We start from the raw sequence: 71,801 nt of genomic DNA on the forward strand, positions 1-71,801 counted from the left end.
GGGCACGGAAAGTCCTGGCCACAGAATCCAATTGGCTCATTCCAGGGATTTCAATTAACAATTTTCTACCAGGTTTTCAACCAAGAGCACTCTCATGACAGTTGCTGTAAATAGGAACTGTTGCTACTGACCTTCAAGCAGTTTTGTGGCTCTCTGGCAGATTTTTCAAAGCAAGAAGAAAATTGGAACCACAAAGATGCCCGTATGCCAGAAGCAACAGTGCAGCAACTGCCAGAGAAACTGACCTACAATTCCGATTTTTTTTTAAAGCTGGTCTTCCGCATCTGAAGCTCTGGCCACTCAGTCTGGACAAAGACGAGAACTTCATTTATGACAACAAGCAGTGGACCCCTAGCCCCTAGGCCCCAGTGTTTTGCACCTTGTGCACCCACCTCTTCCGGGCCCTGAGGCAAGTTGGCGCGGAATATAGCTCAAACTGACAGTGAGAGGATAGTGTCAAGCCCAGTATGAGCATGTTGTATTATGTCAGTCAATACTTTTCAAAATTGGAAGCTAACAAGCTGGTAAGGTGGCTCCCACAAATCATGTGACTTTGATATTTGTACTACAGACAGTATCAAGTCTCTGGCAAATAACTAATGAAATATAGACATTGGTGAGGGTACTTCACAGCCATCTGTAGAATTCACATATCTCATTGTTTAAGGATGGGCAAACACCTAAAGACTATGGAGTTTCCAGACTGACTAAATCCATGTTTCAAACTGGACAAAAACAAAGGTCGAAATGCCATGGCCGCTATCAACTTTCCATTGTATCACAATGGTCTACCCCATCCAAACTAGACTAGGTAGGCCTCATCAGTGTTAAGCCAGTGGTCATGTGATTGAAACTGGAGTCAGAGACTGTACCCTTATTACCCCAGGACCCAGCAGATCCATCTGAACCCTCAGTTGTCAGCCAGTCTGAGAACCAGGCTCTGAAACTAGCTGCAAGTCATCAAGCAAAGTACTTAATGTGTTCCAGTTTCAAGAGTCACCTGAGGACCTCCTAGATATTCAACAACAAGAAACCTCGCAACCTGCTGTGGATCCCTCACTTTATAAAACCTTCACTTCAACTTTAATCATTAAAACCATTCAAGGAACCACAGGCCTGCCACGTGGGAGACAGGAGATTGTAAATCAGAGACTGAAATAACTATAAGCTGTAAAGGTGCAATACCATTATTTGTATCCAATCTTTGTGTGTGTTTGTGTGTGTGTGTCTGTGTGTGAGACCGAGTGTGTGATGTTGTGATAATTCAGGGTAACTGTATCAGAATAAATAATCTTTATTTTAAAATTCAGGAAATCTTGCTGCCGAATTATTTAATTGGGATACACACTCCAAGGGTAAGAAAAGACACACCTCTTTCCATTCAAAACACTCTGATTACAGGCAGTAAGAGAGCACATACATTCTGTCCGTGACAATAGGAGCTGTCTGTGTTACACACATGAAGACTGAACCATTTGGATCAGGTACCAGAGGGGAGGGGGAGAAAGTGGAATAGGAGAGAGAGAGAGAGAATACACAGTGAATACCCATTTCACAAACAACATTAAATAATAACTTGTCCCATGAAATGTTGAATAATGCTCAGATTTTATTGATCTTTGTCCAAGAAATATGACAGCTCCAAAGAATCTCAGTCTTATTCCTGGCCTATCCATTTGGAAAGTTGCATCACTTTCGAGACACCCCATCACTTGCTTATTAATATTCATCGTGGAATGGATACTTGGGATGGCCAGCCAACCTGAGATGGAACAAGATAACATGAATGTAACTAAAGAAGCTTAAAATGATTGAGATTTCCCTCTAATAATTGTAGATGGTTGAGTTTAGTCAAAGCTGAATTAGTTCCACCTTCACAACTGGCATTTACGCTGACTAAACACTTTACAGCAGCTCCAGATTAGATCCTGGCAAGACATTTATCTCCAATGTTTGATACACTGAAGATGTCAAAAACTCAGTAATTGTTCCTATCTATTTGAGTTCAGCAGGGGATGGTTTCGATGACCCCGCAGCTCGGAGGAAGCAGCTCAGCTGCTTTAATCAGCGACTCCATTGGCTAAGTTCCATAAAAGAGCTGTGAGGTCAGGGGTCAACCATTGGTTTCTTGTCCCAAAAGAAACTCATGATCGCCAGAGATTGTCCATAAAGGCTGGTGGAGAACCAGAGACAAGGCGATCTAAAAATCAAAGCCAAGCAGCTTCAAAGGTATCTCCTCGTCAGAAAAGCTAGAGTTTGCCCGCAGTGCGCTTTACCTTCTATAGATGAGAACTAAGTGAAGAAAGATGAGATTTGCTCAGACTGCTATTCTGTTCATTCACTTAGGATTTTTAAATAGCTGTTCATGGTGAATCAATGGCCCAGATTTGATGGGGCTGTGGTGTCCTCAATCATCAGAAAGTCAGGAGCAACCCTGCCCCGGCCAGTCATGGGAGCTCCAACTGCATTTTACATTCTTCAGGCAGTTAATTACCTGCAGTTGGGGCTTCCATCCCATGGTCCCACACCCAAGAGCTGCCCATCATCCGACTGCCTGGCAGCACTTCAGCCCCAGAAGTGCCACTGTGAGTAGTGGCCAGCACTGCTAGGACTGCAGCAGGCCCAAGCCAGCCAGGACAGTTGGTTTGGGCTGGCAAGGGTCAATCAGGCAGGCCCCAGCAAGTGAGGGAGGGGGGATAGATCATGAGGGCAAGTGGTGAGTGGGGGGGGAGTATTTGGTTGGTTGGTGGGGGGGGGGGGGTGTGGGGAATGGTGGGGGGTGGGCTGGGCCTCCATGGGCGACAGGGTGCCTGGTCAGGAGGCCACCTCCTTCCCAATCCTAAGCCTGTAAAGAGGGCACCAGGATATGCCTGCTGACCTGACCACACAGTGAAGTGCCCACTCGATGCTGGTAAAATACCAGCAGTGGCATAAAGAGGCCCTCAATTAGCCAAATGGCCAGAGGGTGAGAGGACCATCTTCCCCCTTTTCAACCACTGGAAAAGTGCCAGTGTTGGCAGATAGGCAATAGGCACACCACCCCCTCCATCCCACCTGCCTGCCAGCACACTGCCTGGGTCGTCTAAAATCACTGCCCTTATTTATAAATCATTCATCAGGCAGTTTTTCCGAAGACTCTAGAAGTGTATGTAATGGTCTGTACAAGGTTACTCTGGGCAGAATCTTGCCCTTGGTGGGCGGGCTCGGCGGCGGCGGTTGGGAAGCCAATTAAGGCCCTCCCAGCATGAAACGGGAGCGGCAGCGCTCAGCACTGCCTGTGCAGCTGGTGCTGGGGGTGGGGGGAAGGCGTGTAGGCTGAGCGTGAACTTCACGAGTGTGCGTGGGTGAACACTTCATAATCTCCCTGAGGCATGGAGCTGCCCCAGAGAGATGAAGCATTGTTAAAAAATGAAAGTAAAGAAAGTGAAAATGTAAAAAAACATGTTCCCTCATGTGTCTCTGTCACATGAGCAGGGACATCTTATTAATTCAATTTTCAAACTTATATTTTTATTTGCTTTTGGAACCTCATCCTGCCCATGGATGAAGTTTCCAAACAAGAACGTAAAGGCCGCTTGGCCTTTTTGCCTGCCCACCAACTGTTAGGTTGGACGGGCAGCGAAAAATGCAAGTTAATTGATTACTTATTGGCCTTAACAGGCCTTTTAATTGTCGGCGGGAGCGCACACCTGCCAACCGAACTATCGCGCGACTGCGAGTTGAGGTTGGCACGCTTGGCCAACGTCAACACCCATCATTTCACGCTCGAGCAGGCCGGGCACCCGCCCACCCACTGAGTGAAAATTTCTGCCCTCTATTCAGTTTGGTCAGCAAGTGGTTTTCAGGATTCAGCCTCTGATTCATGCTATCCTAGGATACGATGCTGGATAGTAAAAGTAAACTCTTGCACACTAATATGTTGAATTAGGAGGAATATCTAGTGCAGACTTCACATTTGTTTCAAACACCTGTCTGGAGTTTAACAAGAGGAAAGTTAAAGCCTAATCAAGTTTATTCACATTTTATGCCAATCATGTAACTTGTAGGGCACACGTGAACAACTAGGCACAAAGATGTCCTTGCACCCAGAATCTACTGCAGGGCTGGATTTTCTCTTATTCTTTCGTGGGATATGTGCATTTGTAGCCCATCCCTAGTTGCCCTTGAGAAGGTGGTGGTGAGCTGCCTTCTTGAACCGCTGCAGTCCATATGGTGTAGGTACACACACAGTGCTGTTAGGAAGGGAGTTCCAGGATTTTGACCCAGCAACAGTGAAGGAACGGTGATATATTTCCAAGTCAGGATGGTGAGTGACCTGGAGGGGAACTTCCAGCTGGTGGTGTTCCCATCTATCTGCTGCCCTTGTCGTTCTAGATGGTAGTGGTCGTGAGTTTGGAAGGTGCTGTTGAAGGAGCCTTGGTGAGTTGCTGCAATGCATCTTGTAGATAGTACACACTGCTGCCACTATGCGTTGGTAGTGGAGGGTGTGAATGTATGTGGATGTGGTGGACGGGGTGCCAATCCAGGTGGGCTCCTAGATGGTGTCAAGCTCCTTGGCTCTTGTTGGAGCTGCTCGCATCCAGGCAAGTGGAGTGTATTCCATCAAACTCCTTGTGCCACAGGTTGAACAGGCTTTGGGGGGTCAGGAGGTGAGCTACTTGCCGCAGAATCATAGAATGGTCGCCACCTAGTTATGCCCAATAGCAGGATTCCCAGGATGTGGTGGTCAGCCCATTTCCTGCTCCTAAATTAAATCAGTGACATTCTAATACCTGAATGAAGGGCTCGCGTTTATTCAGTTTGCTGATTATGTTAAAATTTGGATATCCTTTATGAACTTAGAAATAGCATCAGAAAATCTTCGATGATATGGAGCAATGGCTATGCCGACGGTGCACTGTGCAGAATCTCAATCGGTGTGTGAGACAAGCACAAGAAACAGAATTTGAGGATTCATCCATGTCGAGAGCAGGAACTCCTGCTCATAACTTTCCAGAGGAACATGGATAACATCAGTTTCAGACATTAACCAGTGTGTCCTTTATGATCAGAACAGAATTTACTCTAGAAACCTCCTCAGGTTTGCACAAAGCTGCACCCACTAAATCCTGGAATGTGACCATTCAGCCCCGTGCACAGCAAGGCATCTACAGATGGAGTCAACAAAGCCAGAATTAAGCACCACCGACAGAATGTTTCCTGCCACACTGTATTTGTTTAACCTCTGAGGGCACCAAATATTGGAAGAAAGGTTTCTGAGCCTCCAGCAGAGACATATGGACAATGTGAAGACTATTTTAACATCGTCAGTGCAAATAGACCGAACATTTAATCACAAAATGTTCAATCGCAGGGATCGCTTAAGCCAGTAACACCAAAATCCACACATCAGAATAGACATAGCAACTTCAGAATGGCCAATAGGGAGAGGATGCGGAAAAAGTGTCACCCTTAGCAAGCACCCAATGTTACAAGTACTACCAGGGACCAACTAAGCCACATTCCTTCCAGTGGTAGGGGGCCTCATATTAAGGGTCACAGCACAGGAATTAGACTCAATGGTATATTACTCACTGCTTCAGAGATATATATCGGCAGCCTTGGTTTATTCCTTCAATCGCTTTCATCTCTTCTTCAGTTAGCTGGAAATCAAAGATCTGCAATTGCATAGAAATAGATTCAATCAGATCTAAGTGTGGAAATTGCTGCATTTCCTTCACTATTACACAACAATCCTTGGACATTGTATTTATATGTCACATGGTGATTCTATCATCAACCTCCATAACACAGCAACACATAGCCTCTTCAGTAATTTGCTGGGAAACTGGAATGATACAGCACAGAAGGAAGCCATTGGCTCCATTGTGCCAATGCCAGCTCTCTGTTACAGCCATCCACCCTTTGCTCCATAGCCTTGTAATGTTTTTCTCTAAGTATTTATCCAGTTCTTTTTGAAAGTTACTATTGAATCTGTTTCCATTGTCCTTACAAGCAGTCTATTCCAGATCACGACTCACTACACGTATGAAAACAAGTGTTTCCTCATTTTACTTCTACTTCTTTTGCCAATCACATTAAATCTGTGCCCGCTGGTTATTGATCCTTTCTGCACTGGAAACAGATTCTCCTTAAATATTTTATCAAACCATTTAATGATTTTAAACATCTCTACCAAGGAGAGCAATCCAAACGAATCCAGTTTCCACTAAGGTCCCTCTTCCCTGGTACCACTGGTCAATCTCTTTTGTAATCTAAAGGCTTTTGCATCCTTCCTAACGTGTGGTGCCCAAAACTGAACATTATACTCCAGCTGAGACCTAACCAGTGATTTATAAAGATTTAGCATAACTTTCTTGCTTTTATACTCTAGCTCTATTAATAAATCCAAAGCTGCCATTTTCTTTTAATACAATTTTCTCAATTTGGTCCTGCCACCTTCAAACATTTGTGTAAATATCGCACTCTTTTCCTGCACCCGCTTAAAGTTTTACCATATGGTTTATATTGCCTTTGCTCATTGAAGTGATTCATTTGTTAGGAACAATCCTCCCTGTGTTAAACTTCATCTACCATGTGTCTGCTCTTCACCACTCTGTCTCTTTCCCCCTGAAATCTGTTACTATCCCCCTGACTGTTTACTACTTTTCCAAGTTTCATAACATCTGCAAACTTTGAAATCATGCCCATTTATACCCAAGTCTAGGTCGTTAATATAAAATGGCAGTGCTTCTAAAACCATTGTGTACTTCCCCTTGTCTGAAAAAACAACAGATCGCCATTACTGTTTTGTATCCCCCAGCCAATTTAGTGTCCATATTGCCGATATCCATACTGCCAATATCCATACGGCTGATAACTCTTTAATACCAAGGACTTTCATTTTGCTAACCATTCTGTTATACGGTGCTTTGTCAAATGCACTTCGAAAGTCTACATGCACATCCTGTTCCTCAGTAACTCATTAAATGGGTACAGTTCCGTGGACCAGTCATTTATGGAATACCACACTCAAGGGACCATAATACTCAACAGTACTGTAGGTTTAACACCATCTAGGACAGAGCAATTTGAATGATTGATTCTGCTCTTACTGGATTCAACACCTGCCCTGTCACTGACACACTGACTGCAGAATCTACTACCTACAGGATGCATTGCAACAACCTCACCTCAACAGCACCTTCCTCTCATGTAGCCTCTGCCACCATGCAGGACAAGAGCAAATCAGAGAAACACCATCTCCAAAAACACTTCAAATCACATGCCATCCTAACTTGGAAAGATATTGACATTCCTCGTCATTACTATATCAATATTCTAGCATTTCATACTGAACAGCATTGTAGGGGCACCATCATCACAGGGACTGCAGAAGTTCAAGGAAAATCCCACCAGCACTTTCATGGTGACTAGGAATGGCCAATGAATGCAGGCTTGCCAGGGCCACAAATAGTTGAAAAATGTTGCAGACAAGAAGAGTTTGAATGAACAAGATATTCAACTGGGTGACTGATCTCCCAAATGCACAGTTGATCCTGTTCACAAACACACAAAGGAAATGGCTCAATATATTATCCCCACCTTTGCCCTATCTCCACTACCAAGGAGCCAATCACCCAAGAGCTAGAAGAGGGAAGAATCTGAAGATTAGGGAAGTCAATGTCTGGCTAAAGGGTCGATATCAGGAAGAGGCTTTGTCATATGGGTCAAGGACACATTTGTTTTGGTCTTATTTGTCCTGAGAAGGTAACCTTGAACTTCTGCTCAAAACATTGCAATCCTTCTGGTGATGGTGCGAGGTGAAGAATTCCAGGCTTGTCACTGGAGGTGAAGTAATGGTAAATGTCTATGTCGTAGTGGTGTGACACTGGGAAGTGGCATTTCAATGACATTGAAGCTCTTGTCCTCATCAGTGAGGGTGTGATTTACAAGGAGATACTGTTGAGCAAATTCTGCATATTGCTGCAGAGAATCCAATTGATCCCATGTCCAAATGCAGCAAGACCAGGACAATATCCAGGCTTCGGCTGAAAAGTGGCAAGTAACATTTGCAACAAACAAGTGCCAGGCAATCACCATTGCCAACAAGAGAGAATCTAATGATCACCCCTTGACATTCAATGGCATTACCATCGCTGAATCCCCTACTATCAACATCCTGGGGGGGGTTACCATTGACCAGGAACTAAACTGGACTAGCCATATAAATGCTGTGGCTACAAGAGCAGGTCAGAGGCTAGGAATCCTGCAGTGAGTAACTCACCTCCTGACTCCCCAAAGCCTGTCCACCATCTACAAGGCACGATTCAGGAGTGTGATGGAATACTCCCCACTTGCCTGGATGAGTGCAGCTCCCACAATACTCCAGGAGCTTGACACCATCCAGGACAATGCAGTCCGCTTGATTGGCACCCCATCCACAAACATTCACTCCCTCCACCACTGACGCACAGTAGCAGCAGTGTGTACCATCTACAAGATACACTGCAGGAATTTACCAAGGCTCCTTATACAGTACCTTCCAAACCCACGACCACTACCATCTAGAAGGACAAGGGCAGCAGACACATGGGAACACCACCACCTGGAAGTTCACCTCCAAGTCACTCCCCATCCTGACTTGGAAATATATCGCTGTTCCTTCACTGTCTCTGGGTCAAAATCCTAGAACTCCCTCCCTAACAGCATTGTTGGTGTACCTACACCACATGGAAAGCAGTGGATTAAGAAGGCAGCTCAGCACCACCTTCTCAAGGGCAATTAGGGTTGGTCAATAAATGTTGGCCTAGCCAGCGATGCCCACATCCCATGAATGAATAAAAGATATATTATGTACTGCAGGCACGATGTGTTAATAGTGGAGGGAGTGGACATTGTGTTCAAGGGTAGAGGCACTGATCAAATGTATTGCTTTGTCCTGGGTTGTGCTGAGTTTAGTGTTGTTTGTGGCTGCATCCATCCAAGTGAGTGTTCACATTCCTCAGCAGCCTTATAGATGTTGGAAAGTAGGGGGGTGGGGTCACTTGATGCATAGGACCAAGCCTCTGCACTGTTTCTGTAGCCACCGTGTTAATCTGGCAGCTTCCATTAAACAGGTGAATTAAATTTGCCAGGAGGAAGCACCAAGCAGTGTGGAGTGATTTAAAATCTCCAAGCATTAGCAACATGACATTAAGAATGGCTCAAGGTACTGGAACAGCAAAGGCTGTGGACCTTGACAACATCCCTGCTACAGCACTGAAGACTTGTGTCTAGAACTAGCCGTGTCCCTAGCCAAGCTGTTCCAATACAGCTACAACACTGGCACTAATGGTGACTCTCCAAAAAGAAAAAAAGGGAGGGGGCAAGTGGAAGAAGGAAATGGATTGGGGGGTGGGGGAGGGGAGGAAGGAAATTGACTGGGGTAGGAGCCAGCCTTGATTGTTGTAAAACTCATCGGGGTCCTTTAGGGAAGGAAATCTGCCGTCCTTACCTGGTCTGGCCTACATGTGACTCCAGACCCACAGCAATGTGGTTGACTCTTAACTGCTCTCTGAAATGGCCTAGCAAGCCACTCATTTCAAGAGCAAGTAGGGATGGGCAACAAATGCTGGCCTTGCCAGCAATGCCCACATCCCATGAAAGAATAAAGGAAAAAAAAGGTTCCAATTCATTTACGTAGAGATTCTCTGTCACTTTAAACTCTAAATGTTACTATTGTTTTGGTAAATCCCTAGTGTTTTCAGCACAGCTGGAGACCTGAGGATGTTAGAATGGGGATTGAGAGTGAATAACAGATTATGGAATTCAGATGCCTCAAGATTAGCACAGTTTAGTAACAGAATTAATCCAGTGGGATTATAACCATTTGGTTGGGTGATAAAGGGTGAAGACATCTGGAGGGTTGAGCTGTAATGTGTGCATCTCTGTGGGAATTTGCGGATTGCCACGGTCTCCGAATGATACTCATGGGTTAATATAGCATGATCTGTCTAATGCTTGCAAACACCAGGTGGCCATGGCTAACTCGGGAAAGAATGTAGCAAACAAGATAAGTACTTTGTTTGTACCTTACTATAAAGGTGGGGACCTTCCAGTCGAATTCGGATTTCACCTATGGAATGGGTGCGTGGCTGGTGGCAAGGAACACGAGGATATCTCTCGGCCAGTCGTCGCCACGGGGTCCCCGATGGGCAGAAGGGTGTGAGATTATTGCTTGTAGTTGTGTAAATACAATAAAGTCAGTTGTCTCCTTTGATTCCACTAATGTCGGTCAGATCCGAACAAAGCATTACCCTATAACGCAACAATCTCCCGCCACTGAAGCGATCTTGGTGTTGGCCCTGAGTATGTGCAGGTTAATGTAACCTTTAGGTATTTGATTGAATGTGAATTCATTCCTACAGACGGTATCCTTTGTAATGTGACAAAACTCATATGGCGAATGCCTTGAGGTGTTTCCCTGAGTCAAAGGCCCTACATTAATGCAAGTTGTTCTAGTTGAGTGGAGGTCAGGAACAAGTGAAAACAAAACAGTGCAAGGCAATAAAAAGGATGAATATTTTACCTCTCTGTTCTGCTTCATCCGCCCAGGATTGAAACTCTTCGGAATAACAACTACGCCGCGTTGCACCTGATAGCGCAGGGCTACTTGAGCTGGGGTTTTGTGGTGTTTTTCACCAATTTTTTTCAGATCCAAATCATTCAGAAGGATGGGATTGCTTGAGTCGAAACTGTGTTGGAAATTGAAAAGAGCCATTGGAAGATCTGAGGGTTTCTTAAAATTCCTCCCTCCCTCTAATATACAGTGGATGCCTCCATCTATCCCTTCTATCTTTGGAACTCTCTTCCCCGGGGACCAGTGGAGGCAGTGTCAATGAATATTTTTAAGTCAGAGGTAGATAGATTCTTGACTAACAAATGAGTCAAATCTTATCGGGGGTAGGTGGAATGTAGAGCTGAGGCCACAAACAGATCAGCCATGATCTTATCAAATGGCAGAGCAGGCTCGAGGGGCTGAATGGCCTACTCCTGCTCCTATGTATGTATCTGATGTTGGCAAGTAATAATAAACACAATGATTAAAGGCCTCTAACCAGGATGGAATTGAGTAATTCGAACCAGAATGTTTTGGTTAAGTAGAGTTGAGATGGCTTAAAAATCACTGGACTGGGAAGTGATAATCAATTAAAAGATAAACCAAGATCTCCACCCCTGGTGTGAAGGCCAGAGAACTGTGTGTTTGGTTCAATTATGATGTCCTTCCTGACTCAATAGGCTGCCAATATTCACCGCCTGGACTCCCCACACACAGTCACGTAGATGAGGCGTTTGTACAAGTGTCCCTAGTTTCTCAATGAGACTCCAGACCAAAATAATTTTCTCCCTGCCACCTGCTAGACAATTTCTGGGAGCAAGAATCCTCACCCTTCAGGGCATACTCAGAAAAGTACTCTCCCAAAGAGCTGGTGAGTCCCCCCAGAATCAGCCAGGAGTAGGCCAGCTTTCCCCCAAGACAGAAAATAACAGCCAGCATCGCCAACCAACAGTGCGTAATCAGAAAATCTACTCCTTCCACTTTAGCAGGGAAATATCTCTTCCTTCAGCTCTGCCCTGCCACTTGGTGAATACTCTTCTGCCTGGGGGGGTACAGCAAGATCAGGAACATTTTGCCAGCCCCACATTTATGATGGAATATCACACAGCCACAAGCTTCCACCTCCTCCTCGGTCTCCTTCATTTTATGGCAATAACATTCACCCATTCTTAACCTGTACCTTCCTACTCCTGTACATCTATCACAGTAATATGGGCACAGGGGGAGGAAGAGACTGAGGCTACATTATCTCCTGGTTAACTATGCTGAGAGGGAAAATAAGGAGGAGAGGTTTCAACTGATAGTCCCTGCTGAAATGGTGGTGCCTTCAGCAGGTGAGCGACCCCGCTTGCTGCTGAAGTGGACTGTGCCGAAGCTCTTTAGCTCAGTCACAGCATTATCACCACCACTTCCAGGGTTCCTGACCAGAGAGGCTGGACGGAATCTCACGCCAGATGCCCATCCCTAATTGCCCTTGAGAAGGTGGTGGTGGACCGCCTTCTTGAACCACTGCAGTCCATTTGGTGTGGGTACACCCACAGTGCTGTTAGGGAGGGGGTTCCAGGATTTTGATCCAGTGACAGTGAAGGTATGGCAATATATTTCCAAGTCAAGATGGTGAGTGGCTTGGAGGGGAACTTCCAGGTGTGCCGACTGAAGGATTTCTAATAAAAAGGAACCGAGAAGGGGACAGGAAGGCTGAACTGGACACTGATTCCTGAGGGTGTAGCAACCCAAGGACTGGAGAGGAGGCCTGGGAAAGGGGCTTTTAGAGGTCCTGCTGTGGGATCTGAGGGACTGCTGCAGTGAGGTGAGGAAGACAACAGCAGGTGTGGAAGACAGCAACAGTAGTACGGTCCCCCCAGCCATCAGCCAGTGCAACAAGAGGATCCGGAACTCCAGGAGGGTAGGAAAGGTGAGGTGCAAAACACTTATAGGTGCCAAACCCCACACTCTGACCTTCGAAGCACCTGCCCACACAGTGCTCCCGAAGACAACACACCTTGCATCTCCATTCATTCTTCTCACTCCAGGTACCTCCTCACATGCCCATCCAAAACAGCTAACACTCAACCCGATGCCTCACAGGCGCCCTCCACTAATGTTGTCCTTCCTTCCTCACATAATTCATTTCCCATAGACTCTGCCTTCTCTCCTTGTAGGAGAGAGTGCAGAACTTTTCGGACAGGCAAAGACCTGAGGATGGGGTAGAGGGGCGAGCCCTCCAGTGACAGGCACCTTGTAATGTGTGCCCACCTGTTCCACTGGGAAAGAGGTCTTGTTCCTGCAGGTGTCAGTGACAACATGCCGAGGGAGCCTCCTGAGGTACTGGTGCTCTGACATGTTGGGAGAGCTGATCCTCTGCCTGTAGACTCTCGGTTGATCACACCTCCTTCAGGCTGCATCTCTCTGTCCCTCCTTTCTGCCCTTTGGAGGGGAACATGGCTGAGGAGATGGTAGCTGGTGCTGCTCCTGCTGCTGCTTGGTGTTGGTGTTATTGTCCCTCTTGTTCCTCATCAGAGGTGGAAGGTGGAGTTGTATAAGCTGATCCCATGCCATGGTAAAGGCTAGCAGCAGGGAAGTGCAAGACAGCTGAAGTGACCTCCAAGAAGTTGGCAATCACCTGTTAAGCACTGAAAGCACTCACTGAGGAGGAGTGTCATGAGCTGCAGCTTCTCACTTGGCCATGGCTGCAGCTCTTCAGTTTCACTGATCAAAGCCTTACCAGCCTGCCCGTTTCACTGGAGAAGCTCTCTAGTGCACTCATCTCCAGGATTTTGATCCAGTGACAGTGAAGGTATGGCAATATATGTGCACTCATCTCGGTGACCCTGCTGAGTTGCTGATGGCTCAGTAGCTGGCTGTTAAAAGCGGAAAGGTAGCTTAAAACAATAATCACTGACTTATTTAAATATTTTAATTACTTGCCTTACAGCTCCAAGGGGCTTTCCCATTTGCAACTCAACCAGGTGTACCTGTGAAGGGGGGATAATATCGGGATGATGAGCCTACATCACTTTTAGGGGATTTAGCTCCCCATATGCATATCCATCTTGGCCTCCTCCTGAGATCCCCACCATGTCAGATGTCAGTCTCAAGTTAAATCAATTTATTTCATGTCATATAAAGAAGCGATATTGCACTGAATACAGCAAAGGAAGTGGGCCCTGATAGTACCTCGACTGTGCTGTTGAAGGCTGGTGCTCCAGAACTAGCCACGTCTCCAGCCAAGCTGTTCTAATACAGCTGCATCACTGGACTCTACCCAGTCAAGTGGAAATATGTCCAGATATGTCCTGTCCACATGAAGCAGGGCAAATCCAGTCCTGCTAAGTACCACCCTGTCAGCCATCTTCCAGGAAAGTGGCTACTACCGTCCATAAATGTCTCTGAACCTGATATTGATGCTTCAAGCTGACTCCACACTATCTACAAGGCAACTTCATCCATTCAACCTCAAGACTTCTACCTTCAAATTCCCTCATCATCTCTTGCCTAGCCTCCATTTACAACCATGACTTGTCCCTCACAATCTGCCATGCCAATCTAACCTGGACTCCGTATCAATTTGCCCGTACATTTTGGCTGCCATTACTTCCATGTCCCTATTTGTTGACAAAGCAATTCCTATTAGACAATTCTTTTTCGGCCATTTCCAAGCTGTGCAGACTTACGCCGGTGCACAGCTACTCCAGGCCGCCAGATCTGGCTGGATCACATTAAATATTATCAGGTCTTGCTCGCCCCTGCCAAAAATTCTATCTTTTATTCTTTCATGAGATGTGGGTGTCACTTTCTAGGCCAACATCTGTTGCCAACGCTGATTTCCCTGGAGAAGGTGGTGGTGAGCTGCCTTCTTGAACTGCTGCAGTCCATGTGGTGTAGGTACACCCACAGTGCTGCTAGGGAGGGAGTTCCAGGATTTTGACCCAACGACAGTGAAGGAACGGCGATATATTTCCAAGTCAGGATGGTGAGTGGCTTGGAGGGGAACTCCCAGGTGGTGGTGTTCCCAAGTGTCTGCTGCCCTTGTCCTTCTAGGCGGTAGAGGTCGTGGGTCGTGGGCTGTCTCAGCAGCCTTGGTGAGTTGCTGTAGTGCATCTTGTAAATGGCACACACTGCTGCTACTGCACAAGGATTAGGGGGAATGTGAGGAAGAACCTGCTGATGCAGTGAGTGGTAGTGATGGAACTCGCTGCCTACGAGGATGGTGGAAGCGGAGATTTCGAAAGGAAGTTGGATGGGCACTTGATGGAAATAAACTTGCAGGGCTATGGGGATAGAGTGGGGAATGGGGCTGATTGGATTGCTCTACAGAGAGCTGGAATGAACTCAACGGGCCGAATGGCCTCCTTCTGTGTCTTATGACTCCACAACTCTAAGAGGACATTTCTATTTGCTAATGAGCTGGGGTTATTAGGATTCCCACAGCCTTCTGGCACCTCACTCGATTGTTCTCTGAATTTTGGTTGTCTTGGGAGAGTTGTCAAATTGGCCACTGGTTTTTCTTTCACCTCTACAAGCTGATTGGGTAGTTAAAGGGTGGGTTAATGGTGCATGGGATGTATTGTGTCTGGATGGGGAAAACTCGAACTCTTCTTGACCTATTTGAGGAAACCAATATCATAAATCTCAAAGATCCCTTTACATTCTGGATCTCCAGCTCCCGGACCCAAGGAAGATCTGCAGAAAATCACGTCTGACCATACAGAATGCTCAAAATTGAGTTTCACCTTGATTTCAATGAACTTACTTCTTTGGGTCCTGTGATGTCCCCAAGGGACTGTAGCCCACAAGCACAATATTGTTGGATTTATAGTATTTCAGCAGTTTGTTTTGGTTCAAGTATGGGTGACATTCAACCTGCAAAAGCCAAAGGCCAGAACGGTTTATCAGTTTTCTGCAACATGAGGGAAACATGATAAAGCTTAACAACATCTGCATTAAAATATCTCAAACACTGCCAATGGACTACTCTTGGATTTCAGTGAGGCTGCTCACAGCATTGTCCTACAAACAGCAGTCATTAGTAAATCTATTTAATCTCTCTCCCCCCGCCCCCCCACCTTAGACCAGCTTATATTTCACCTCTCTCCTAACTATACTCAGTTCTGCCGAAGGGTCATGAGGACTCGAAACGTTAACTGATTTCTTCTCCACCGATGCTGCCAGACCTGCTGAGTTTTTCCAGGTAATTCTGTTTTTGTTTTGGATTTCCAGCATCCGCAGTAGCTTTTAGCTTTTTGTTTTTATCTCTATTTAGATGCTGCTAGCCAGAGCTGCAGGAGAATTCATTAACTAGTATTGGGGACCTTGACCTGAACAGGCAGATGGAGCCTCAGTTTAACAGGCAGCACCTTCAGAGATACTGCACTCCCTTTGTATCGCATCCGAGTGCCAGGTTAGTTTTTGTGCTCGAGCCCTGGTGTGAAGCTTAAGACAAGAGTTACCTACTGAGTCAAACTAATACATGGGTAACTTTAACCATCGCCCCACATCACCCTCCACAACCTCTCCCCCCACCCCAACTCCTGCTAACTCCCAGCAAGGGTGGGAAGTTAAAATATTCAAGGTTTCAAACAAGACCCCAAATGCAGCTACCTCCAGTTTTAACAGAGGCAGGATAAAGGGTGGACAACCAAACCAATCACTGTGGGAAGGGTAATCAGTCGTTGAAACCTTTTTAAGGTGTCTGCGAGCCTCCATTTTGTGAAGGCTTCTACTGCAGATGCTGGAAACCTGAAATCAAAACCGAAAATGCTGGAAACACTCAGCAGGTCAGGCAGCATCTGTGGAGACAGAAACAGAGTTAATGTTTCAGGGCAAGATTTCAAAGTTTCAGAATTTGATGAGAGGTCCTTGTCCTGGCTTGTGGTCTTGTGCTGCAGCTTTCCTCACTGAACAAGCATTTTGATCCCATCAATCAGGCTGGCCACCAGGTGAGGATCCTGGGGAAAACCTCCACACTCCCGGGTTTCCCAATCCTCACTCTCCACCCCCACCTGTCCAAAACCACACCTCAGTTGATACTGGAGCCACAATCTCTGTAGCTCAACAGTTGTTGCCTGGGAAACAAGACCGTTTGAAAGGGTGAAGAAACTTATCTCCCAACCATGACTGAAGACTCAAAATGGAGTAGCATAGGGGGAGAGAGAGAGTTTAGGGTGACTGCAGCTCATCAGTGTTCCTTGCTGTGTGTGGACTAGATTAGAACAGAATTAAACAATTGTTGGCCAATCAGTGCTATCACTCACTCACTCAACTCCAATTTGAAGGATGAACATTTGGTGAAGGTGCCAGAGGGCTTCAGACCTGCAACTCTGCTGTCCTTTCAGGTTCATTACTAAGTAACTCTCCTGGAGTACAAAAGACAGCTGACCCCAGTACTAACAAACACAGCTACTGGGTATGTAACACCATTTCTGATTTCTTAGAGTGTTTCCTGTTCCAAAGAAGAGTCATGTTGGACTGGAAACATTAACTCCATTTCTCTCTCCACAGATGCTGCCAGGCTAGCTTAGGTTTTTCTAGCGTTTCCTATTTTTATTTGCTTCCCATGTCTTACCTGATTACACACCGGCTTGTATTTCAGCTTGGGCATCTTCAGGATCATCTCAAGCTGGCTGCGGTTGAAGTTGGACACTCCTATAGATCTCACCAAACCAGCATCTTTGCAATTTTCCATAGCCTACAGGAGATAAATGGACAACCTAACTTTACACAGGAAAGATTAAGAGGAGGTTTAATAGATCTATTCTAAGGTTTTGATAGTGAATAAGAAACATTTTTTCCACTGGCAGGAGGGTCGGTAACCAGGAGGACACAGGTGTAAGATAATTGACAAAAGAATCAGGGAGGAAGATGAGAAGTTTTTTTTTAAAAACACAGCGAGCTGTTAGATCTGGAATACGCTGCCCAAAAAGGTGGTGCTACCAGGTTCGATCATGACTTCCAAGAGGAAACTGGATAAATAATTAAAGGGAAAAAAAACGCAGGACTCTGGGAAAAGTGCAGGGGAGTGAGGCTAATTGGGTAACTCTTTCAAAGAGCCAGCACAGACATGATGGCCCGAATGAGCTCCTTCTGTGCACCGATTACCAGACAATTTGTTTAATAAACAGTTATTTACTGGTTACGTTTACAAACTTGGTGCTCGTATTCTGTTAACCTAAATTAAACAGTTCAGTAGAATTGGGGCACTCTGGTGGTCTAATCAAACTTTTCACATTTGTCTCAGCTCGGGGAGCAGTGGGGCTGATATTACAGCGCAGTATCCCCAGTGAGTCGTGACACATGACACAAAGTTCCCTCCAATTCAATTTGCTCTCATTGTTGCTCATTGTCTCTTGTATAAAATCTGATTAAATGTCCATATAGACACTCGACTATCCCCCAAAGCAGCAACATCAATTGATGAGTCAGATTTTATCTACCTTTCACAACTCCATGCTGACGCTAATCAGTTCACACTTTGACCAAGTGCCTGGTCACTAGGTGTCTAATGATAGATTTCAGTTACTTCCCACAATTGGTGTTCTGGCCTCACATTCCCTTCTTAAGGCCAGAATTTTGTGTTCCCTGCATGCGGGTGCAGGCCTGACCCATTCGGCTGCAAAACAGTGCGAGATGAGGAGGGGCAAGCGTTCCAACATCATCATGCACTCGCGCAATATCTCACTTGGTGGGCGGGCACAGCAATCGGAAGCATGCCCGCTGACAATTAACGGGCAATTAAGCCCATTACGGAGGTAATGGAAAGCGGCTTTTTGTGGCCTGTCCACATTTATGTTTGGCAGACGGGCCAATAGGCCAGGCGGCCTTTACATTTTTGCTCGAACCTCGATCCAGGGCAGGATGAAATCTCTGTGGGGAAATGAAATAAAATGAGATATCTGGAGCCTGTCTTTTAATGAGGTGTCCTTTCAGGTGCTTGATTGTGCTGCAAGGACATATTTTGCAGCATTGTTCTTGTTTCCTTTATTCTGTGGAGGTCTGCAGCTCCGTGGGGCAGCTGCCTGCCTTCAGGGAGCTCACTGGAAGCGCTCACCAGCACCCGGGGTGACTCGCTCTTCCTGCCCTCACCGGTAGTGCTGAGCCTTTCCCAGCATCCGTTTCATGCGAGCTAGCCGTTAATTCTCCAGCCAGCGTGAAATCGCGGATGGGGGCTGATCACAGTCAGGGGCCGATCACGGTCGGGGGCCGATCACGGTCGGGAGCTGATCACGGTCGGGGTCCGATCACGGTCGGGGGCTGATCACGGACGGGGGCCGATCACAGTCAGGGGGTCAGGGGCTGGTCACTGTCGGGGGGCCGTTCACGGTCGGGGGCCGATCACGGTCGGGGGCTGATCACGGTCGGGGATCAGGGGCTGATCACGGTCGGGGGCCAATCACGGACGGGGGCTGATCACGGACGGGGGCCGATCACGGACGGGGGCCGATCACGGACGGGGGCCGATCACGGACGGGGGCCGATCACAGTCGGGGGCCGATCACAGTCGGGGGCCGATCATGGATGGGGGCTGATCACAGTCGGGGGCCGATCACGGTCGGGGGTCAGGGGCCGATCACGGTCGGGGGCTGATCACGGTCGGAGGCAGATCACGGTTGGGGGCCGATCACGGTCGGGGGCTGATCACGGTCGGAGGCAGATCACGGTTGGGGGCCGATCACGGTTGGGGGCCAGGGGCTGATCACATTCGGGGGCCGATCACGGTCGGGGGACGATCACGGTCGGGGGACGATCACGGTCGGGGGACGATCACGGTCGGGGGCCGATCACAGTTGGGGGCCAGGGGCTGATCACATTCGGGGGCCGATCACGGTCGGGGGCCGATCACAGTCGGGGGCCGATCACGGTCGGGGGCCGATCACAGTCGGGGGCCGATCACGGTCGGGGGCCGATCACGGTCGGGGGCTGATCACGGTCGGGGGCCTGTTTCCTGTCCGCTCCCGAGCCCACAAATCACGCACGCCCGACGAGCAAGAAATTCAGGCCCAAGTAACTGAATGACATTTGCAATTTTGCAACCCAAGACAATTCCCAAAGCTGAAAAATTGGCATTAATGCATCAGCAACTCCCTCCCTTATTTCTTTTAGTAGCTTGTAGTGGAAAGCATCTGGTTCTGGAGATTTCTCCCTCTTAAGGTCCATCATTTTCTCCACTTTGCTTTTTTTTAACTACACTTGTCAGCTCCTCCCCTTGACTTGTTATTAAGTTCCCTTATTTGTACACATATCCATTCTGCTCTCCCCATGATAAAGCTTATGGGTTTGGAACTGTAAGCATCCCTTAATATTTCATTTTTTAACAACTCACAAGATCCTTGCACCTTCTCAAGGGCAATTAGGGATGGGCAATAAATGCTGGCCCAGCCAGCAACACCCACCATCCCATAAAAGAATAAATAAAAAGGGATCAAAGGACTTTAGTTTTAGTTATGAATACTCCCAATTGTCACTTACAATTCTACTTCTGACAGTAAGTACCTACCGCCCAAGTTTCACAGAAATCCACATCGAGCTGAAGAATATTTCCACTTGCATCCGTAGGGTACAACTCCTCTTCACTTGGCTGCAACAAACAACAACAACTTGTATTCATATAGCACCTCCATCATAGCAAAACTTCCCAAGGTGCTTAAACAAGATGGCGATGAATTGAAAATGATTGATTACCGAGGCATATAAGGCCATATCAGGTATGGATGCCCAAAGGTTTGGACAAAGAGGTGGGCTTTAAGGAGCGTTGCAGAGAGGCTTAGGCAATTCCAGAGCTCCCTGAAAAGGCATGTGGATGAAGTATGGCAGCCAGCCATGAGGCAATTAAAACCAGGAATGTGAAGGGGCCAAAATTGAAGAAAGCGAAGAAACCTCACAAGGTTCATAAGACTGGAGAAGGTTACAGAGAAACTCCAAGGGGAGTTTGAGTGACTTGAGCGGGATTGCAACCTGAGCAGAATCTGAGTCGGCCAACGAGCGGTAATAATGTTGTCATTTTGGAAGATCAGTTGTAAGTTTTGTTTCCCCTAACTTCCAGCCTGACCCCGCCCACCCCCACCCAACCCACCCACCTTGCTCTTATGGTCGCCAGAGACCCCTCCCCCATACTCTGGCATGGTGACCGGCACCTACCCCTTACTCTATGGTCACCAGCACGCCCCCGCATCCCCTCTTGACAGTTGAAGTGTCCTCTATTTTATTTCATAAGAGTTGGTGACCCAGTGTGGGCAAGACTTGAAGAAAATTAAGATAGGGGCAGCAGGATTTTGAATGAACTCAAGTCTATGAAGGGTGGAAGATGGGAGACCCGGACAGCATTGAAATAGTTGTCTTGAGGTTACCAAGGCACGATCGAGAGTGTCTGCAGCAGTTATGCCGGAGTAAGGGAATGTTATGGAGGTGAAAGTAGGCAATCTTATTGATGGCACAGATATAGGATCAGAATCTCATCCCAGGCTCAAACACAACACCGAGTCTGGATCAGTGTCAGGCAGTTGGTAGGAATGGAAACAGCTGCCGGCAACAGAGTTTGGGGCAGGAATGAAAGGCAATGGCTTCAGACTTCCCAATATTTAGCTAGAGGAAATTTCTGCTCCAGTACTGGATGCCGGACAAGCGGCATAACATGTTGGAGACAGTGGACGAGTCCAGAGAGCTGGTGGTGAGATAGGGCCAAGTGGTCACCGTACATGTTACAACTTTGAGTAACGTGTGCAGTTCTGGTTACTACATTACTGAAAGGATTGAATTGCCGAGATTTAGGAGGATGTTGCCAGGACTGGAAAATTGCAGCTATGAGGAAAGATTGGATAGGTTGGGGTTGTTCTCCTTGGAGCAGAGGAGGCTGAGAGGAGGTTTGATTAAGATGTACAAAATTGTGAGGGGCCTGGATAGAGTGGATGGGAAGGGCCTTTTTACTTTAGCAGAGAGGTCAGTGACTAGGGGGCATAGATTTACTGTGATTAGTAGGAGGATTAGGGGGGAGATGAGGAAAACGTTTTTCATCGAGAGGAATGTAGAGGTCTGGAACTCACTGCCTGAAAGGGTGGTGGAGACAGAAATCCTCAGCTGATTTAAAGGTGTCTGGGTATGCAGCTGTAGTGCTGTAACCTGCAGGGCTACGGACCAAATGCTGGAAAGTGGGATTAGACTGGGTGGCTCGTTTTTCAGCCGGTGTAGATACGATGGGCCGAGTGGCCTCTTTCTGTGTCATAAATTCTCTATGGTTCTTGATGTTATTGTCAGCGGGTTATATTGTGAAGGATAGGGGGCAAATGAGAAATAGAGGGGGGCAAAGGATAGGTCCTTGTGGGACACCAGAGGTTACGGTGCAGAAGCAAGAAGAGCAGTCATTGCTGGTGACTCTCGGACTATGATTAGATAGATAAGAACGTGACCAGGCGAGTGTAGAGCCACCCAGCTGGACCACAGTGGAGAGGTGATGGAAGAGGATGGTGCAGTCACCATCTTGAAGGTTATAGACAGGTTGAGAAGGATGACAAGGGATAATTTACCACAATCACAAAGAATGACATTTGGGACTTTGTTAAGGACTGTTTCAGTCAATAGTTTTATTGGTGTAGGATTGAGGACGCAAGAGGTGGGTCTTATGGACAAGATCAGCTTGGAGACATTAAGAAAGAAGATAGGATACAATCCACTGAAATTAGACATTTAGAAATGGAAATTCTGTTAGTAATTTTCCAGTTGTCCCTGGTTTTATGAGGAAGAGCACGTGCTTCCTCAATGGTCTCATAATTGATACAATGCCAGTGCTGTGTTGAGATATAAAGCGCAGTAAAGTTACATTTCCAATATCTGGCAAATCCTCAGTTAAGTGATGGCAGGAATGGTACTAGCTTGAGTGCTTCTGGGAGGGTGATAGGTGGTAGGGAGGGAAAGTCAGATATGGCGGCAACCCACAAGTGTTATCTACCAGCTCCTGGCCAGAAAATGCACAGGTGAGGAAAGGGTTAAGTTTGACTATGCCAGCTCGCACAGTCGAATCACCCAGCGGCACACTGTCCAGACTTGGTGCAGTACTGAGGGGGCAATAGAACTGTTATAGAGTCATTTACGGCACAGAAGGAAGGCTCTTGGCCCATTGAGTCCATGCCCGGAGCAATCTAGTCAGTCCCACTGCCCAGCTCAATCCCTGTCACCCTGTGGGTTTATTTCCTTCAGGGTGACCAACTGTACTGTTTTTTTAAGTTATCCCATAATATTTTGCTCATTGTCCTGCATCCCTTATTTCTCCCCAGGACTTTGTTTGTCCTGTACTTTTAAAGTTATTTGCACAGCCGCACTTCTGTCATCGGACACAAGGTGGCTTTGGATTGGTGTACCCAGAGCAGCACATGTGGCTGCCATCATTATAGAGGGCAATGTGTAGCAGGCAGTATGTGCAGCCACCATCTTTATAGGGGGCAATGTGCCACCATCTTTATAGGGGGCAACATGCATCAGGGAGCATGTGCTGCTGCCATCTTTATAGGGGGCAATATACATCAGGGAGCATGTGCAGCCACCATCTTTATAGGGGGCAATGTGCCACCACCTTTATAGGAGGCAATGTGCAGCAGGGACCATGCGGCCATCTTGGGCCAGGAAGCTGGGTGAAAGGGGCTTCACTGGGTCTTCAGGAGTCCAGGGCAACCAACTGCCCTGGAATTTCCGGGACCATCCTGTAACTCGGTCTTCTGTCCTGCATCAGGCCTTTCTAAGATGCATTTGTCCCTGATTTCTGGTGTCTCAGCAGGCCTTTTGTCTGCTCGGGCACGGCAGATTCACAGCTTATAGAGTCATAGAGTTATACAGCACGGAAAGAGGCCCTTCGGCCCATTGTGTCCACGCTGGTCATCAAGCCCCAATTTACTCTAATCCCATTTTCGAGCACTTGGTCCATAGCCTTGTACGCTATGGCATTTCAAGTATTCATCTAAATACTTCTTAAATGTTGTGAGGGTTCCTGCCTCTACCACCCTTTCAGGCAGTGAGTTCCAGATACTCTCCAGCCTCTGGGCGAAAAAACTTTTCTTCAAATCCCCTCTAAACCTCCTGCCCCTTCTCTTAAATCTATGCCCCCTGGTTATTGTCCCCTCCACTAAGGGGAAAATTTTCTTCCTATCTACCCTATCTTTGCCCCATATAATTTTATACACCTCTATCAAGGCCTCCCCTCAGCCTTCTCTACTCTAAGGAAAACAACCCCAGCCTATCCAATTTCTCTTCACACCTGAAACGCTCCAGCCCAGGCAAATCCTGGTGAATCTCCTCTGCAGCCTCTCAAGTGCAATCACATGCTTCCAATAGTGTGGTGAACAGAACTGCACACAGTACTCCAGCTGTGGCCTAACTAACATTTTATACAGCTCTAACATAACCTCCCTGCTCTTGCATTCAATGCCTCGACTAATAAAGGCAAATATCTCATATGCCTTCTTACCCACCTTATCTACCTGTCCTGCTGCCTTCAGAGATCTATAGACGTGCACACCAAGGTCATTCTGATCCTCTGTACTTCCTAGGGTCCTACCATTCATCGTGTATTCCCTTGTCTTGTTAATCTTCCCAAAATGCATCACCTCACACTTTTCAGGATTAAATTCCATTTGCCACTGTTCTGCCCATCTGACCAGCCCGTCTATATCGTCCTGTAGTCTAAGGCTTTCCTCCTTGCTATTTGCCACACCACCAATTTTCGTGCCATCTGCGAACTTACTGACCATACCACCTACATTCATGTCTAGATCATTAATTTACACTACAAACAGCAAGGGACCCAGCACCGAGCCCTATGGTACAGCACTGGACACAGGCTTCCAGTCACAAAAACAACCTTCGACCATCACCCTCTGCCTCCTGCCACTAAGCTAATTTTGGATCCAATTTGCCAAATTGCAATGGATCCCATGAGCTCTTACCTTCTTGACCAGTCTCCCATGCAAGACCTTGTCAAAAGCCTTACTGAAGTCCTTGTAGACTACATCAACCGCACTACCTTCACCTACACATGTAGTCACCTCCTCGAAAAATTCAATCTAATTTGTTAGAAATGATCTCCCTCTGACAAAGCTGACTATCCTTGATTAACCCTTGCCTCTCCAAGTAGGGATTAATTTTGTCCCTCTGAATTTTTTCCAAAATTTTCCCTACCACTGACGTCAGACTCACTGGCCTATAGTTCCCTGGTTTATCCCTACCACCCTTCTTGAATAATGGTACCACACTAGCTGTCCTCGAGTCCTCTGGCACCTCTCCTATGGCCAGAGAGGATTTGAAAATTAATGTCAGGGCCCCTGCAATCTCCTCCCTTGCCTCCCACAGCAGCCTGGGATACATGTCATTTGGGTCTGGGGATTTATCCACTTTTAAGCCCGCTAAAACTGCTAATACCACCCTCCCTTTCAATGCTAATTTGTTCAACTATATCACAGTCCCCCTCCCTGGTTTCTACACCTACACTGTCCTTCTCTATAGTGAATACAGATGCAAAGTACTCATTTAAATCCTCATCTACATCTTCCAGTTCCTCACACAGATTGACACTTTGTTCCCTGGGCCCTACTCTTTCCCTGGTTATCCTCTTGCCCCTAATATACTTATAAAACATCTTTGGATTTTCCTTTATTTTACCCACCAGTGTTTTTTCATAACCCCTCTTTGCTCTCCTAATTTCTTTTTTACCCCCTGCACTTTCTATAATCCTCTAGGGCTTCTGCTGTTGTGGGATTTTACAGAAAATGTGAACTGTGGGAACACAGAGTCACAGACCAAGCAGCAAGGTGGTTAAGAACCCAGTATGTGGGAATCAGAGACCAGTCAGCATCCATTTTGTGGCCCAGGTTAAATTTATCCTCCAATAATTTGCTGCTGACACAGAACCAGCCAAGTGGGCAGGGTCACCTGCCCGGTTATTCATTGTGCCCTCTACAGTCCTGGTCTGGAGCAAGAGGGAGCAGGAGCTGATGGGAGGAATTGCAGCTACTTATAGATAGGTAACTGTCTATGGGGGTAAACACTCTGGAGAGCTTTAAGAAACACTCTAAGTGTATTTTAGCGAAAGATCGAAATGGAAGAAGTGAAAATCTAATGTGGAGGCTTACCCCAGCGCAGTGGGCGCTGTTGTACATTCTGATCACACATCAGGGGCTGTCAAAGTGAAGACGCTCCAATTGGTGGGTGACTCCAGGCCGTCCTCCCAGATGACAGCAGTATACCACACCGTGTATACACCCCCTGGAGGACCAGGGGATAGAGGCAGGAAAGGATGGCACTCTTTCATAGACTCCGGTTGGAGAAGCAGCTTGGCTTTCTAATTTTTAAATGCTAATCATTTGGGGAAAGGGTGTAAAAAGGTGCTGAGTGGGTGCTGCGTTAATAAAACAGGCCTCTTGTAAAGGCAGGTTTTAGCCCATAAATTTGGGGCATTTCTTTTAATTTAGCCACAGAATGTGGCAAAGTCAGCTTTATTTATTGCCCATCACTAATTGCTCTTAAGCAAGTCGTGGTGGGAACTGAGAAGCTTACTCGGGCCCTGCAGAGGGCAATTAGAGTTTACACTTAACAAGCTATGATTTGGTTCCATTGTAAGCTGTTTTTTGCAATGGCACACAAAAACCGTTAAAGCCACTTCGCACAATTTGTTTAGCTTCTGCTTGAGCAACATTACAAAATTAACTAATATCCTTAACACTACCTCACTCAAGGACCTTGTTAATTAACATTGAAAGATGGGATCATTGTCTGTCTCCTCTGTCTGGCTGATGGTCTAAAAGATCTCCCCCTTATTAACTCACTTCTGCTGAATGTGTTAATTCGTAAAAAAGCCTCTTTTGAAGGACCAAAGAGACAAGAAATATTGTCAACACCGCAGTTCTAGACATCTGAATGACTGACGATTGCTAGCAAATGGGCCAGTGTTTGAGGCCTCTGTGAATTTTAAATCATCTCCTGTGTCTGTGACTAATTGAGCATGGGGCTGTGGAAATGATCACCTTTCAGGTCAGCCTCTGCCTCAAGATACATGTTCAGACAGCTGTTTTTTGTTCCTAGAAAATGACCACCAAATCCCAAACTGTGAGTTGGAACTGGCGCTGGGGTAGTTGGAGAATTATCATGAGGGGGAACCCTGGCTACTCTAACACAAGATCTCCGAGGGCAGTTGTTGAACCTTGATTGAGATCAGCTAACCCAGCACAGACTGAGGATTGAAGCTGGGAATTCTCATTTGTTTAGCTCAGTACTAGACAAGCCTGTTCACTCACAGGGCATTGGGAGCTCCACCTTTCACTAATTTTTATTACTAATTTTTACTTTACCTTCAAACCCATAGGCCAGTGCATAAGGTATAGATCAACGTAGTCCAGCTTCAGGCAGTTCAATGTTGCCTCAAGGGCTTTCTGGACCAGGCTGGGAGAAAGATAGGTCATCCATAGCTACAGTCAAAACACAAGGGTTGTTAGATCAATCAGAAAACCTTCCAATGCAGCTGCTTTTATTCTGAACATTAAGGTGTCCTCCATGATCTTCCGGGCATGTTTATAGATCGTAGTATTCTGGTCACCCAACACAGTTTATTCAAATTTTAACCCACTAGCTGATTGCCCTCATTTTGCTCAATGGGATCCTAGAATCTCGATCACAGTTGCGATGTTCAACTTAGACTGTCCTTTTTAGGTCAATCAAGCTTTAAATAGACAAATGCCATAAATAAACAGGTTACAGTTATGCGTAAGGCAGTTATGGCTCCCTCTGAATTCATGGTTTCATTACAATTAGGGGTCACCCTTTTAGGACAGAGATGAGGAGAATTTTTTTCTCTCAGAGGGTTGTGCGACTTTGGAACTCTTTGCCTCAGAAGGTGGTGGAGGCAGGGCCATTGAATATTTTTAAGGCAAAGGTAGATAGAATCTTGTTAGGCAAGGGAATCAAAGGTTATCGGGGTAGATGGGAATGTGGAACTTGAAACACAAACAAGTCAGCCATGATCTTATTGAATGGTGCAGCAGGCTCGAGGTGCCGAATGGCCTACTTCTGCTCCTATTTCGTATCTTTGTATGTGACTTCATTGGCTGTAAAGCACTTTGAGACACCTGATGGTCATGAAAAGTGCTATAGGAATCTTCTTTTCCTGTGGGGAAGAGCAAAGGAAGAGGCCAACAATATAAGACAGTCACCAAGAAATCCAATAAGGAATTCAGCAGAAACTTCTCTATCCAATGAGTGGTGAGAATATGGAACTCACTACAGGGAGAGGTTGAAATGAATAGTATAGATACATTTAAGGGAAAACTAGACAAACATTAGGGAGAATGGAATAGATGATTATGACGATCAAATTAGATTTAAGACAGATGGGTGGAGGCTCGATTGGAGAATAAATGCATAGACAGGTTGGTAAAAACCTATCTGGTTCACTAATGTTCTTTAAGGAAGGAAATCTGCTGTCCTTACCTGGTCTGGCCTACATGTGACTCCAGACCCATAGCAATGTGGTTCACTCTTAACTGCCCTCTGAAATGGCCGAGCATAGCATTCACTTCAAGGGCAGTTAGGGATGGGCAGCAATGCTGACCTTGTCAGTGATGCCCACATCCCATGAAAGAATGAAGAAAAAAAGAGAATGGCCTGTTTCTTGCCATTTATCTATCTAATACTATGTAATCCTAAAACCTCATGGAATTGTGGAACAGGTTCAAGGGGCTGAATGGCCTATTCCCATGTACCTGGATGAATTCCTAACCTGCTAAGTGATTCCTGCATTTTTGGTTTTTACCTTCAGCTTTCCAGCTCCCACAGTATTCTGCTTTTGTCGAGACACTGGCGGGATGTCGGGAGCGGGAGTTGGTCTATCCACCGACTACTTTTGTCTGAAGACACTTGTAACCATTTCAGCCTTTGCTGTACCATGCTGGAGGATGGAGATGCTCATTGTTCTGGTCAGTTGTCCATTCTCTGCTGGATAATGTAGGGCCGCAGAGCTTTGTTCTGACCAGTTAGTTGTGGGCCTATTTACCTGTAAATAGTTTGCTGCTTTTGCAGCCAAGCAAGCCAAGGTAGCCTTGTGTGGCACCTTCACTCATACATCATTCCAAAGCATGCCAGGGTGCTGCTCCTGGCATAGCCTTCTGCAGTGAACCAGGGTTAGTCTCCTCGCTAATGGTGATCACAGCATGTATCAGGCCATGAGGTTACAGAACCATAGAACACTACAGCACAGATTAGGAGAAATAAACACGAGAGGACATGGCTTTAGGGTGAAAGGGGAAAGGTTTAGGGGGAACATTAGGGGGAACTTCTTCACTCAGAGAGTGGTGAGAGTGTGGAATGAGCTACCATCTGACGTGGTAAATGCGGGCTCACTCTTAAGTTTTAAGAATAAATTAGATAGATACATGGATGGGAGAGGTCTGGAGGGTTATGGACTAGGTGCAGGTCAATGGGACTAGCGGAATAATATTTCGGCACAGACCAGAAGGGCCGAATGGCCTGTTTTCTGTGCTGTAGTGTTCTATGGTTCTATGGTTATAGATGGTAGCAGTATTCAATTCAGCTGGTGCTGATGGCCCACAGTACCTCATGAATGTCCAGTTTTGGGCTGTGTAAAACCCTTGGCTTGATAACACTACAAGGCACACAGTACATTGAAATCAATTGGCAGCAACTCTTGCTTTACTTCCCAGCAAAGGTGCTGTAATCTGAACAGAAACACAGACCCCTTCCACCACTCTCAACATTCAGCACATTTAATACAATAAAACATCACAAAGCGCTTGTGTCACGATGATGGGAAATTGTGACTGAGTGAGATCTACCTATAACTTCACCAGCTAACCAAAACCATATTGAACTGTTTAAAGAGGACCAGTTCCCTAACATCTGTCATGGGGAAAATGTTAGAAGCTATTATTAAAGATGTTATAGCAGGGCACTTAGAAAAATTCAAAGCAACCGGACAGAGTCAACATGGTTTTGTAAAAGGGAAATCATGTTTAGCCAATTTATTGGAGTTCTTTGAAAGAGTCACATGTGCTGTGGGTAAAGGGGAAGTGGTAGATGTACTGTACTTAGATTTCCAGAAGGCATTTGATAAAGTGCCACATCAAAGGTTATTGTGGAAAATAAAAGCTCATGGTGTAGGGGGTAACATAATGGGATGGATAGAAGATTGGGTAGCTAACAGGAAGCAGAGAGTTGGCATAAATGGGTCTTTTTCTGGTTGGCAAGATGTGACAAGTGGTGTGCCACAGGGATCAGTGCTGGGGCCTCAACTTTTTACAATTTATATAAATGACTTGGATGAAGGGATGGATGGTTTGGTTGCCAAATTTGCTGATGGCACAAAAATAGATAGAAAAGTAAGTTGTGAAGAGGACATAACGAGGCTACAAAGGGACATAGATAAGTTAAGTGAGCGGGCAAAGATCTGGCAAAAGGAGTATAATTTGGGCAAATGTGAAAACGTTCATTTATGCAGGGAGAGTAAAAAAGCACATTATCTAAATGGTGAGTGATTGCAGGGCTCTGAGATTCAGCCAGTTCTGGGTGTCCTAGTGCATGAATCACAAAAGGCTAGTATTCAGGTACAGTGAGTAATTAGCAAAGCTAATAGAATGTTATCATTTATTGCGAGGGGAATTGATTACATGAATAGGAAGGTTATGCTTCAGTTGTACAGGACACTGGTGAGACCACATCTGGAGTACTGTGTACAGTATTAGTCTCCTTATTTAAGGATAGATGTAAATGCTTGGAAGCAATTCAGAGAAGGTTTACCGGACTAATACCAGGAATGGGTGGGTTGCCTTATGAGGAAAGGTTCGACAGGTTAGTCTTGTATCCGCTGGAGTTTAGAAGAGTAAGAGGCGACTTGATTGAAACCTTTAAGATCCTGAGGGGTCTTGACAGGGTGGATGTGGAGAGGATGTTTCCTCTTGTGGGAGAATCTAGAACGAGGGGTCACTGTTTAAAAATAAGGGGTCGCTCATTTAAGATAGAGATGAGGAGAAACTTTTTCTCTCAGAGGGTTGTGTCTTTGGAACTCTCTTGCTCAAAAGGCAGTGGAAGCAGAATCTTTGAATATTTTTAAAGCAGAGCTAGATAGATTCTTGATAAACAATGGGGTGAAAGGTTATCGGGGGTAGGTGGGAGGTTAGAATCAGATCAGCCACAATCTTATTGAATGGCAGAGCAGGCTCAAGGGACCGAGTGGCCTACTCCTGCTTCTAATTCGTATGTTCCTATGAGATGCTCAAAGGTGTGGTCGTTTCCAGAGGACTTGGGGGTGGGGTCAGGCTAACGTGAAGGCTACAGCCCCACTACCAGCGTGAGCTGGGCAGGTAGTGGAAAGTATAGCCTGGGGGGGGTGCTTCATTAAGGGGAAAGGTGTAACCGCCCTCCATCCATGTCTCCATCAAGGCCATGTTGTCAATGTGATCATGCACAAAAAGCTCACGGGTGGCAAAGGCCTTGTTCACAAGTGAACGTATTTTCTGCAGGGAGATGCAGCAAGGGCCGGTGAGAGCAGATCCACTGGCAGAGTTCAACGAGGTCAGAGCTGGGATCAATGGAAGGGCCAAGGGGGACGGGGAGGAGATTGGCCAGATTAACTCCCCCACTGTGTGCCTGCTAGACGGTCAGTAGCAGGGGCCAAGTGAGGTTCCCGTTCATGAGGGGAAAGTGAAAAGAACCGTAATGGGGCTTTTGGAGAATGGAGAGGGAAGATATGGGGGGTGTTCAGCCTGGGATGGCAGCTGGAGAGTAGGAAAAGTGAACAGTGCTGAAGGATTGGGGTTTGAGGATAGAAGGTGGCGAAAAGGAAGGAACAATGATGTTAATGTATTGTCAATTACATTGTTAAGGTTAAGAGAAACTGGTGATGGGTATGAATTGTCCTTGAGCATATATAAATAAGTGATAGCTGAGACACTGGGTTGTGTGGGAGGACAGCTGGGAAACTGAACAAATCAATGAATCTCTCATTAAATAAAAGCTCTGTGTTTTGGTTTCGGCTTCACCAACTGGCTTGGATGGTGCTAACAATGATAAAGGTAGGGATAAAGAGAAAATAGGATCAACAGAGAGATAAGGGAAGTAGAAGTGAAGAGCTCGGGTCCAGTGCAGCAGCCAAAACACACATATGAATGGAGACAGGGAAATTAAGCTACATAGGCATGGTCACTTACTAGTTCAAGGTAGCTATGCTGAAAAATTAACAGAGGGCAGAGAGGAGACAACATATGAAAAACACCTGATTTAAAGTCAGGGGTCTGATGAAGTTGATCTACTTTGATATACTGGTGTCTAATAAAGTCTGTGAAATTAGTGACAAGGTGAATGAGAGCAGAAGTTATTTGATGGGCAGAACATTGAGTGCCTTTCCAAAAATTTAAACATTTCCTGTGGCCATATTGAAACAGTGGTTGCTGCTACTTACCACACAAAGAAAAAGTGGCACCTTGACAATCTCTGCTGATAAATCGATAAGTCACAAGGACAAAGCAGCATTTCTCCAACTGAGAATCAAAAATCATACTGATGGTTTCCTATTAAAGACCAGGTGCTTGGAAACTAAGTAATTCCCCAGTTCTCACTGCCAGCAGATCAAGAAGCAGTGAGAACTTGCCATTCCAACTACTGTTGCTCCAAGGCCCTTGGCGTGACTGGACAGGGAGACAGCCTGAGAATATAGAGCAGGGTCCATAAGGGACATTCCCTGCTGCCTGAGTTTCACAAGAAGAATAGTGACTGTTGTAGTGTACTGAAAATTGCATTGTTCATTTTGTCCACTTGAGACAATCATACACACATGGACCAGCAGGAGGAGTCTGCTCAGAAGGGATAATAAAGGATCCATATTTAACAGTCCATACAGTTCCAATTCTAAATGTCTCTGGCTGAATATATAACAGTTTCTGTCGCAAGAACTTCACAACTGTGGGGTGGATCGATGTCAATATCGTCAGTGTTTTTTCAGTTACTGTGCTGGTCGAGGCAGGTGTTATGAAATGACTGGTGTATTTCATCAGAAAGATGGAGGTGTCCTAATATTTCTAATCAGAACGCCAGCCCTCTTCTCCAGTGCTACAAGATCTCAGGTCCTCTTTGAAACAAACCCCAGTTCGGTTGAAATGTTACAGGGTACAGCCCTACTGCTAAGCCAGGTGAGGAGCTCCCCTATATAAATGGCTGGGACGACAACCATGTTCCTTCCTCTAAGCAGGAGCAATGTTGGGTGTTGGGGGTTGGGTGGGGTGGAGGGGGTGCAGGTAGCTCAGTACATGATGTATGAGGTAGGTGCTGAGACTGTGAATCTTGCTTTAAAAAGGCTGCCTACCAAGACTAGAGGACCGAACTATAAGCAAGTGAAAGATCAATTTAGAAGTGAAGAACTGGATTAACCAAGCAGGCTGGGGAGGAGAGATACAGACTCCATGACATTTAAACATTGGTTGTAAGACAGGCTGAGAGAAGTTGAGCAAAGGATGTTGACAGCTTTGTCTAGTCCACAACTTCTCAGGTTATGTGGCTATTTTTGATCTACTATATAAAAGCACTAAGTCTTCTAGATGAAGGAATCCAATTACAGACTGTGCTGAGCCAGGGGATGTCAGTAAGGGCACCTTTGCCATACCACAGTTAGCTTAATGAATTGGAGAGGGCAGGGAGTTGGCAGAGAAAACAGAAACACTCAATTCCTAAGGACTGTCACCTTCTGGGACGTCTGTGGGCTCACATGCCAGCTAAAGACACAGTCTGGGACTCAAACAGCCTCTTGAATGAAGGTCCACAAAGCAGCAAGAACCCCATAGGGACTGCAGCTCAGCATCATGACCAGAGGAAACAACACAATAGCGGACAATATTTTTGAAAAAAGGAGTTTCAATGTCTTGCTCTGTGAAACAGAACAGTCTGAGTGTGAACAGTGTGAAATTTAATTACGAACCTGCAGCTAAAGTTGGCCGTATACAGCTTGTCAGGTGACTCATGAGCAGCCAAAAGCCACAACAAGTGAAGAGAAGTGAAATCTTATCACTAAAATGGGAGTTAAAAACAGAAAATGCTGGAAACACTCAGCAGGCCTGGCAGCATCTGTGGAGAGACAAACAGAGTTAATGTTTCAGGTCAGGGACCCTTCATCAGAACTGGGGAAAGTTAGGAGATGTAATAGAAACCTAGGACTTAGGAGCAGGAGAAGGCCATTTGGCCTTTTGAGCCTGCTCTGATCTGATTGTGATCTCCACTCCAATTTCCTGCCTTCCCCATAATAACCTTTGACTCCCTTGTCTATCAAAAACCTGTCTAACTGAGCCTTGAACAAATTCAATGACCCAGCCTCCATCGCTTTCTGGGGAAGAGAATTCCACACACCAAGAACACTCAAAAAAAATTCTCCTAATCTCCATTTTAAAAGGGAGACCTCTTATTTTTAAACTGTGTTGTCTAGTTCTATTCTCCCCACAAGGGGGAAAGATCCCAATAGCCACCCTATCAAGTCCCCTCAGGATCTTCTATGTTTCAATAAGATCACCTCTCATTCTTCTAAACTCCAATGGGTACTGGCCCAACCTGTTCACCCTTGCTTCATAAGATAAGCCCTTCATCCCAGGAATGAGTTGAGTGAACATTCTCTGAACTGCTTCAAATGCAATTATATATTTTTTCAAATGTGATGACCAAAACTGTACACAGTATTCCAGATGTGGTCTCACCAAGGCCCTGTAGAGCTGCAATAAAACATCCCTATTTTTATAAATGGAAAATACTGCGGATGCTGGAAATCTGAAATAAGAACAGAAAATGCTGGAAAATCCCAGCAGGTCTGGAAGCATCTGTGGAGAGAGAAACAGAGTTAGCGTTTCAAGTTTGTGTGCCTCTTCCTCAGAGTTGAGAAGAGTCACATGGACTCGGAACGTCAACTTTGTTTCTCTCTCCACAGATGCTGCCAGACCTGCTGAGTTTTTTCAGCATTTTCTGTTTTTATTCCCTACTTATGTGTTCCATTCCGCTTGCAATAAATGCCAACATTCCATTTGCCTTCCTAATCACTTGCTGTACCTCCATACTAACTTTTTGTGATTCATGTACCAGGACACCCAGATCCCTCTGTACCTCAGAGTTGTGCAATCTCTCTCCATCTAAGTAGCATGCTGCTTTCTCTATTCTTCCTGCTAAAGTGGATAAGTTCACATTTTTCCACATTATACTCCATGTGCCAAATTTTTGCCCATTCACTTAATCTGTCTATGTCACTTTGTTTTAACAACTTACTTTCCTACCTATCTTGGTGTCATCTGCAAATTTAGCTACCATACATTTGGTCCCTTCATCCAAGTCATTGATATAGTTTGTAAATAGTGGAGACCCCAGCACTGATCCCTTTGGTGCTCCACTATTTACAGCTTGCCAACCTGAAAATGACTCATTTTTGCCTACTCTCTGCTTCCTGTTAGCTAACCAATCCTCTATCCATGCTAACATGTTACCCCTACTGTAGCAACCTTTAATGTGGCATCTTGTCAAATGCCTTTTTGAAACCACATCTATACGTCCTGTTAGGAAATCCATTGATCTGCGTGTCTCTGTGGATTATACCTTTTAAGGTACAGCAAGTTCCAATGTTGTTACATTAGTTCCTGCCTAGCAACAAGGGTGGGACCCTGTGGGAGTGTTTTGATTGGTCTCCAGAACAGTTCAAGGGTCAGTGAAGAGCAGTTCAAGGGTCAGTCAGTTGAGGCAGTCAGAGAAGAGGTTCCAGGCAGCAACAGTGCTGTGAGCTGGCTGTGCAGTTGGGACTCAGGAGAAGGCCCAGGAGCTGTTTGGTGGCTCCGTGCCATGGAAAAGGTTAAGGCTAAAAGAATCCCTGGGAGCCACTGATAGTTCACTGAGAGTGGGGTCAAGTAAACCCACAAGCAGTGTTCACTTGGGACAGCTGGGGAAGGTTGGTGCTCAGAGAAATTCAGGGGCAGTGCCAGCTCGGTGAAGCTAGCTGCTCGGTAAAACGTTCAAATTGTGCCGGTAATTAGTCGCTTGCGAGCAGTCTCCAGAATCCTGGAGAATGCGGTCTCAGGAGAAGAGATTAAACTATCAGGAGGTGATCAGTCATCAAGGCAGTCGGAGTCAGAGTGGCCATGAGGGAGTTCCGAGGCTAGATCTTCAAAAGTGCAGAATTGGAATCCCTTGTGAAGGAGACAGAGTGTTAATGAGATTTGGTGATTCTCAGTGTTCCTGACGTTTGGGTGGGTTGCTGAGAAATCCATGGGATCTGTCTTGACTGCATCTGCCATTTGATGTGCTCTGTGGGGTGTCCAACCACAGTTTGTCTGTTAATCCATGTATACGCAGGTTAATTCTGATGTTAGAGTTTAAGGAATATTGTAAATTGTTTTGCTTTTCTAACTTTGTGCAGTAAAGTTTGTTTTTATTTGTTCAAAACCTGTAGAATCTTGTGGCTTTATTCCAAAAGCAGGTGCCTTGAATCTCAACCTTTATTTCAAACAAAACTTTACTGGCCCCTAACAGATCTCCCCGCCGCGTCCCAGGGTCTGGCCAAGGACCCCCTTTATCCAAGATGCTTGTTACTACCTCAAAGAATTCTAATAAATTAGTTAAATACAATTTCCCTTTCACAAAAACCATGGGCAGAATCTTCGGCTCGGTGAGTGGGGGTGGGGACCACTCGCTGAGGTGTAAAATGATGCAGGGTGACATCGGGTGTGTGTCCCGACATCACCACACGTCATTTAGATTTTCAGTTCGGCTGTTGGCTAAGGAATTCTGGAGGATTACAACCGGACACTCTGCTATCTCTGTGGGACTTCTTTTAAGGCCCCAGGATGCAGGCCATCTGGTCCTGGGGACTTGCCAGCCTCTATGTCTAATAGTTTTCTTAGTACTTTTTCCCTCAAGTTCCTCCTCCCTCCCTTTCATCTCTTGATTTTCAAGTATCTTTGGGAAGTTTTCTAAATATTCTTCAGTGAAGACAGACACAAAATACCTGTTAACGTTTTGGTTTTGAGCAAGGGATGGGTAGAACAAGGGACAAAAGGAATGGTGATGGGGAAAGAATTGAAGAGACAACTACAAATCTTTGGACATGTACTTTGGAGAGAGAAGCTAGAACATCTGGGAGTCAATGTTAAATTGAGAGTAGCAAAGAAAGAGGAAGACAAAGGACGACAGTTTAAGATGCAGAACAGGTGTAAGATCTGAGAACAGCACCAAGATGTTGGCTGCTATCAAGGACCATGAAGGTTGGAGAGCCAGAATCACTGATGTTGTAAAGCATGGTACCTGAAGAGGAGGAGCAGGTGTACTGCTGTCTGAAACCAGGAATTTTCTACATATCCCACACAAAGACATGGGGCCCATAAGAGTATCCATAGCCACACCTTTTATTTGCAGGAAGTGAGAGGAGCTGAAGGAGAAATTATTCAGTGAGAGAACAAGTTTTTCCCTCCATCTCCCAGGATGGTCTGAGGGCTCTCCACTTCTTCCTTGAACATCAGTGATTATGGCTCTCCAACTTTTATGGTCCTTGATAGCAGCCAACATCTTGGTGCTGTTCTCAAATCTTACACCTGTTCTGCATCTTAAACTGTCGTCCTTTGTCTTCCTCTTTCTTTGCTACTCTCAATTTAACATTGACCAGGGAAACCCAGTCCCTCATTCCACTTTCATCTCCCAGCCCCTCGCATGTCATGTTCTCTTCACCAGCCCTCATATCCTTTCGTCCTCCCCTCCCCTGTAGAGTATTGGGTTAATGGTCATTTTAATGAGACCATGATGAGTAACATCAGTGGTCAGATGACTGAGAGGCTCCAAGAGAAGTAGGTACAGAACAGATAGTGACTTGTAAGTAGTGTAAATAAATAGTTTTAGCAAAACTATACCGCCTATCTCATGTCACTCGCAGACTAAGTTAAACCTCACCAAAACACCCCCTTCATCTTGCTTTCTTTACTCAGTTCGACTCCTCCCATCCTTTTCTCCCACAACTCCCCTCCTGATCTTCCCCTCCCCCACTTTCTATGGCCCCATTTACCCCCCTCTTTCCACACTAGATCACCTCTCTCAACCGTTACTCCCACCTCTGACTCATCCCCCGCTGCCTTCTCTCACCATTGCACCTCACTTTCTCTGTTTTCACAAACCTTTGTTTATAAATCCTTCTTGCCTTGAAAGCCAACAGAAATGGCAGGGGGTGGGGGTGGGGGTCTTATCCCTGGAGCTTTGTCCAAGTACACAGCAGCTGCCTGTGACGGTGTGTATAAAGGAACACTTCGTACCTTGCTGGTGTAGAAGATGTCTTCCCGATTCACTGTGCCATCAGCAATCTTTGCCCGAATGGCCTCGCCAACTTCATCTTCATTGTTGTACATAAAGGCTCCATCTAGGTGGCGGTACCCAATTTCAATGGCAGCTTTCAAAGCTTTTACTGTCTCACCTTTAATGGGCTGTCAAAGCAAGCATCAATGTTACATTCAAAATGTACAGCTGTACCCATCCACCCACTCTCACCTCAGACTCTACTTCACAGTTAGGCTTTCACCCCATTTCTGACAAGCCTTTGAAAACTGCGATTGGCAGTAGGGTGATTTCCATTGGCTTGTAGAAGGGTGGCTCTTGCTCCATTTCTGTAGGCCTTCTTCTCTGCTCCAGCACAGAAAGCAGACAGGAAGAAGATCTCACCTCAGCCAGGTCATCCAACCCACACATAGCAGGCAGTCTGGAGCTAGACAGAGTCTGGAACAAACAGAGACAGGAAACATACAAGATTCTAAAGGGGCTTGACAAGGTAGACACTAAGAGATTGTTTCCCCTGGTTGGGGGATCTAGAACATGGAGGCACAGTCTCAGGATAAGGAGCCCATCATTTAGGGCTGAGATGAGGAGAAATTACTTCACCCAAAGGGTGGTGAATCTTTGGAATTCTCTATCCCAGAGGGTTGTGGATGCTCCATCGTTGAATATGTTTAAGAATGGAACAGATTTTGGTCTCTCAGGGAATTAAGGGACATGGAGAGCGAGCGGGAAAATGGAGTTGAAGGTAAAGGTCAGCCACAATCATATTGAATGGTGGAGCAGGCTTGATGGGCTGAATGGTCTACTCTTGCTCTTATTTCTTACGTTCTTATGACCTCAAGTGTGAGTATAACATCACTTAGCACAGCACTACAAACACATTTAGACTGGATTTAGAAATACTAGTCTTATTGCAGCCAGCTCCTTGGCTCACAATAGCTAATCATCCTTCATGTGTACAGCGTATTGTTATCTCCAGCAATAAACCAGAAACTGAACCTTCACCCTTCTGTTCAAGCAACACAGGCTATTCACTCCAGGAGCATTTTGACACATCCTGCTCAGTAATTTAGATTTATTCCAAACAACTTGCAGACAATGCTATTATTTTTCTCCTTAGCTCTCGTGGAGATCCTAACTCTCAGCTCAGTCCAGCTCCACAATCACAAACAGCCTTACCCAGTACCTCACACAGGTCCAATCCCACCCTCGCCAACACTCACACCTTCAGTTTCAGAAGGGGTTCAATGAATAGCCAAGATGAGGAATGCTGGTCAACCTTTCTCTTCCTGGCCCACTGCCAATCACTGGCCTCTAGATGCTATCCAGATTAACATGTGCAAACTCGCAGACTGAATTCCAGCCCTGGAACTTTGTAGTCTGGTCCTCCATTGGACAGGGCCTTTGCTCACCAGGTTACCAGGGGAAAGCAGCTATCAATTTTAAATAAACATTAATGCTTGAGCCACGTCACCTTCTGGATTGGGAATGAGAAAGAGGTTCCAGCTCTTCTTCTTTATCCAGTTTATCTGCCTGAAAGTACACATGTGAGCACAGAGTTTGATACTGTTTACAACAGGGCATCAGAGAGAGCCACATTCCTTTGCACTCTCTGCTGGATCTGCTGGTGTAAACTGCTGATGCCAAGGCCACTATGCACCGCTACTGAACTCTTGGGTCAACCTCTGTTGGCTCACGGTTAAATTTCTACTCCTCTTTGGTCCCAATGGAGTTGGAGGCTCCTTGTCCCAATCACAGGACCATGAGGATGAAAGGCTGCTCCCCGGTCTTGTGGAGAAGATTTCCCTCCAACCTGATGGCCCTGCGTGCTCTTTAACTGATCAACTGATCACTCCTGCCCAGGCAGCTCAAGGCGCCCTCACACTCACCAGTCTGCCTGGGCAGTACTCATCTCCCCCAGTGGGCCTGCCCGCCTGACATCGCTGCAGGCCCACTGACTGAACCTCCAGCCTCAGGAGCCCACCCACCATCCTTAATAGGACAGCGAGCACAGAGGCACCAGTTAGGAGGCTGCCTCCTGGGCAGTTGCACCAGTGGACATGGTGACAAGATGGCCGGGCTCTAGATTCCCCCGATGTGGGGCTAACTCTGGGCTCCTGAGGCCCACCAGAAAATGCAGCTCTATATTAGCGCATCTGAAAATACTTTACCAAAAAAACTGCTGAAATACTACATGTTAAAAAAAGGATCCACACTTCCACCACACTAGTACAAGACAGGGCAGGGGGAGGCTATTCAGCCCACTGTGCCTGTGCCAGCTCTTTGCCTGACCTATCTGATTAGTCACAATTCCCTTAGCCCTGTAAATGTTTTCCCATCGATTATTTATCCAATTCCCTTTCCTCGCAACGTCCCACCCCTAATTGTAAAACTGCCTCTTGCTGAACAACTAGTATCTCAACCAAGTAACCCCTCAATCAGCAATTCAGCCATGAGGGGCATCAGAGATGAGCACAATCTTGTTTCCACTCAATATCCACACAATAACTGTTAGCAGCCGACCACTACAGGCTAAGACAGGGACACCAGCCTGTGCAAAAGCACTCATGCTTAGTTTCAAACTCCTGGTTTTTGTCAGCTTCCCTCTAAGTTCCTCATCCTCAAGTACCTCTCCAGCTCCCTTCTGAACCTCCTTAGAGAATTAGCTGCCACCATCTTGTCACACCGAGTGGCTCAGATCCCAACAACTCTCCCAGAGAAGGTACCTCTAATCTCCTCTTCAGATCTCACATCTTGGACACACTCCATTTCTTTTAATATTACTGCATCAGGTTTTGGAAATGTGCTTCCTGAGGTTGTGAAGGCCGAAGTTAAGTTGTTTAAAAGCAGAGAGATGGAGTGATGGTCCAGTCTCAGCTGCATGAATTGTTAAAGCTTTTAGCTTTTTGTTTGAATTGTTAAAGTGCCGATGCTGAGCTTCTGGTAGAGGTGGGTCTGACTTTGCAGCCTTCAATCTCTCTAATGATCTCCTACAATGAGAGGAGAGGCTGGCTGGAAGCAGCATTGGCACCTATAGGGCTGTGAGTCTGAATGGCACTGTCCTCACCCACCCCGTGTCCTCCTCACCTTGAACAGGGAGAAGGTTCCCAAGCCCAGGATCGGGATGCTGTTCCCGTCACTAAAGGGCAGCCGCTGCTGATCCGCCGCTTCACTCATCCCTTCCGGAGCAGGAGCAGGAGCCGGAGCAGCTCTGGTTCATAAAGCCTGGGCTGTCCCAAGAAGGAGCTAGGCACAGGGCGTTCCCAGCCAGACCCACACAAACCCTCCCTCCCTCTTCCTCAGGCCTCCTCCCAATTCTGTGTCTGCAGCAATCTGACCAACGTGTTAAACTTCCAACAGGCTGCACTGGGGAGTGCTACAATGGAAGCACCACTCTCTCCACAAATAAAACTCTCCCTTCAGATTTAAACTCTTCGTTTTGTTACTTTTCCCCCCTCCAATTTGTTTCCAACCTGCCCTCGAGTGAAAAGGAAGGCTTGTGTTTAGATCGCACCTATCACAATCCGAGGGTGTCTCTCTTTGCTGCCCATGAAATATTTTTGAGGTGGTCACTTTTGTGATGGACGGAACGTGGCAGCCAATCTACACACAGCAATCATCCTTACTGATACTGGGCTTGGTCAGGGCACCAGAGAGATCTCCCCTGATGTTTTTTGGAGTGGTGCCTTGGGATCTTTTGGGTTCACACGAGAGGACAACACTTCTGACAGCGCAGCACTCCTACAGTACAGACCTTCTGACAGTGCAGCACTCCCACAGTACAGACCTTCTGACAGTGAAGCACTCCCACAGTACAGACCTTCTGACAGTGCAGCACTCCCACAGTACAGGCCTTCTGACAGTGCAACACTCCTACAGTACAGACCCTCTGACAGCACAGCACTCCTACAGTACAGACCTTCTGACAGCGCAGCACTCCCACATTACAGACCCTCTGACAGTGCAGCACTCCCACAGTACAGACCTTCTGACAGCGCAGCATTCCTACAGTACAGATCCTCTGACAGCACAGAACTCCCACAGTACAGACCTTCTGACAGCACAGCACTCCTACAATACAGACCCTCTGACAGTGCAGCACTCCCACAGTACAGACCTTCTGACAGCGCAGCACTCCCACAATACAGACCCTCTGACAGCACAGCACTCCCACAGTACAGATCCTCTGACAGCGCAGCACTCCTACAGTACAGATCCTCTGACAGCGCAGCACTCCTACAGTACTGACCTTCTGACAGCGCAGCACTCCTACACTACAGATCCTCTGACAGCACAGAACTCCCACAGTACAGACCTTCTGACAGCACAGCACTCCTACAGTACAGACCCTCTGACAGTGCAGCACTCCCACAGTACTGACCTTCTGACAGTGCAGCACTCCCACAGTACAGACCTTCTGACAGTGCAGCACTCCCACAGTACAGGCCTTCTGACAGTGCAGCACTCCTACAGTACAGACCCTCTGACAGCACAGCACTCCTACAGTACAGACCTTCTGACAGCGCAGCACTCCCACAGTACAGACCCTCTGACAGTGCAGCACTCCTACAGTACAGACCCTCTGACAGCACAGCACTCCTACAGTACAGACCTTCTGACAGCGCAGCACTCCCACATTACAGACCCTCTGACAGTGCAGCACTCCCACAGTACAGACCTTCTGACAGCGCAGCATTCCTACAGTACAGATCCTCTGACAGCACAGAACTCCCACAGTACAGACCTTCTGACAGCACAGCACTCCTACAATACAGACCCTCTGACAGTGCAGCACTCCCACAGTACAGACCTTCTGACAGCGCAGCACTCCCACAATACAGACCCTCTGACAGCACAGCACTCCCACAGTACAGATCCTCTGACAGCGCAGCACTCCTACAGTACAGATCCTCTGACAGCGCAGCACTCCTACAGTACTGACCTTCTGACAGCGCAGCACTCCTACACTACAGATCCTCTGACAGCACAGAACTCCCACAGTACAGACCTTCTGACAGCACAGCACTCCTACAGTACAGACCCTCTGACAGTGCAGCACTCCCACAGTACTGACCTTCTGACAGTGCAGCACTCCCACAGTACAGACCTTCTAACAGTGCAGCACTCCCTCAATACTGCCCATCTGACAGTGCAGCACTCCCACAGTACAGACCCTCTGACAGCGCAGCACTCCCACAGTACAGACCTTCTGACAGCACAGCACTCTCTCAGAACTGCCCCTCAGACAGCGCAGTACTCCTTCAGTACTGACCTTCGAACATGCAGCACTCCCTCAGTACTCACCCTCCAACAGTACAACACTCTCAGTACTGACTCTCTGACAGTGCTGCACTCCCTCAATACCGCCCATCTGACAGTGCAGCACTCCCTCATTACTGACCCTCTGACAGTGCTGCACTCCCTCAGTACCTACCCACCGACATTGCAACACTTCCTCAGTACTGACCCTCCGACAGTAGAGCAACTCTCCCTCCTACTGAGCCTAGAAAAATGCAGCATTCCTTCAGTACTGCCCTTCTGACAGTGCAGTATTCCCTCAGTATTCACCCTCTGACAGTGTGGCACTCCCTCAGTATTAGCCGTCTGAGAGTGTTGCGCTCCCTTGGTATTGACCCTCCGATCGTGCACCTCTCTTTCACTACTGCTCCTCTGCCAGTGCAGCGCACCCTCAGCACTGATGCTCTGACAGTGCTGCACTCCCTCAGTACTGACCCTCCAACAGTGCAGTTCTCCCTCAGTGCTGCCCCACTGATAGTGCAGCTCCTGCTCAGGTTTGCCACTCTGACAGTGCTGCAGTCCCTCAGTACTGCACTGCAATGTCAGCCTATGTTATGTCCACGAGTCTCTGGAGTGGGACTTCCAACTAAACAATTTTCTGACTGAGGGATGAGTGTACAATGGTTGATGGTGGCCAGGTAAGGAGGTTTTATACAAACTCCATTGTTACGGTCACCTCACAGAACTTCCTGTTCTTTCTGTGTGAGTGGTGAGATGAATGTCTATTCAGTAATAGCTGGGAGTTTGGTTCATAAGCACCACAGTGTGTATAATTGCTGGCAGGCCTGCACACTACATGGCTGGGGGCCATGCCTGCTCTGAGTTGCTCTGAAGTTTTAGTGTGGGATTGCGAGTGTCCCAGCTTCCATGTGTCGTCACAAAGAGGCTGTGATGACCTTTGACCCAGAGGCAATGCGGAGAGAAATTTGTAATGTCTTTAAAATGTCGGTGGAATCTGTAGCTGGTTTTCATAATGTTTGAAAAGGATTTTTAAACTTGCATAAATTGTAAAGGGATTGTCAAGTCCATAAGACATGAAAGAGAGCATAAACTGCTTAAATCAAACTTTGCTTTCTTCTTATTTAAAAACGGACTTCGCTGGAACAAAAACATGGCCGCTGCAGGTCACATGATTTGCAAATTGGCTACCGTTCTGGAAATTTCCAACAGTAATTACAAGACAAAACTGAACCCTCATCCTCACACCTATCATTGTGGGGGCCCATTACAATCAACGAAACAAGGGATGAGCAGGTGGTCTGTCTCCCCAGCCTGGGCTCAGAACAGAGAGGGAGCCATCGAAACGCCTTTTATCTGCAAAGGCACTAATTGTCACAGTCATTCTCCTCAGGTGAACAATGGGTTTTGACCAGAGGCATAGAAACTGATTGTTACCCTGAAACTGACTCATCAATGGGCAACACCACATGCCCTAAGCTCCTTTCACCTTTGGAAAGGTCTCCCAGGTCAGTCTGCTGTCAACACCAAAGCCGGGCTCCAGGCTGATAACAAAGCCTGGCTTTAGTCTAAATCGCCTCAAAGCCTGGTTCTCTGGAAGATTCCTGCCATTGCCTGTAGCACGGACCAACCTCACCTTGTTGTGTCATCACCAACTTCAAAGGGATTCTGCGTCTCCTGCTTTCAGCTAGCTGAACCCGCCTGAATGTTAACTCCTTTGTGAAGGAACCCTCACTGACATTCACGTGAATTAATATCCATGGGCAGAATTTTACATCCTGTGGGCAGGTGCACGCCTGACCCATTCGGGCGTAAAATAGCGCGCAATGATGTCTGGAGAGCGTCCTGAGCTCATCGTGCACTCCCTGTTAGGCACAAGATTTTACTCCCACTTTTGAATGCTTTATTCAAATGCAAATTCAAATTTACTCTTTACCTTTTAACTTCCTTACCTTTATCTAATTAACATCTCAAAACTACTCTAAGTCAAAGCACCCAGACTAGCTGGTTTTAATCCAGTTAAGACACACAGGCACAGACACCACTAAACTCTATTTTAAAAAAAAAAGAAATTCCAATAACATTATAGACATTAATACCTCTCCATGATACTGGATATTTCAGTCTGCAGGCATGAGTGGGTGCCAGAGCCATGCCCACCATTAATTAAGAGGCCATGAAACAGCCAATTGACAGACTTTTCCTTGCCTGTGTGATTTCCTGTTCATCGCACAGGCAAAACGGGCAGGGGGCCAGCCGACATTTTCAAAACCTCACCCATGGGCAGGATAAAAAGGGCCAGCAGCATTGCCAGTGTCAGTAGTGAGGAGTTTGGAGATAGTTTGCTGCTGGTGACTTATTGGTACTTGGCAGTTCCATCCCTGCTCAGGGCTTCATTATTAGAATTTCCAGACTTCATTTCAGGACTTCTTGGTGTCTCCAAGGCCCGCAGAGAATTCAGACCAGATGGGCCCTTCCAGGTATCAGACAACCTTCCCTTACCCTAGGAATGGGGATTGAGCTCTCTACTGGAGGCACCTCCTCTGAGGAGGAAGAGAGGGGCAGAAGGGAGAGGAGGCCAGATGTCCCAATACAGCTTCCAGGGGAGGGACCTGTGCGAGGAGAGGTGCAGGTACAAGGGGCGCAGGGCCAGCAGGAAGTCCGAGGCGGAAGGGGCAGCAGAAGACGCCACTATCCCGCTGCCAGGGTTTACAGGTGGTGATGCAGCTACCTCAATATGTCTGAGGTGCAATGCTGAAGGAGGCTCCACCTCTCCAGGGAGAGCGTGACCTCCACTTGCCAGATGATTGGGCCTGAGATCAGCTCCGACTGTGTGGGTGGACACCCCATACCAGTGCCTCTGAAGGTCACAGTGGCCCTCAACTTCTAAGCCTCTGGCTCTTTCCAGGGGTCAGTGGGGGATCTTTGTGGAGTCTCCCAATCAGCTGTTCACAGTTGCATCAAGCTGGTGACAGAAGCTGGGTTCAGGCGGGTACTGACCTTTATTCTTTACCGTACGGATGAGGCCAGTCAGGCACAGCGAGCCAGAGGCTTCGCGGCCATTGCTGGCTTCCCCCACGTCCACGGTGCTATAGACTACACACATGTGGCCATCAAGGCGCCAGCAGGTGAGCCCGGTGCCTTCATCAACAGGAAGGGCTTCCACTCCATGAACGTGCAGATAGTGTGTGATCACAGGATGCTGATTCTACAAGTCTGTGCAGGGTACCCAGGCAGCTCCCATGACGCCTACATCTTCAGACACTCCCAGGTGCCAGGGCTCTTCAGTGCTCCAGCCCGACTGGATGGTTGGCTGCTGGGTGACAAGGGCTATCCCCTCAGAAGGTGGCTCATGACACCTCTCCGCCATCCAAGAACAGAGGCAGAGCAGTGTTATAATAGGAGCCACTCCTCCACAAGGGCTGCAGTGGAGAGAACTATAGGTCTTGTCAAGATGGGCTTATGATGCTTGGACCATTCAGGGGGAGCACTACAATACCCCTCAGAGCAGGTGTCAGTGATAGTGGCTGCATGCTGTGCTCTCCACAATCTGGCACTGGCAAGAGGGCACCCACTGGAGGAAGAGGATTTTGAGGCAGTTGCACAGGCCACAGATGTTGAGTCCAGTAGCGAGTCAGAAGAGGAGCATGGTGAGGAGAACGCTGAGGGTGAGGAATCAGACCTCAGTACCCTCTAGGCAGGCAGGGACACCTGGGATGCCTTGATCCAATGCTCCTTCAGGTAGGCTGCCAAAGATCAGCTTCAACCACATGCCAGGACTGCCACCTGCATCCCAGATGTCTGAAATGACCCTTTTATTTGAACCCGAAGAACACTCAGTGCATGTGCAATAAAGCTCAGAGCCACCTACGTCCAGCATCACATACTGGTGTATCCATACGGTGTAGCCTTAACTGGCCCATCAACATAAAATAGTGGTTGGGGGCCGATCGCGGGCGGTGGACCGTTTCTTAGCCACTCCCGAGCTTGCCAACTGCACCTGCCGGACAACCTCAAAATCCTGCCCCATGTTTTTGATTTTTTTAAAGCTATTCCTAGTTGTAAAACTCTTTTCTTTCCCATTTCCTTCTTGTGTGCTTATGTGTGTGTATGTAGTTGCGATGATCATCCCCCGGGTTTGATTGTATGAATAAACAATAATTCTGATTTAACCCTAAAGAGAGTTTGCTGTGTGTTGCTTTAAAATTAACTTCACAGGCAGAGGGGTTGGGGAAACATGCCATAGCCCATTTCAAAAATTAAAGCACCTCTGCTTACAGAGAGATGGTGAGAAAAATAAAGTAGTTCAGTTTGCCTCTCTCCCCTGTCCGTAACAGGATCAATTGTATTTTTCTTGAATAATAAGAAATATTGGTTCATTTGAACTGGCGACCCTTGACCTGGAAACAGTACCAAAAGGAAGGAAGCAAGTTAAGACCAGAAGCCATGCGGCTGGTGACACAAAGGAGATCTGCAGACAAATGAGGGTTACAAGCAGGAGAGCGTGAGGGCAATGGCAACCAGTACACAGATGCAGGCACAAAGACAAAGCAGACAGAGATAGAAAGAGGAACACAAGAATTCTTGTGAGGAGAGGAAGCAAATCACTCTCAGAAAGAGGTCAGTTTTTCAGTCGGCGAAAAAAGGAGACAGGAGTCCTTGGAAGCACTGTGCGAGCTGGCTAAAAAGGTCTAAAATTTGGAAGGCTGTGTGAATAGGTCAGACACACTACAGAGCTGGGAGCTTCCCCAGAAGTGGCCAAACAATGAACCGGGGTGTTATGAGTTGGTCGGTTGGAAAGGAACTCTGGAAAGCTACACCATCAGGTCTGTATGTAGGATACAGGATGGAGAGAGGGTTCATAGAAGCGTGCCTTGCTGATGATAATCATACCCATGATGCTCAAAGGTGAAAGCTGTTGTCAGACAGGACTCCTAACTGACCCCACATAAATAAAGAACCACATGTTGTGGAACTGTATAGCTCTGTCATGCCACATTTGTACAGGGAATGATATGAATGCTTGTGGTTGCATAAGACACATCTTTGTTGTATCAACTATTTAAAGTTTTTTTTTATTTGAATAATCATTTGCCTGTCAATTCATGTGTAATTTGCATTGGTTCTGATTCATGTTAAAGTAGATGATACAAAAAGTGGAGTCTTACTGGTAATTTCTTCACTTGGGTGTCATTCAGTAAATTTGGTTATTTTAGTTTACGGTTACCCCACGGGATCGTAATAAGACACAGCTGAGGGCATGCCCATGGAAAGGCCCTATATTGACAGGGAGAATCATAGAATAGAATAGTGCAACACGGAAGGAGGCCATTTGACCCATCAAGTCTGTACTGACTCTTTCAAAGAGCAATTGAATAATCCCAATATAGTAAGCGGAAAATGAGAAGTAAACTAGCAAAGAAAAGGTGGACACTTATTAACATTCTTCACCCTCACACTAGACGCATCACATTAGCTTGTTGGACATACAAAGCTGCACCCAGACAGGGGCTTAATAGAAAGACGCATTGAGTATAAAAGCAAGGAAATTACACCGATCTTTTAGAAAGCTCTGATTAGGCATCAACTGGAGTACTGTGTTCTGTTCTGGTCATCACAGTGTAGGATGGATGTGAGGTTCCTTGAGAGGGTGCAGAAGAGATTTACCAGAATGGTTCCGGGGATGGGGGATTTTAGTTACAAGGTTAGGTTGGGACACCGGGCGAGTGTCCCAATGTCATCGTGCACTCTTATGATGTTTAGGTCTATGGGCACACTCGAGAGGTGGCAGCACACCCACAAACAATTAAGAGGCCTCTTCAGGCCCTTAAGTAACTAATTAAGTTAGACTTTTTGCTGCCCGCTCAACCGTTCAGTTGGCAGGCGGTGAATAGGCCAGGCGGCCTTTGCATTTTTAATGAAACCTCATCCACGGGCGGGATGAGGTTTCCAACGGTAACTAAAAAACAATAAAAATTCTTTAACATCCTTTTTTACATGTCCCTCTTCATGTGACTGAGTTACATGTGGGGACATGTTTATCTCATTGTATTTAAAATCCGTCAGCTTCTAAGGCGGTTCTGTGCCTTCAGGGAGCTGTCACTGAGCCTCCCCCCATGAAAACTTCAGCGCTCGTGCTCCTCCTGCCCCAACCATGGCAGCACTGAAGCTCTTAGCGTGCCTTTCACACTGACTGGCCGTTAATTGGCCAGCCAACGTGAAATTGCAGTCAGAGCCCGATCATGGTCAGTCTTGTGGGCCCGCCCGCCCTGCCCGCCCAACAAAGGGAAAATCCTCCCCTATGACTCTATGACACTATCCCAACTCTCTGATTCCTGTTAGTGAGCCAACCCTCTATCCTTTTATGTGGTGCCATATCGAATGCCTTTTGGAAATCCAAATACAATATATCTACTGGTTTCCCTTCATTCTCAATGAACTCTAATAAATTTCTTAATACGATTTCCCTTTCAGAAAACTATTTTGACTCTGCCTTATTGTATTATGATTTTCTAAATGTCCAGCTACTACTTCCTTAATAATGGATTCCAGCTTTTTTCCAATGACAGTCATTAAGCTAACTAGCCTATAGTTCTTGCTTTCTGTCTCCCTCCTTTCTTAAGTGGAGGCATTGCAAAAGAGATAGAATGGATTAAAGAACAGTTTATGATGAATGCTTAACAGACACAACACTGCAACACAGATAGTTTCGCCAGGCAAGATAAAGAGAAGCAAGCAAACTTCAATGCAGCTGTTCTCAGATATGCACTGTACCTACTGTATGTTATACCTTTACATGACACTTTACAAAGTCCTAGCATTATGTTGTATGTATAGATATAAACTAATATACAGAGGTAATTATAGTATCATTCAAAAATATACAGTGACATCCTTTAAAAATGCCCTAATATAGGACTGGTACTAATGTGCTCACTTCTTGTTCTTCTCATTGATGCAGATAGCATTCCTTATAATTAATGGCTGAGTTGCTACTGATTCTCATGAATATGAACTTTCCCAGAAAGTCCTACTTCTTTCAAGTTTTACTAGAAAATTCATCATTCAGTGAATTTGATTCATTTTTTCTGCTTCTCCCTCCAAGTCTCTTAGCTCCAGTTCTGATGTGTAAGCGGCACTGTTCCACAGTGTTAGACACGCAGGTTGTTTAACCATGATAATCAATGCCATACCTGATTCTGATCACTCTGTCTATTTACAATTCTCTTAGCTTTGCTAATATTAGGTGAAAGGTGAAATATTTATTTATTGGTTGCATTTGATAACGGCTTTACACTTTGCAGTTCTCTGCCAGCTTTCAAACTCCAGCTTTCAGGCTGAATATCTAAATGGCTATTTGCACAAATATAAACGATAACCCTTTAAAATTGGACTACCCCTGACTAACTGGTTATCGCTGACTGAAAAGAACTAAACAATGATTTAGCATTGCATCTTCTTTTCTTCATTGCAAATAATTTGTGCTTAAGAGATTGTTTTCCATTCTAAGACCAGGTGAAGCCAAGTTTTTTTCAAAATAAATAATTCTACTTGTTGTATCAGAAGGTTCATTAGGAGATTGGGGTACTACCTTAACAGAAAGCAGGGAACGAATTACAAAGATTGTTTAAGAGCATGATTAATTTTTTTATATATAAAACTATAGTATTAATATTTTGTGTCTGTCCTCACATTAGAAATGCAAGCTGCATAGCAGAAATAGAGGTTAACCTACATGCTATAGAGGGTGAAGAAATTAAGGAAATGAATATCAGCAGAATAAAAGCACCAGAGAAAGGGACTAAAATCCAACAAATCCCTTGGACCTGATGGCTTACACTCTAAGGTGCTAAGAGAGATAGCTGAAGAGATAGTGAATGTGCTAGCTATGACTCTCCAAAATTCCTTAGATTCAGGAATGATCCCAGCAGATAAACCAGTAGATGTCGTATACCTGGATTTTCAAAAGGCATTCAATAAGGTGACACACAAAAGGTTAATGGGCAAGATAAAGGTTGATGGAGTTGTGGGTATGGATAGAGGATTGATTAACAGATAGAAAACAGAGAGTAGGGATAAATGGGGCATTCTCAAGTTGGCAGGCAGTGAATAATGGAGTGTCGTAAGGATCAGTGCTGGAGCTTCAGCTATTTACAATCTATACTGATGACTTAGAGGAAGATCCAGAGAGTAATGTATCAAAGTTTGCTGATGGTACAAAACTGGGTAGAAATGTAAGCTGTGAGGAGGACACAGAGAAGCTGCAAAGAGATATATACAGGTTGAGTGAATGGGCAACAACTTGGCAGATGGAGTATAATGTGGGAAATGTGAAGTTATTCACTTTGGTCGTAAGAATAGAAAAGCAGAATATTTTTTAAAAGGCATGACACTTGTAATTGTTGATCTTCAAAGAGACTTGAGTGTGTTTGTACAATGAAAGCAGAAAGTTAGCATGCATGTGCAGCAAGCAATTAGGAAAGTAAATGGCCATTAATGCAAGGGAATTGGAGTACAAGAGTAAATAAGCTTTGCCACAATTGTACAGGTCTTTGGTGAGGCCATATCTGGAATAGTGTGTGGGGTTTTGGCCTCCATTTATAAGGAAATATATACCGCACTGGAGGCTGTACAGTAAATGTTCACTAGATTGGTCCCTGGGATGAAGGTTGTTCTGTGATGAGAAATTGGGCTATATTGTCTGCAGTTTAGAAGAATGAAAGATGATCTCATTCAAACATTCAAGATTCTGAAGGGTAGACACTGAGATGTTTTTTCTCCTGGCTGGGGAATCTAAAACATAGGGGCACAGACTCAGGAAAAGAGGCTAATCATTTAGGACTGAGATGAGGAGAAATTTCTTCTAATAGTGATTTGGTATTACAGAACTTGAGTATTGCTGAAAAAAGAGACTTTTTATCGAAGCTTTTCATCTTGCACTCATCAGGACAATTCACAAGAACACCAGTTGTAAAGGAAACAACAATTTATACTGTATGAAAAGACACTGCTGTTTGGTTGGTAAGTGGACTCTGATTGGTGGAAGTGCTGCCATGGAGAATGCACCTGTTGATGGTGATTGACAGTTAACTGCCGAGCATTGTTTGAAATTTAAACTAGGCAGCATGACTCTGATTCACATCAAGAAATTTCTTCACTCAGAGGGTCGTGAATCTATTGAATTCACTACCTCAGAAGGTTTTGGATGATCCATCATTGAATATATTTAAGGCTGAGATAGACTTTTGGTCTCCCAGGAATGAAGGGATATAGGGAGAGGGCAGGAAAGTTGAGTTCAAGCCCCAAGATCAGTCATGGTAGTATTGAATCGTGGAGCCCTTGTGTTCTTGTGTACTCTCCACAACTCTGTTTTCTACCCCTTAAGCAATTTAGAATCCATGCTGCTAAGAGCAGCCAACTGTCCCTATGATCGTGGTCCTCAGGTGATATATAGGAGAAGTACTAGAATTGGAAAAAGAAAGGCACATGGAGCCACGGTGGGAGCTATTTCTGGTGAGGGGTGTGATGATTGCACCCTGGATATTGGAGGTGCCAGCAATCCTGTAAAACTGCATGATCCTACATGACTGAAGAATTCGCCAGCTCTCCTGCAATGTGCGTTTGTGGATTGAATGGTGAATGATTTAGTATGGACAGGGTGATTGCAGGATGGGGGTAGCGGATGGCAGATAGTAGAGAGGGATTGAGAGTTTTTGCCGCGTGACAGATTTTCCAGAGAGAGGAATTTTGCACAGAGAAGGATTTTGTAGAGAGAGAGATTTTAGACAGAGAATTTTGTTGAGAAAGATATTGCAGAGTGAGGGAATCTGCAGAGAGGGATTTTAAAGAGAGGAGGACTTTACAGAGCTGGGACTTTCCAGCAATATGACTTTTTCAAGAGAGATTTTCCAGAAAGAGTTATTTTCCAGTGTCACAACTGCTTTAACTTTTTATATAATCAACATGTTGATGTTTGCAATTCAGCAGTTTACAAGTATGGACTTTGCCTGGTTACTCATTGATGTTTAACATTGATCTTGCAACCTTGAAAATTATTAGACTGTTTGTCAAAAAATCAAAGGTTAACATTCTGCAAATAAAGATGGTTTAGTGCCTGATGCTGAACAATCAGTCTGTGTGGAGCATCAGTCAACATGAGAATGACAGGGGGAGTTCACCTCAGTTTTTCAGGGGAATGCAGCAAGAGCCAAGTCCGTAGCACCACAAGTGGCTCAACTGCACAGTGCAGGGGGAAAAAGAGCGGGAGAGCAATAGTGATAGGGGATTCTATCGTTAGGGGAACAAATAGACGTTTCTGCAGCCGCAGACGTGACATCATGATGGTACATTGCTGCCCTGGTGCCGAGGTCAAGGATGTCACTGAGCGGCTGTAAGGCATTCTGAAGGGGGAGGGTGAACAGCCAGAGGTCATGGTCCAAACTGGTACCAACGACAGATAAAAAGAAGGACGATGTCCTGAAAGCAGAATACAGGGAGCTAGGATATAAATTAAAAAGCATGACATCAAAGGTAGTAATCTCAGGATTACTCCCAGTGCCACATGCTAGCGAGATCAGGAATAGGAGAATAAACCAGATGAATGTGTGGCTGGAGAGATGGTGTAGGAGGGAGAGATTTAGATTCCTGAGGTATTGGGACCGATTCTGGGGAAGATGGGACCTGTACAAGGTGGACGGGTCACACCCCAGCAGGACTGGGACCAATATCCTCGCAGGGGTATTTGTTAGTACTGGAGGGTTGGGGGTTTAAACTAGAGGTGGGGGGATGGGAACCTGAGCAGGAAGACACAAAAGAGGGAAACAAAGATAGGAATGAAAGACAGAAAAGTATAAAGCAAAAGTGGAAGACAGAGGAAATAGGGGCGAGCAGCAAATAGGGCCATAGTACAAAAAAATGTGTAGAAATATTAAAAAGACAAGTCTAAAGGCATTGTATCTGAATGCACGGAACATTTGCAATAAGGTAGCTGAATCAAAGTGCAAATAGATGGAAACAGGTACGATATGATTGTGATTACGGAGACATGGCTGCAGGGTGACCAAGGCTGGGAACTGAATATCCAAGGGTACTCGGTATTTAGAAAGGACAGGCAAAAAGGAAAAGGAGGTGGCATGGTGTTGTTAGTTAAGGATGAAATCACTGCAATACTGAGAGAGGATATTGGCTCAGAAAATCTAGGGCCAGAATTTTTACCCCGTTGAGCGGGCTCGGCGGGGGCGGTTGGGAGAGGCCAGGAAGCCGACAGCTGCCCGCGATTGAGGCCGGACCACAATTTCATGCTGGCAGGCCAATTAAAGCCCGTCCAGTGTGAAACGCGCACAGCGATGCACAGCGCTGCCTGTGTGGCGTGGGGGGAGGAGGACGAGGTTCAGCTGCACTCTGGAAAAGCTCCCTGAGGCACACAGCTGCCTCAAGGAGATGAAGATATAAAAAGTAAGAACATAAAAGCATAAGAAATAGGAGCAGGCCATTTGGCCCCTCAAGACTGTCCCACCATTCAATAAGCTCATGGCTGATCTGCCCCAGGCCTCAGCTTCTCTATCGTGCCAGCTCCTCATAGCCCTCAACTCCCTGATATTTCAAAAATCTATCTACCTCCTCTTTAAATACTTTCAGTGATCTAGCCTCCACAACTCTCTGGGATAGAGAATTTCAGACATTCACTACCCTCTGAAAGAAGAAATTCCTTCGCATCTCAGTTTTTAATGTTTTTATTCTGTAACTATATCCCCTAGTTCAAGATTCCCACACTAATGGAAACATCTTCTCAACATCTACCCTGTCAAGCCCCCTCAGAATCTTGTAGATTTCACTAAGATTACCCCTCATTCTTCTAAACTCCTAACCTGTTTAGCTGTTTTTGATAAGTCAACCCCTTCATTCCAGGAATCAGCCTAGTGAATCTCTTTTGAACTGCTTCCAATGCCATTATATCCTTTCTTAAATACAGGGAGGAAAACTGTACACAGTACTCCAGGCATGGCCTCACCAACACCCTGTACAGTATATTAGCATACCCTACATGCTAACATAGGGAAGACTTCCCTATTTTTGAGCTCCAACCCCCTAGCAATACAGGCCAAAATTCCATTTGCCTACTTAATTACTTGCTGCACCTGCATGCTCACCTTTTGTGTTTCATGCACAACAACACCCAGATCCCTCTGGAGTCTCGCTCCATTTAAATAATGGTCTGCCTTTTGATTCTTCCTACCAAAGTGCATGACCTGACACTTTCCTACATTAAACTCCATCTGCCAAGTTTTTGCCCACTCACTCAACCTGTCTCTATCCCTTGCAGATTCCTTATGTCCTCATCACAACATGCCCTCCCACCAATTTTTGTATCATCAGCAAATTTGGATACATTACACTCTGCCCCCTCCTCCAAGTCATTAATATAAATAGTAAATAATTGAGGCACTATACTGATCCTTGTGGGATTCCACTAGTTATGTCTTTCCACCCTGAAAAAGACCCATTTAATCCCAACTCTGTCTTCGGTGTGTTAACCAATCCTCAATCTATGCTAATACATTACCCTCAATACCATGAGCTCCTATCATGTGCAATAGCCTTTTATGTGGCACCTTATGGAGTGCCTTCTGGAAATCTAAATACACTACATCCACCAGTTCCCCTTTATCAACTCTTGTTATATCCTCAAAGAACTCCAGCAAATTTGTCAAACATGATTTCCCTTTCACAAGACCATGTTGACTCTGTTTGATTGTGTTAAGCTTTTCTAAATGTCCTGCTATTTCTTCCTTAATAATGGACTCTAGCATTTTCCTAATGCCAGATGTTAGGCTGACTGGCCCAGTTCCCTTCTTTTTGCCTCCCTCCCTTCTTGAACAGGGGCGTCACATTAGCGATTTTCCAATCTGCTGGGACCCTCTCGGAATCCAGTGAGCTCTAGAATATTTCGACCAACGTGTCCACTATCTCTGCAGCCACTTCCTTTAAAATCCTTGGATGCAGACCATCAGACCTTGGTGACTTGTTTGCCTTTAGTCCCATTAGCTTGTCAAATACTTTGTCCCTCATGATAGAGACTGTTACAAGATCTTTCCTCCCGTTAGCTCCTTGCTTATCTGATTTGGGATGTTTATAGTGTCCTCCACCATGAAGACCGAAGCAAAATATTGGTTTAAATTATCTGCCATTTCCCTGTTCCCCGTTATCAATTCTCCAGTTGCATCCTCCAAGAGTCCCACACTCACTTTAGCCAATCTCTTTCTTTTTATATACCCATAGAAGCTCTTACTGTTTGTTTTTATATTTCTTGCTAATTTACTTTCATGATCAATTTTCTCCCGCTTTATTAGCTTTTTAGTCATCCACTGCTCACTCCAAAAAAATTCCTAGTCCTCAGGTCTACCGCTAGTTTTTGCCGCTTTGTATGCCTTAGTTTTTGATTGGATACTCTCTTTGACCGTCTCTATTAACCACGGGTGGTTCATCCTTCTCATCGAGTCCTTCTTTTTGACCGGGATAAATTTTTGCTGAGCGTTATGTCTGCTACTGACTTTCCCCTTAGTCTATTTCCCCAGCCCGCCTTGGACAACTCTTTCTTCATATCTCTGTAATTGCACTTACTTAAGTTGAGGACATTGGTTTGAGACCCGAGTTGCTCGCCCTCAAACTGAATTTGAAATTCCACCATGTTGTGGTCACTACCCCTTACAGGATCCTTAACTACAAGATCTCTTATTAATCCTACCTCATTACACATTTCTAGATCTAAAATAGCCTGTTCCCGGGTAGGTTCTGCAACGTATTGCTCTAAGAAACAATCCCTGATGCACTCTACAAATTTGTCTTCCATGTTAACCCTGCCAATCTGATTTGTCCAGTCAATATGCGGATTAAAAGCACCCATGACAATTGTAGCACCCTTCTTACATGCCTCCATTATATCCTGATTTATACTTTATCCTACAGTGAAGCAACTCTTCGGGAGCCTATAGAAGACTCCCACCGGCAACTTCTTCCTCTTGCTATCCCTTATTTCCACCCAAACTGATTCCACATCACGATAAATTGCATCTCTATCATTACTCACCACTGCAATGATACCTTCCTTTATTAACAAAGCTACCCCACCTCCTTTCCCGTTTTGCCTATTTTTACAGAACATCGAATACCCTTGAATATTGTGTTCCCAGTCTTGGTCACCCTGCGATCACATCACTCTAATAGCTATCAAGTCATATTCATTTATTTCTATTGGTGCCATCAATCATCTATCTTGTTACAAATGCTGCATGCATTCAAATAAAGAGTCTTAACCTTTGACTTTTTATCATTATTACTCATTCTGGTTCTGATTTCTGCTGCTCCCTTCTGCTTATATTTTCTGCCCCTTCCTGTCACACTTTGATTATCGTTCACCTCTTCACTACCCTGTACCTCTGCTCGCTCGTTTCTTTTTGATTTTTTATACTTCCTTTCAGTTGAACCCTTCCCGCAACTAATTAGTTTAAAGTCCTATGTACAACCCTAGTTATAAGATTCGCCAGGACACTGGTCCCAACATGGTTCATCTCGTCTCAGAGGACGCAGGCCCGGCCCGTCTCGGAGGACGCAATCCCAGCCCGGCCCCTCTCGGAGGACGCAGGCCCGGCCCATCTCGTCTTGGAGCATGCAGTCCCGGCCCAGCTCGGAGCACGCAGGCTCAGCCCGGCCCGTCTTGGAGGACGCAATCCCGGCCCGGCCCATCTCAGGGGACGCAGGCCCGGCCTGCCTCGTCTTGGAGCATGCAGTCCCGGCCCGTCTCGGAGGATACAGGCCCGGCCCGGCCCGTATCGGAGCACGCAATCCCAGCCCGGCTCGGAGCACGCAGGTCCGGCCCGGCCTGTCGCGGAGGACGCAGGCCTGACCTGGCCCGTATCGGAGCACGCAGTCCCAGCCCGGCTCGGAGCACGCAGGTCCGGCCCGGCCTGTCGCGGAGGACGCAGGCCTGGCCCGGCCCGTATCGGAGCACGCAGTCCCAGCCCGGCTCGGAGCACGCAGGTCCGGCCCGGCCTGTCGCGGAGGACGCAGGCCTGGCCCGACCCGTCTCAGACTATGCAGGCCCGGCCCGGCTTGGAGCACGCAGGCCTGGCCCGGCCCATCTCGGAGCATGCAGGCCCGGCCCCGGCCCGTCTCGGAGGATGAATGCCCGGACTGGCCCGTCTCGGAGGACGCAGGCCCGGCCTGGCCCGTCTCAGAGGACGCAGGCCCGGCCGGCCCATCTCGGAGGACGCAGGCCCGGTCCAGCCCGTCTCAGAGCATGCAGTCCCGGCAAGGCTCGGAGCACGCAGGTCCGGCCCGGCCTGTCGCGGAGGACGCAAGCCCGGCCCGGCCCGTCTCAGAAGACGCATGCCTGGCCCGGCCCGGCCCGTTGCGGAGGACACAGGCCCGGCACGGCACGTCTGGGAGCATGCAGGCACGGCCCGGTCCATCTCGGTACATGCAGGCCCGGCCCGACCCGGCCCTTCCCGGAGGACACAGAACCGGCCTGGCCCGTCTCAGAGGACACAAACCCGGCCCAGCCCGGCCCGTCTCAGAAGACGCAGGCCCGGCCTGGCCCGTCTCGGAGGACACAAGCCCAGCCCAGCCTGGCCCGTCTTGGAGGATGCAGGCCCGGCCCATATCGGAAGACGCAGGCCTGGTCCGGCCAGTCTCGGAGCACGCAGGCCCGGCCCGGCCCGGCCCGGCCCGGCCCATCTCGGAAGACGCAGGCACGGCCTTGCCCGGCTCGGAGCACGCAGTCCCGGCCCGTCTCGGAGAACGCAGGCCCAACCTGGCACGACTCGGAGCACGGAGGCCCAGCCCGGCCCGGCCCATCTCAGAACAAGAAGGCCCGGTCCGGCCAGTGTCGGAGAACGCAGTCCCGGCCCGGCATGTCTCGGAGCATGCAGGCCCGCCTGGCCCGGCCCATCTTGGAGCACGCAGGCCCGGCCCAGCCCCTCTCGGTGCACGCAGGCTCTGCACAGCCCGTCTCGGAGGACGCAGGCCCGGCCCGGCCCCTCTCGGTGCACGCAGGCTCTGTGTGGCCTGTCTCGGAGGACGCATGCCCAGCCCGGCCCATCTCGGAGGACGCAGGCGTGGCCCGGCCTGTCTCGGAGGACGCAGGGTACGGCCCGGCCCATCTCGGAAGACGCAGGCACGGCCCGGCCCGGCTCAGAGAACGCAGGCCCGGCCCGGCCCATCTCGGAAGACGCAGGCACGGCCCGGCCCGGCTCGGAGAACGCAGGCCCAACCTGGCATGACTCGGAGCAAGGAGGCCCGGCCCGGCCCACCTCGGAACAAGAAGGCCCGGTCCGGCCAGTGTCGGAGTACGCTGTCCCGTCCCGGCCCGTCTCGGAGCACGGAGGCCCGGCCCGGCCCATCTCGGAGCACGCAGTCCCGGCCCGGCATGTCTCAGAGCACGCAGGCCCGCCTGGCCCGTGTCGGAGCACGCAGACCAGGCCCGTATGGGAGCACGCATGCCCAGCCCGGCCCGACTCGGAGGACGCAGGCGCGGCCCGTCCTGTCTCGGAGGACGCAGGTACGGCCCGGCCCGTCTCAGAGCATGCAGGCCCGGCCCGGCCCATCTCGGTGAACGCAGGCCCGGCCCGGCACGTCTCGGAGCTCGGAGGCCCAGCCCAGCCCATCTCGGAGCAAGAAGGACCGGTACGGCCCGTCTCGGAGATCACATGCCCAGCCCGGCCCATCTCGGAGCAAGAAGGACCGGTATGGCCCGTCTCGGAGATCACATGCCCAGCCCGGCCCGTCTCGGAGGATACAGGCGCAGCCCAGCTCGTCTCGGAGGACGCAGGCCTGGCCCGGCTCATCTCGGAGGACGCAGGCCGGGCCCGGCCCTTCTCGGAGGACGCAGGCACGGCCCGGCCCGTCTCTGAGGACGTAGGCCCGGCCCGTCTCGGAGGACACAGATCCACTTCGGCCCCTCTCGGAGCACACAGGCCTGGCCCGAACCGTGTTGGAGCACGCAGGCCTGGCCCGGCCCGTCCTGGAGCACGCAGGCCTGGCCCGGCCCGTGTCGGAGCACGCAGGCCTGGCCCATCTAGGAGGACATAGGCACGGCCTGCCCCGTCTTGGAGGACACAGGCCCGGCCCAGCCGGGCCCGGCCAGTCTCAGAGGACGCAGGCACGGCCCGGCCCATCTCGGAGCACCCAGGCCTGGCCCGGCCCGTCTCGGAGCACGGAGGCCTGGCAAGGCACGGAGCACGCAGGCCCGGCCCGGCACGTCCCGGATGTCGCATGCCTGGCCCAGCCCGTCTCGGACGACGCAGGCGCGGCCCGGCCCGTCTCGGAGGAGGCAGGCCCGGCCTGTCTCGGAGGACGCAGATCCGGCCCGGCCCGTCTCGGAGGATGCAGGTGCGGCCCGTCACAGAGGACGCAGGCCTGGCCCGGCCCGTCTCGGAGGACACAGACCCCGCCCGGCCGGTATCGGAGCACGCAGTCCCAGCCCGGCTCGGAGCACGCAGGCCCGGCCCAGCCTGTCTCGGAGGACGCAGGCCCAGCCGGGCCCGTCTTGGAGCATGCAGGCACCGACTGGCCCGTCTCGGAGCACCCAGGCTCGGCCCGGCCCGTCTCGGAGCACGGAGGCCCGGCAAGGCTCGGAGCACGCAGGCCCGGCCCGGCACGTCCCGGAGGTCGGAAGCCTGGCCCGGCCCGTCTCGGAGGACGCAGGCGCGGCCCGGCCCGTCTCGGAGGAGGCAGACCCGGCCCAGCCCGTCTTGGAGGATGCAGGTGCGGCCCGTCACGGAGGACGCAGGCCCAGCCCGGCCCATCTCGGAAGACGCAGGCGCGGCCCGGCCCGGCCCGGAGCACGCAGTCCCGGCCCGGCCCGTCTCGGAGAATGCAGGCCCAACCTGGCACGACTTGGAGCACGGAGGCCCGGCGCAGCCCACCTCGGAACAAGAAGGCCCGGTCCGGCCAGTGTCGGAGCACGCTGTCCCGGCCCGGCCCGTCTCAGAGCACGCAGGCCTGGCCTGGCCCGTCTTGGAGGACGCAGGCCCAACCCGCCCCGTCTCGGAGGACACAGGCCCGGCCCGGCCCGTTTCGGAGCACGCAGGCCAGGCCCGTATCGGAGCACGCAGGCCCGGCCCGGCCCATCTCGGAGCACGCAGTCCTGGCAATGCTCGGAGCACTCAGGCCCGGCCCGGCATGTCTCGGGGCACGCAGGCCTGGCGCCACCCGTCTTGGAGCACGCAGGCCCCGCCCGGCCCGTCTCGGTGCACGCAGGCTCTGCGCGGCCCATCTCGGAGGACGCAGGCCCGGCCCGTATTAGAGCACGCATGCCCAGCCCGGCCCATCTCAGAGGACGCAGGCGCGGCCCGGCCTGTCTCAGAGGACGCAGGTACGGCCCAGCCCGTCTCAGAGCACGCAGGCCTGGCCCGGCCCATCTCAGAGAACGCAGGCCCGGCCCATCTTGGAGGTCGCATGCCCGGCCCGGCCCGTCTCGGAGGACGCAGGCCCAGCCCACCTGTCTTGGAGGTCGCGTACCTGGCCCGGCCCGTCTCGGAGGACACAGGCGCAGCCCGGCCGGTAGGAGGCAGGCACGGCACGGCCCGTCTCAGAGGACGCAGGCCCGGCCGGTCTCGGAGGACGCAGGCCCGGCCCGTATCGGAGCACGCATGCCCAGCCCGGCCCGTCTCAGAGGACGCAGGCGCGGCCCGGCCTGTCTCAGAGGACGCAGGTACGGCCCAGCCTGTCTCAGAGCACACAGGCCCGGCCCGGCCCGTCTCGGAGGACGCAGGCCCGGCCCAGCCGGCCCCAGCCCGTCTCAGAGGACGCAAGCACAGCCCGGCCCATCTCAGAGCTAGAAGGCCCGGCCCGCCCGTCTCGGAGGTCGCATACCTGGCCCGGCCGTCTCGGAGGACGCAGGCGCAGCCCGGCACGTCTCGGAGCACGGAGGCCCGGTCCGGCCCATCTTGGAGCACGCAGTCCCGGCCCGGCACGTCTCAGAGCACGGAGGCCCGGCCCGGCCCATCTTGGAGCACGCAGTCCCGGCCCGGCACATCTCGGAGCACGCAGGCCCGGCCTGGCATGACTCAGAGCACGGAGGCCCGGCCCGGCCTGTCTCAGAGGATGCAGGCCCCGTCCGGCCTGTCTCGGAGCACACAGTCCCGGCCCAGACCATCTCGGAGCATGCAGGCCCGGCCCGGCCCATCTCAGAGCACGGAGGCCCGGCCCATCTTGGAGCACGCAAGCCCGGCCCAGCCCGTCCTGGAGCACGCAGTCCTGGCCCAGCCCGTCTCGGTGCACACAGGCACGGCTCGGCCCGTCTCGAAGGACGTATGCACGGCCCGGCCCATCTCGGGGTACGCAGTCCCGGCCAGGCTCTGAGCACGCAGGCCCGGCCCGGCACGTCTCGGAGCACGCAGGCCCGGTACGGCCCGTGTCGGAGCACGCTGGCCCGTCCTGGCATGTCTCGGAGCACGCAGGCCTGGTACGGCCCGTGTCGGAGCACACTGGCCCGTCCCGGCATGTCTCAGAGCACGCAGGCCCGGTACGGCCCATGTCAGAGCACGCAAGCCCGGCCCGGCACGTCTCAGAGCAAGAAGGCCCGGTACGGCCAGTGTCGGAGCACGCAGGCCCGGCCCAGCCCGTCTCGGAGGTCGCATGCCTGGCTGGCCTGTCTCGGAGGACGCAGGCGCAGCCCGGCCGGTCTTGGAGGATGCAGGCACGGCATGGCACGACTCGGAGCACGGAGGCCCGGCGCAGCCCACCTTGGAACAAGAAGGCCCGGTCCGGCCAGTGTCGGAGCATGCTGTCCCGGCCCGGCCCGTCTCAGAGCACGCAAGCCCGGCCTGGCCCGTCTTGGAGGACGCAGGCCCAACCCGCCCCGTCTCAGAGGACACAGGCCCGGCCCGGCCCGTTTCGGAGCACGCAGGCCCGGCCCATCTTGGAGGTCACATGCCCGGCCCGGCTCGTCTCGGAGGACGCAGGCCCGGCCCGGCCCGTGTCAGAGCACGCAGGCCCGGCCCGGCCCGTCTCGGAGGACGCAGGCCCGGCCCAGCCGGCCCCAGCCCATCTCGGAGGACGCAGGCACGGCCCGCCTGTCTTGGAGGTCGCGTACCTGGCCCGGCCCGTCTCGGAGGACACAGGCGCAGCCCAGCCGGTAGGAGGCAGGGACGGCATGGCCCGTCTCAGAGGACGCAGGCCCGGCTGGTCTCGGAGGATGCAGGCCCGGTCCGGCCCGTCTCGGAGGACGCAGGCCCGGCCCGTATCGGAGCACGCATGCCCAGCCCGGCCCATCTCAGAGGACGCAGGCGCGGCCCGGCCTGTCTCAGAGGATGCAGGTACGGCCCAGTCCATCTCAGAGCACACAGGCCCGGCCCGGCCTGTCTCGGAGGACGCAGGCCCAGCCCAGCTGGCCCCAGCCCGTCTCAGAGGACGCAAGCACGGCCCGGCCCATCTCAGAGCTAGAAGGCCCGGTACGGCCCGTGTCGGAGCACGCAGGCCCGGCCCGCCCGTCTCGGAGGTCGCATACCTGGCCCGGCCCGTCTCGGAGGACGCAGGCGCAGCCCGGCCAGTCTTGTAGGAGGCAGGCACGGCACGGCCCGTCTTGGAGGACGCAGTCCCGGCCCGGCACGTCTCGGAGCACGGAGGCCCGGCCCGGCCCATCTTGGAGCACGCAGTCCCGGCCCGGCACATCTCGGAGCACGCAGGCCCAGCCTGGCATGACTCGGAGCACGGAGGCCTGGCCCGGCCTGTCTCAGAGGATGCAGGCCCCGTCCGGCCTGTCTCGGAGCACGCAGTCCCGGCCCGGACCATCTCGGAGCACGCAGGCCCAGCCCGTTTAGTCTCGGAGCATGCAGGCCCGGCCCGGCCCATCTCAGAGCACGGAGGCCCGGCCCATCTTGGAGCACGCAGGCCTGGCCCAGCCCGTCTCGGTGCACACAGGCACGGCTCGGCCCGTCTCGGAGGACGTATGCACGGCCTGGCCCATCTCGGGGTACGCAGTCCCGGCCAGGCTCTGAGCACGCAGGCCCGGCCCGGCACGTCTCGGAGCACGCAGGCCCGGTACGGCCCGTGTCGGAGCATGCTGGCCCGTCCTGGCATGTCTCAGAGCACGCAGGCCCGGTATGGCCCATGTCAGAGCACGCAAGCCCGGCCCGGCACGTCTCAGAGCAAGAAGGCCCGGTACGGCCAGTGTCGGAGCACGCAGGCCCGGTCCGGCCCGTCTCGGAGGACGCAGGCCCGGCCCGTATCGGAGCACGCATGCCCAGCCCGGCCCGTCTCAAAGGACGCAGGCGTGGCCGGCCTGTCTCAGAGGACGCAGGTACGGCCCAGCCCGTCTCAGAGCACACAGGCCTGGCCCGGCCCGTCTCGGAGGACGCAGGCCCGGCCCAGCCGGCCCCAGCCCGTCTCAGAGGACGCAAGCACGGCCCGGCCCATCTCAGAGCTAGAAGGCGCGGTACGGCCCGTGTCGGAGCACGCAGGCCCGGCCCGCCCGTCTCGGAGGACGCAGGTGCAGCCCGGCCAGTCTTGTAGGAGGCAGGCACGGCACGGCACGGCCCGTCTCGGAGGACGCAGTCCCGGCCCGGCACGTCTCGGAGCACGGAGGCCCGGTCCGGCCCATCTTGGAGCACGCAGTCCCAGCCCGGCACGTCTCAGAGCACAGAGGCCCGGCCCGGCCCATCTTGGAGCCCGCAGTCCCGGCCCGGCACAACTCGGAGCACGCAGGCCCGGCCTGGCATGACTCAGAGCACGGAGGCCCGGCCCGGCCCGCCTCAGAGGATGCAGGCCCCGTCCGGCCTGTCTCGGAGCACACAGTCCCGGCCCGGACCATCTCGGAGCACGCAGGCCCGGCCCAGCCCGTCTTGGTGCACACAGGCACGGCTCGGCCCGTCTCGGAGGACGTATGCACAGCCCGGCCCATCTCAGGGTACGCAGTCCCGGCCAGGCTCTGAGCACGCAGGCCCGGCCCGGCATGTCTCGGAGCACGCAGGCCCGGTACGGCCCGTGTCGGAGCACGCTGGCCCATCCTGGCATGTCTCGGAGCACGCAGGCCTGGTACGGCCCGTGTCGGAGCACGCTGGCCCGGCCCGGCATGTCTCGGAGCACGCAGGCCCGGTACGGCCCGTGTCGGAGCACGCTGGCCTGTCCTGGCATGTCTCGGAGCACGCAGGCCTGGTACGGCCCGTGTCGGAGCACGCTGGCCCGTCCCGGCATGCCTCAGAGCACGCAAGCCCGGCCCGGCACGTCTCAGAGCAAGAAGGCCCGGTACGGCCAGTGTCGGAGCACGCAGGCCAGGCCCGGCCCGTCTCGGAGGTCGCATGCCTGGCTGGCCCGTCTCGGAGGACGCAGGCGCAGCCCGGCCGGTCTTGGAGGATGCAGGCACGGCATGGCCCGTTTCGGAGGACGCAGGCCAGACCCGGCCCTTCTCGGAGGCTGCAGGCACGGCCCGGCACGTCTCGGAGCACGCAGGCCCAGCCCGGCACCTCTCAGAGCACGGAGGCCTGGCCCGGCCCTTCTCAGAGCAAGAAGGCCCGGCCCAGCCCGTCTCAGAGGCCGTATGCCTGGCACGGCCCGTCTCGGAGGACACAGGCCCAGCCCGTTTCGGAGCACGCAGGCTCTGCCCGGCCCCTCTTGGAGGATGCAGGCCCGGCCCGGCCCATCTCAGACCACGGAGGCCTGGCCCGGCCCATCTTGGAGCACGCAGTCTCGGCAAGGCTCGGAGCACGCAGGCCCGGCCCGGCCCGTCCTGGAGCACGCAGGCCTGGCCCGGCACGCCTCGGAGCATGGAGGCCCAGCCCGGCCCGACTCAGAGCAAGAATGCCCAGTATGGCCAGTGTCGGAGCACGCAGGCCCGGCCCGGCCCGTCTCGGAGGACGCAGGTCGGGCCTGGCCCTTCTCGGAGGACGCAGGCACGGCCTAGCCCGTCTCGGAAGATGCCGGCCCGTCCCATCTCAGAGGACACAGGCCCGCTCCGGCCCCTCTCGGAGCACGCAGGCCCGGCCTGGCCCATGTTGGAGGACGCTGTCCTGGCCCGGCCGGTCTTGGAGGACGCAGGTATGGCCCAGCCTGTCCCAGAGCACGCAGGCCCGGCCCGGCCCATCCCGGAGCACGCAGGCCCGGCTCGGCCCTTCTCAGAGCAAGAAGGCCTGGTACGGCCCGTGTCGGAGCACACAGGCCCGGCCCAGCCCGTCTCGGAGGCCGCATGCCTGGCACGGCCCGTCTCGGAGGACACAGGTCCGGCCCGTCTCGGAGCACGCAGGCTCTGCCCGGCCCATCTCGGAGGATGCAGTCCCGGCCCGGCTGGTCTCGGAGCATGGAGGCCCGGCCCGGCCCGTCTCAGAGCAAGAACGCCCGGTACGGCCAGTGTCGGAGCACGCAGGCCCGGCCCGGCCCATCTCGGAGGACGCAGGCGCAGCCCGGCCGGTCTTGGAGGAGGCAGGCACGGCACGGCCCATCTCCTAGGACGCAGGTCGGGCCCGTCCCATTTCGGAGGACACAGGCCCGCTCCGGCCCCTTTTGGAGCACGCAGGCCCAGCCTGGCCCATGTCGGAGGACGCTGTCCCGGCCCGGCCGGTCTTGGAGGACGCAGGTATGGCCTGGCCTGTCCCGGAGCACGCAGGCCCGGCCCGGCCTGTCCCGGAGCACGCAAGCCTGGCCCGGCCCGTGTCGGAGCACGCAGGCCCGGCCCGGCCTGTCCCGGAGCACGCAAGCCCGGCCCGGCCCGTGTCGGAGCACGCAGGCCCGGCCCGGCCTGTCCCGGAGCACGCAGGACCGGCCCGGCCCGTGTCGGAGCACGCAGGCCCGGCTTGGCTCGTCTCGGTGCACACAGGCTCGCGCGGCCCGGCTTGGAGCACGTAGTCCCGGCCCGGCCTGTCTTGGAGGATGCAGGCCCGGCCTGGCCCTTCTCGGAGGACGCAGGTATGGCCCGGCCTGTCCCGGAGCACGCAGGCCCTACCCGGCCCGGCTCAGAGGACGCAGGCCTGACCCGTCTCGGAGCATGCAGCTTTGGCCCGGTTTGCAGAATGGGTCCCGGCACAGCTCACAGCACAGGGAGCTGGCACGGATTCCAGCTTGGTGGCCCGACTTGCAGGATAGAAGCACGGTCAAGCTTACGGCCCAGTGGCCGGACTGTCCTGGCCCAGCTCGCAGCCCCTGGACTGACGCAGCTCAGAGCTAGGATGCCCTGCCCGGCTTGCAGTATGGACACCCGGCCTGGTATTGCTCCCAGCGCAGAGGCCCGACCCGGCCCAGCTTGCAGCATGGAGGTCCATTGTGCTGGGCTCGCAGCACGCCCATTCCAACCCGGTTTGCAGCATGGAGACCCAGTCCAACCCAGGTTGGAGGCCCGGTCTGACTAGGCCCACAGCCTGGAGGCCCAGCCTGACCTGACTCGCAGCCCAGACGCCCGGTCCGGCCTGACTTGCAGCACAGAGGTCCAGCTCAGTCCACATCAGCCCAGCTAGCAGCACAGGGGCCCGGCGCTGCTCACAGCTTGGGTGCCCGGCTCACAGCACTGAGACCCGGCACAGTCTAGCTCACAGCACAGAGGCCTTGGGCTGGCCCGGCTCGAGTTACGGATCCCTGGCCCAGCCCTTCTTGCAACACGGCAGCCTGGCCGGCCAGCTCTGGTCCTGCGAGCTGTGAGCCTTTAGTGTGAAAAGCAGAAGATCCCAGGCAGAATCTTAGTTTAATCTCCTCCTATTGAAGAGAGTGTGATTGTCCATGTCCTGAAGTTTTCCCTCTTGAATCAGTCTTACATTGAATAGGTTTCACAACCCTTACAGGCAAGTTATCGTAAGGATCACGGCACAGATAGCAGAGGCCGTCAGAAACTGCTTTCCCGCTCCCCTCTTCCAGGAAAAAGACAAGCGAGCACAAATCTCCACAACGTCCTGCAAGAGAGCGAGGACACAGTTGGAGATTGAAGACTCGGGGGACAGTGACTTGGGGGGAGCAGGGGGGAAGCGTAGGAGTTGGACAGAAACGATGCTCAGTACAGGAGGTTTACAGAGCTTGGAAAATGTAATGTAAATAATTTAATAAAAGAATGTAAGATTTGAGCTTATACTTGCGGAGAGATGTAGAGTAATGGGTTAATGGTTATGTTAATGAGACCATGATGATGATAATGATGTAACTGTTGACATCAATAATCAGATGACCAAGAGAGCTCAATGCAGAATAGTCTGTATCCTGAATACCAGGTGCTTACCCTGAGGTCTTTGTAAATGATTCTTAATAAACTGTTTGAAGTTAAACTACACCGACTATCTAAAGTCTGTCATAGGGAAGCAAAGCCTCATCAAGGTACAGTAAGACCAGAAAGTATGGGAAAAGTAAAATTTCACTAAAGCTCGGCAATAACATCAAAACAACTCCCTCCCCTCCTTTGCTGAAGGTGCTGACTCCTCAGTTAGAGACTGTTCCACAGTGAGTGCCAGTCTGCTATCCCCCTGTGTGGGGGATCAGATGCAAGTCCTTTCCTTTTCCTCACTTGACTGTCACACACTCTCTGTTTCCACCAGGGACACTGGATAGTGACCAGGAGCAGACAACGTGACTACCTTCTTTCCTCTGCCCAGACCCCCATCTTCCCAGGCACCGTGAGAACAATGGAAAAGACAGTCGGGTAAAATGGGCTGTCAATTCACAGTGAGCTCGAATTGTGCTGGCGAAGACCAGTTTTACCCCAGGCTATGTGTTTGATATAAAAAACACTGAGGAGAAATGTTAATTCAATGGAGATGTTGAAATTTCTCCCCTTGCTTTCCAAAATTATTTGAAGAAAAGACATTGAGCAGGGAGGGCTAGAAGCTAAGGAAAATATTGCTTCAGTGTAGCTGATTGAAGGGTTATGGTTTATCCTGGGAAATTAGATACACTGCACTCGCTCAGACTGCACATCCCAAATTCAGCTGCCAGCCACAGTGTTGCGCAAAACTATCAAATCCAAGCCCAGGCTTTTTGGAAAGATGGATGCCTTCAGATAACATCTATAATGAAGGCACGAAAAGAGATTTTTCCAGGTATGGCAGCCAAATTGCTGTGGTGCTGATTGTCATGAAGCTATTGATGGATATAATATTATTGGAAAATATTTTTCTTTTAAAATAGAAGTTTAGTCTGTGTGTTAATTGGATTAAAGCCAGCTAGTCTGGGTGCTTTAATGTGTATTAGTTCTGAGATATATGAGAGGTAGAGTGCATTTGCATTTTTTGAATAGAGCGTTCAAGAAATGGGGTGAAATCTGGCACCTAGCGAGCATAGACCAAGCAATATGTTTATATTACGCATAACATTGGTATTATGAAAGGGGTTTTATTGTTAGAAGAGGTGGAGCTCACAGAGGCTGGTGATACAATGAGAATTTACATTCAATGAGATGTGCTGGATATGACTGATAGCAGTTTTGTGTGTGTGGGCAGAGGCAATATAAGGTCAAAATAGCTGTAAGCCTACAACTGTCTCCATAGGAACCAAAGTGTGAGGAACCTCGTTTTGAATTTGTAAGGTGAAAATGCTTTGCCTGCTGCCTGATTAAGCCTTAATGGAAATTAGTTTGGGAATTTGTCAAAAGTTATGACAGTAGTGATTTGCAGCCATGTATATATGTTTAATGTGTTGTAACTTAATAAAATGTTTCATTTAGTTCAATTCAAAACCTCTTGAGAACTGGTGGTCTGATTCCTGAATTTAGAGTTGCATCTCAAACATGCCAGTTAAAAATAGAGGTTAGGACAGCATATCCTTCTGTTCCTTTCTCCCTCATGTGCTTATCTAGTTTCCCCTTAAAGGCATCTATGCTATTCACCTCAACCACTCCATGTTGTGAAACTGAATTTAATAAATTTTGGAATTTTTGAACACAATCAAAATAAAAACATGAAAACTTTCAGGTTGTCCTAAAAAACCCAAATATTGTCCTTCAGGGAAGGGAACCTGCTACAACTGCCTGGTCTGGTCTACATGTGACTCCAATCCCACACAACGTTGTTGACACTGAACTGCCCTCTGAAGTGGCTGAGCAAACGACGAAAAACAATCACTAAAAAGTCCAATAAAAAGAGGAAAATCAGATAGATCTGGACAATCCTGGCATTGTGTCAGAATAAGATTAAGGTGATCTCAGCCCAGTGAAATCTGTAAAGTCTCTCTTACCAAGGTCTGAGGACAAGTACCCAAGTGAGGAGAGCTGCCCCACAGACTGGTCAAGTAGCAGTGATACTCACTGAATCGTATCAATCTGTAAACATCCCAGACTCCTCCGTCACCATCCCAGGGTATGTCCCATCCCACTGGCAGGTGGGGAAGTTTCAATATTGTCTCCATGGAGTCCCATGGCTTCAGGTCAAACAAGTTCAAGGAAAACTACCACTCTCCTCCCAACTGATGAATGAGTACTTCACCATGTTAATCATCACTAGGGAAGTAGACTAAGGACAGGTCCCAAAACCGGGTATCCATGAGGTGCAGTGAGCCATCAGCAGCAGCAGCATTGTATTCCACCACAATCTCACAGCCCGGCACAGCCCTCATTCCATGGTTATCAGCAAACCAGCAGATACACATGCCATGAAAGGGCTACATGCAGACTGAACACCAAGAGCAGCAGGTAATAAATAGAGTTTCTACTTTATTCATAACATATCTGAAAGAACATTACAAAACATTTCTAAATGGCCATCACAAAAAGTGCAATCATATTCAACTTTTCCACATAGATCATGAGGTGCTTCAATACAATCAATGAATATTACAGACATTTCAATATGGTCATTACAGACAGTCAGACAGTGCAATGGTATTCAAGTTATCTACATAGCTCATGTTGCACTCTGAGGTGCTTTAATACAATCTCCTTTTCCCTCGGGGCCTCTAGGATGTTACGTGCCAACCACTGCCTGATGGACTTGTGGTCAAAGGTGTTTCTCTGCACAAATTTTTCCACCAGGGACAGGTGGTACGGCACAGTCCAACTACTTGGAGCGTTCCGCGGCAGCGTGGCCAGACCCATCCTTCGCAACACTGGGGACAGGTACAACCTCAGATCCCACATACTGCAGCAGCAGCACATCATCCCTTCTGCCATATCTAACTTAGTTTATTTAATTTATGGATGAATTACTCTAGTATCCCCGCTCTTTACACTTTATTGTAATTAATTATTTTACACAGGTATCGATCTTATACTTAACAAGCTATTTTTAAGAAAGAGAAAATAAAGACTAGAGACCTGAACACAAACGATAGACCTTAATTTTACTTTAAAGATTAGAAATACTCACCAATCCAACTCACCAATCAGCTGCTCTCCCCGCTCTTTGTTTACAATGAAGTCTCTGCACTGCAGTGGATGAAGTGTGAAGATTCAGTTGAGTGAGTTGGTGGGTTAATTAGCTTGAGCATGACAGTTTAGAAGAAAAACCCTTGCTGAAGTTTGAATAATTCAAACTGTAAGCTCTGTTCTTTAATTTGTAAATCAGGGTAAAGCACATACACAATCCCCCACTAGCACAAATTTTGCAGCCAAGTATCCCACATTTGGGGACATTGCAGGAGTCAGCACACCCCGAGTGCAATGGGATAGCCTTACCCTGGGAACCCGAACTTCATGATCATTGTTTCTCCCCTGCCAGGTAAGTATGTTTACTAAATCCATACGCTGCCAGCCCATGTCAAGCAC

General features: G+C 49.5%; 1 protein-coding gene and 1 non-coding gene across 2 annotated transcripts; both read right to left on the reverse strand.

Moving 5' to 3' along the window:
* Positions 1 to 1,278: 1,278 nt before the first annotated feature.
* LOC144696752 (prostaglandin F synthase 2-like) lies at positions 1,279 to 41,123 on the reverse strand. The gene is made up of 9 exons (XM_078568435.1): positions 40,973 to 41,123; positions 37,870 to 38,037; positions 26,902 to 27,018; positions 20,073 to 20,153; positions 17,145 to 17,267; positions 15,333 to 15,442; positions 10,550 to 10,715; positions 5,575 to 5,657; positions 1,279 to 1,762 (listed from the first exon to the last, which is right to left on the reverse strand). Exons 1-9 carry the CDS (start codon positions 41,060 to 41,062, stop codon positions 1,720 to 1,722), a joined length of 981 nt encoding a protein of 326 aa, XP_078424561.1. The 5' UTR covers positions 41,063 to 41,123; the 3' UTR covers positions 1,279 to 1,719.
* A 30,475-nt stretch (positions 41,124 to 71,598) lies between these two features.
* LOC144696854 (U1 spliceosomal RNA) lies at positions 71,599 to 71,762 on the reverse strand. The gene has a single exon (XR_013580262.1). It is a non-coding gene; the product is annotated as a U1 spliceosomal RNA (small nuclear RNA).
* Between the last annotated feature and the right edge of the window lie 39 nt (positions 71,763 to 71,801).

The sequence above is a fragment of the Cetorhinus maximus genome, chromosome 22 (genome assembly GCF_964194155.1).
Source record: "Cetorhinus maximus chromosome 22, sCetMax3.hap1.1, whole genome shotgun sequence".
NCBI lineage: Eukaryota > Metazoa > Chordata > Chondrichthyes > Lamniformes > Cetorhinidae > Cetorhinus > Cetorhinus maximus.

What these genes read in the sequence shown, in the direction of transcription:
- LOC144696752 (XM_078568435.1), bottom strand. Translation starts at nt 41,062, where the DNA reads ATGAGTGAAGCGGCGGATCAGCAGCGGCTGCCCTTTAGTGACGGGAAC. An exon ending in ACTGGCCTATGGGTTTGAAG is followed by an intron (nt 20,154 to 26,901) that starts GTAAAGTAAAAA and finishes TGTTTGTTGCAG; the next exon opens with CCAAGTGAAGAGGAGTTGTA. An exon ending in ACATCACAGGACCCAAAGAA is followed by an intron (nt 10,716 to 15,332) that starts GTAAGTTCATTG and finishes TTTCCAACACAG; the next exon opens with TTTCGACTCAAGCAATCCCA.